The 72089-nt window shown below is 35.4% G+C and overlaps 3 protein-coding genes and 1 long non-coding RNA gene across 4 annotated transcripts in view; 2 read left to right on the forward strand and 2 right to left on the reverse strand.

Annotated features, from left to right (window-relative positions):
* Window positions 1-23036: 23036 nt before the first annotated feature.
* On the forward strand, window positions 23037-23773 carry LOC105253887 (mitochondrial import inner membrane translocase subunit Tim8 A). Its single transcript, XM_011262229.3, has 2 exons — window positions 23037-23203; window positions 23515-23773. Exons 1-2 carry the CDS (start codon window positions 23111-23113, stop codon window positions 23704-23706), a joined length of 285 nt encoding a protein of 94 aa, XP_011260531.1. The 5' UTR covers window positions 23037-23110; the 3' UTR covers window positions 23707-23773.
* LOC105253886 (peroxisomal biogenesis factor 3) lies at window positions 23772-25098 on the forward strand (the record flags this gene model as incomplete). The annotated part of the gene is made up of 1 exon (XM_011262227.3): window positions 23772-25098. A coding segment is annotated over one exon (1185 nt), but the record flags the coding sequence as incomplete, so codon positions are not given.
* Window positions 25099-25826: 728 nt separating this feature from the next.
* Window positions 25827-28005, reverse strand: LOC105253885 (26S proteasome regulatory subunit 8). The gene is made up of 6 exons (XM_011262226.3): window positions 27988-28005; window positions 27734-27878; window positions 27202-27612; window positions 26835-27061; window positions 26478-26753; window positions 25827-25991 (listed from the first exon to the last, which is right to left on the reverse strand). The coding sequence occupies exons 1-6, from the start codon at window positions 28003-28005 to the stop codon at window positions 25851-25853; spliced, it is 1218 nt and encodes a 405-aa protein (XP_011260528.1). The 3' UTR covers window positions 25827-25850.
* Window positions 28006-71878: 43873 nt separating this feature from the next.
* The window catches only part of LOC112638950, a 744-nt gene continuing 533 nt past the window's right edge, over window positions 71879-72089 (reverse strand). The window contains exon 3 of the long non-coding RNA XR_003123227.1: window positions 71879-71975. This is a non-coding gene — a long non-coding RNA (uncharacterized LOC112638950). The remainder of the gene's footprint in view (window positions 71976-72089) is intronic.

The following is a 72089-nucleotide window of genomic DNA, read 5'->3' on the forward strand; positions in this document are numbered from 1 at the left end:
AAGCGCTGTTTCTCTCTGTTTCGCGTTGAACCGTGGAAAGTGCGGTCTCGCTCGTTCTCACGCGAACCGTGAATAGTGCGGTCTCGCTCGCTCTCACGCGAACCGTGAATAGTGCGGTCTCGTTCGCTCTCACGCGAACCGTGAATAGTGCGGTCTCGCTCGCTCTCACGTGAACCGTGAATAGTGCGGTCTCGCTCGATCTCGCGAACGGCTGAAAGAGCGCCGTCTCGCTCGCTCTCACAAACAGCCCGATAGAGCGCTGTCTCTCTCAAGTTCGTGCACCCGTGAATAATGCGGTCTCGCTCGATCTCGCGAACGGCCGATAGAGCGCCGTCTCGCTCGCTCTCGCAGACAGCTGATGTAACGCTGTCTCTCTCAATCTCGTGCGTGCAACCGTGAATCGTGCTGTCTCGCTCACTCTCGCGGACAGCTGATAGAGCGCTGTCTCGCTCGCTCTCACGTGAACAGCTGATAACGCGTTGCATCGTTTATATCAAGTGAACAATTGTATAGTTCGATCTCGCCGAACCGCGGACGAATCTCGATGTTCGCGAATACTCAAAGTGGCGTTGCATACGAGTAGTAAGACTATGAGAATTTTAACTCAGGTCCTCTCAGGGGGGGGGGTGAGGCGCGAGGGGAACCGCGGTGCGGGGGGAGTGACGTCACGGGCGGGGAAGGAGGAACCGCGGCGCGCGTTGGGTGACGTCACCCGTGGGGAAGGGGGATCCGCGGCGCAAGCGATGGACGAGGGGGTCCGCGCGGTGAAGGGGGATCCGCGGAAAGAAGACGGTGGTGTGAGAAGGACAGCGCTACGTGTGGGAAAAGGATAGTGCTACGAGTGCGACAAGGATGGCGTCATCGTGGGACAAGGACGATGCATAGGTGGGAAAAGGACGACGCAAAAGTAAGTGAGCAACGAGTATATGAAAGAGAGAGAGAACGATAATATTTTAAGCCAACGCGTACGAGAGAGACAACGATAATATCGCGAGACTTGCAATTAGCGCGCGCGAAAGAGAGAACGATAGCGCGAAGACTTACAACTAGCGCGTGCGAGAGAGAGAACGATAGCGCGAAGACGACGTGTACAAGAGAGAACGATAATATCGAGATTAACACATGAGAGAGAACGATACTTATAACTAGCGCGAAAAAGACGCAAGAGTGACGCAGGGATGGGAACGCAAGGAGAGGTGCGTAAATAATTAGTTTTTTTTTTAATTAAAATATATATAAAATTTATTTTAAAATTTATTTTTAAATGTGTAATTTACAATTTGTCTGTATGTGTGTGTGTGTGTGTGTGTGTGTATGTACTTAAAATTAAAATTAGTAATAATAAAATTTAAAATATATAATAATAAAATAAAATAATAATGTATAATAAAATATAATAAAATTAATTGGGAGGCGATGTGTCGGGCTGAGGTGGCCACTCCTGGAAGGCTAAAGGGCGTTGCGCCGGGCCAAGGGGAGACCGCTTCTGAAACAGAAAAAAGATATACATTTTATTAGATTTAATCATTTATTTTAGGATATTTTATGATATAATATAAATGATATGTTACCAGTAATATTTTCCATTCTCATCTATACGCAATACGCTCAATTTATATTTTGGCGCAGGTTTGGATTCGCATATCTGTTTATCCTCTCGTCGACCATTCATATATTCTCGTAAACTCTGAAATTAAACATAATGATTGTAAATGTTTTAAATTTATTACACATCAACAAAAATATTTTTACCTTCAACCAAGTCATGTCGTAGCATATTCTCATGCTCATCTTCATCGAGTTTTTCTATGCCTTTCAATGATTCAAGATCTTTACATAGTCTATTTCCGAAACATTTTACTTTAGTGTGATTAGGATCTCTCCTGTACACGCACCAACTTGTACCACATTTTACAACTGAGGTCGCACAAACATCTCGAAATTTGAGAAATCTTTTCAACGAAATTGTGCGGGGTTTTTTCAAGCCGAACTCTCGATTTCTTATAAACTGAACGACTGAAGTTTCCAGATTCTTCTTCGAATGTCATTCCCGCTCATATTGAAGTAATTCTTCAACATCACTAGTTCGAAAATCGAAATCAGGTTCCTTATCGAATGATTATTCCTTCGCATACAGTTTCTTCCATTTCGCTCTCCTCTCTCTCTCAATCTCAATTTTTTCCATATCAATAGAATCCATCCATTATCATTATCATCCATATCTTCATTACCGATGATTACGTTTTCTTCAGCCATTACACTAATGTAACACACAAGACTAATGAAACGCAAAGAACAACGAAATAATATTCTAATGCCGCAGACTTCTCTTTATTATATATCTTTTAATATCCCGCGTTTCATTCCAATTAGAGCATCGCGTCTCATCTACCTCAGCATTTCTCTACATCTTTAGCGGAGCGTGTTGAGAAAAATTGTCGACTATTCTTATTCGTATGGAAGGAAAGAAATAAAATCATAGATGGAATAAAAATAATTATTTATTGCACGCATCGTAAAGAATATCATTTACAGCACATGTTAATAATTCGCAATCGATCAATAATTCGCTGTTAAAAACATCACTCTCGTGTATCGTTTTTATAGCATCGCATACAGTAGTAATATTACTACGTTGTAATACAGTTTCAAATTGTTTAAATTGTTCATTTACGAGATACGTATTCTCGCATAACCAATTGTGCATATGATCGATACAATTTTCAAAATTAAATAAATGTAATAATGTTTCTGGTTTGATGTACAAAGAATTGCCACATAATGTGAGTTTTACAATTTTCGATTGATACATTTCGATCGTTAAATCTCCAATTCTTAATGGTGGAGCAGACGATTGTAGAAATTGTTCAACGTCTGCTTGCTTCCGCATCAAATTCCACATTGAAAAAGGCAACACTATTTGATTGCCTCGATTGTCGCCGAGAATCAGTTCCACGTACGATACAGCTCCAACGCTTATTCCAATGTCCAAATACTTGTACGACGTCGGGATTAGAGCGTACCTTCTTCCAAGTATGCGAGCCGTACGACGAGGCTGAATACTATAAAAATATAAATAATTAAACCAATATATTTATAATTTAATTAATATAACAAATTTTTTAAACGATTTAAACTTACATGTCACATTTTTGCTTCTTACACGGTGGAGTTTTACCGTTTCGAATCGGAACGTAGAAATTCATATTTCTTCAGCGGTGAACCTTTCACACGCGCGATTGATGCAATACTGCAATCGTATTAGAATTAATATCAATTCAAATAGTATCGTAAATTGCGATGTAGAGGGGATTATTGCTGACGCAACATTTTAATTTCCTCTAAAATTTTGTCGCGCCGATGTACGGCTGCATCATCCTCAGAACAAAGATTTAGCTGAATTTGCTAAAATCGAGCGCTGATGTACGGCTGCTCCTGATGCAATCACGTTAAATTTTTCAAATGTACGTGACAAAACGTGAAATTTTCAAGGTTAAGATTCGCATCGAAACAAAGATTTAGCCGAATTTGCTAAAATCAAGAGCCGATGTACGGCCTGATGCAATCACGTCAAAATTATTCAAATGTACATGACAAATAGTGAAAAAGTAACATCCAAGGTTAAAATGTGTATCATCCCTAGACAAAGATTTAGCTGAATTTGCTAAAATCGAGCGCCGATATACGGCTGCCCCTGATGCAATCACGTTAGATTTTTCAAATGTACGTGACAAAACGTGAAATTATCAAGGTCAAATTGCACACGGTACTACGGGGAATTTTTTGTAAGATGAAATCGTTCTAGAATGTTCGATGATAAAACAATGCATGAGACGGTATATAAATCATGATAGAGAGGCGCACCCCACCAGTAGCTAAAGTGTATCAGGAGTATCATTAGAAATTTTGTAAGTGTGCATTAGCAATATGGATGAGCAAATTTTGCGAGAGCAATCCGCTTTACTTGATTCGTTGGAAAATTACATTGTGTGGAAGCAACGATGCGACGAGTACATCGAGTCGCTAGAAGAGCAAAGTCGAATCAAACGTCCGCGATTATCGATCGGATGTCGACAATCGCTGATTGGTCAGATCGCGCGCCTCGAAGGGCTGAAAAATTCGGTACGTGGACGTTTCGTACACGCGGGTGCCGGATGTAGTGTGCGTCAAAATGCACTTGTGTGGCGCGAAATTGATACGGCGTTCGAGAGTCGCATATCGACTGGTGCGGTGATAAACTATAATCACATCGAACCGCGCCAATTTCTCGATGACGCCAAAGACATTGTGTTGGAATATGTGCAGGACGCCCTAAAAAAACACAGCAGTGTAAAAGTGAACACTATATTCAATGGTGAATTTGTGTCGGATGATAAACACGCGAATAAAAGTGTGAATTCAAGAAACTATGAACTCTTTCGCACATCTGATTTACGCGAGTGGTACGAACAGCGCGTTATCGAATCCACTCTAGCGTCTCTGGAAGAGTTTCAGGAACGCGATAGCGGGTGGGCATTATCGCGAATACTGAACTTGATCGTAAATATAAACAAGTATAATCCTTTGCGCGCGGGATATCACATCAAGTTATCGCGGGAGATTATGATGAAGAGAGCGGTGATTAACGTGCAATCAAAGAACAATGCGTGATTCGCGTGGGCAGTGGTCGCCGCTCTGTATCCCGCCGAAAGAAAGGCGGAACGAGAATCATCGTACCCGCATTACGCGACAGTGCTGAATCTCCGGGACATTGAGTTTCCAGTGACTGTGAATCAGATTAAGAAATTTGAACATGTAAATGACATTTCAATCAATGTGTACATCGAAGACAAAAACAGCATTATCCCGATACATCTTTCGAACCAGAAACGGGATAAGCGTGTGAATCTGCTGTACATTGAAGATGACAACAGCGTGGGACATTTCGCTTGGATCAAGAATTTATCCAGGCTCGTGAGCTCGCAATTGAGCAAACACAATGGTCAAAGATATATCTGCGATCGGTAAGTTTATTTTATATTATTTGAATAATTATAGGTTATACACTTTGTTACATAAATCTTAATTAAATTTTTTTTTCTTTTACAGATCTACATTATTTTTATTCAGACGCCAAGTTGCAGTCGCATACGGTCGACTGCGGAAAGATGAACGACTGCGCTGTCCGGTTGCCGAGCGACAAGGACAAGTGGCTATTCAACAACCCTAATCGGAAGGAGCGGCTTCCATTTGTGGTCTACGCCGACCTGGAATGCGTTCTGACCAAGACGGAAGAAGAAAAATTATATCAACATCATCAAGTATTTAGTTTAGCTTACTATGTACATTGCTCGACGACTCATTATCGGCGTATCATTCGCGTCGTAGCGCCGATTGTATAACATGGTTCGCCGAAGACCTCAAAAATTTAGCAATTCGCGTTAAGAATATTTTAAAAACAAATGTCCCCATGGTAAATTTAACGTCCGAAAAGTGGGAGAAATTCCATAGCGCCACTCAATGTCATATATGCGAAAAACCGTTCGCGCACGATACACGCGTTCGCGATCATTGCCATCTCACCGGGTGGTACAGAGGTCCCGCGCATTCAAATTGTAATCTAAATTATAAAGATTCTTTTTGTATTCCAATAGTTTTTCACAATTTATCCGGTTACGATTCTCATTTTATTATCGAGGAAATAGCCACAGCGTTCGAAGGGAAAATCGAGTTATTACCAATAACCAAGGAAAAATATATTTCGTTTACAAAAGATGTTTGTATAGAAGAAAAATCAAAAGATCATATAAAATTACGTTTCATCAATTCATACAAATTTCTCGCATCGAGTCTCGATAAATTGGCATCATTTTTGGACAAAGATAAACTCAAAATTTTAAAATCGGAATTTCAAAATTTATCTGCCGAAAATTTCAATTTGTTAACGCGAAAAGGTGTATTTCCGTACGAATACATCGATTCCGTTGACAGGTTGCAAGATACGTGTTTACCATCGCGCGAATCGTTTTACAGTTCCTTGACCGGTGAAACTGTATCCGAGAGTGATTACGCGCACGTCGAGAACGTCTGGACACGATTCTCCATTCGGACGCTAGGCGAATATAGCGACTTGTACTTCAAAATCGATGTCTTGTTATTAGCCGACATTTTCGAAAACTTTCGAGATAAATGTATCGAAAGTTACGGACTCGATCCAGCGTATTACTATACTCTCTCCGGATACACGTGGGATGCCATGTTGAAGCATATAAAGATCACGTTCGAGTTGCTTACAGACATCGACATGGTTATGTTTATCGAACGTGGTATACGCGGTGGTCTGAGTCAATGTTCGGGTAGATACGCTCGCACTAATAACAAGTACATAGAGTCGTACGATCCATCGAAACCATCATCGTACTTGATGTACTTTGATGTAAATAATTTGTACGGATGGGCAATGTGTCAACCGCTGCCCTATGCCGATTTTCAATGGGTCGACGATGTGTCCAATTTTGACGTATCATCCATCGCGCTAGATTCGCCTACGGGCTATATCCTCGAAGTGGACCTCGAGTACCCGCAACATCTTTACGATGCGCACACTGACCTACCGTTTTGCCCGACACGCGACAAACCACCTGGCAAGCGGGAATTCAAACTGCTTGCAACGTTATACGATAAAAAGCGTTACGTGATACACTACCGCTACCTGCAGCAGTGTACGCGGCACGGCCTTCGTTTAACAAAAATACATCGAATTTTACAGTTTTAACAATATTCCTGGCTTCAAAATTATATAGAATTAAATACATATTTCAGAACATTGGCTAAAAATGATTTCGAAAAAAATTTATATAAATTAATGAACAATGCGGTGTTTGGTAAAACGATGGAAAATGTGCGCAATCGTGTCGATGTAAAATTATTAACAAAGTGGGACGGTCGGTACGGCGCAGAGGCGATGATCGCGAAACCAAATTTCCACAGCAGAAGCGTTTTTTCGGAAAACTTAATCGCTGTGGAATTGCGTAAACTCGAGGTGAAATTCTACAAACCAATTTACGTGGGTATGTTCATCCTCGACATATCCAAGACATGTTTGTACGAATTTCATCACGAGTATATGGCGCCAATGTATCGCGACAAATGCCGAATAATGTATACCGATACGGACAATCTCACATATCACATCGAGTGTGCGAATGTGTATGAGAATATGAAGCGCGACATCGCTAGATTCGACACGAGCGATTATGCGGTGGACAATGCATACGGTATACCGCTTCTAAATAAAAAGGTACCGGGTCTGATGAAAGACGAAAACAACGGTGCCGTAATGACCGAATTCGTCGAGCTCGGAGCAAAGATGTACGCGTTACGAGTGAATGGGAAAAAGGATACGAAAAAAGTCAAAGGTGTCAAGAGCAATGTTGTCGCGAGAACGATAAGGTTCGACGATTACACGCGGTGCTTGAACGAAGAGATTGATATGACGCGTCAGCAGTCGTGTATACGATCTAAATTACACCAAGTATACACGATTCGCGAGACAAAAATTTGTCACGGACGACTTCTGCGAGACGGTGTCGGATAGTCGCAGTCGGGATCAGGATTCGCGATTTCGGATAGGCAAGCTAATTAATTATTCTCGGTGTTGCGGAAACAAAAAAAAGAAAAAAAGAAGAGAATACAAAGTGTGGGTGTAGTATAGTATAAACGCATAAATGCAGAAACGTGTGTGTATAAATGTGAGAACGTGTGTGTATAAATGTAAGAACGCGTGTATATAAATGCGAGAACGCGTGTATATAAATGTAAGAACGCGTATATATAAATGCGAGAACGTGTGCAGCGTGACTTCCGGTATGAGTTTTGCACGCAAGAATCAATCGAGGGCAACGGTATCCGGTGTACAATCGGTAGCTCGGTATCGTTTATTTGATGCGGTAGATCGGTAGTGTTTATGTATAATGCGGTAATTCGGTATCGTTGATATATGCGATAGAACGGTATCATTTATATATAAGGCGGTAATTCGGTATCGGTAAGATAATGCGATAGGTCGGCTTCGTTAATATCACGTAAAGTTCGGGAATTGGAATGCGTTTAAAATCCGTCGTGTATACAACAAAAACGCATCAGCTGTGTTGTGGTTTTCGCCTGAGAGCAATGCCCTCGTGAATCGCGGTGCATATCTCGGCTTTTATAACGGTTTATATTTGAGGCGCTCGGCTTTCGTGAATTTGATTTCGATTTCTATTAAATCTTTCGGGGGGGGGTGGATGTCGCGGGATTTCGTCGTGCGAACGAGAACCCTCGTCGGAGGCAGCTCTGCTCTCTACCTCCTGATAATTTGCAGCGGCGGTACGGTGGCGAGATGTATTGCGTGGTCGAGATTTCTCGACGGTGCCGGAGTACTCTCCAGCGCGGTTTCCCTTAGGCAGAGTAATTCGAGTCTAGAAAGGGCGGTCCTAAGTACGCTCGACCTTCTGTTCGGGGCTCGGCTGGCTTTGCTTCTAGGAATGGATCGTGATCTGGATTATTGACTTGGAGCAAGCAGAATCGGGATCTCAGTCTAGCTCTATTCGAGGGCCCTTTTTATACACCGGCTAATTAGTCTCGTGCCGGCGTACAAAAACAGATGCCCCCCACCGAGCGATTAAAAACGGTAACGGTATTTCTATCCGAGGTAAATCGAGTGCCTTCGGCTTTCCTCGGTTCGGTTTTAACCCGTTCGAAATGCTCGAACTTTAACGGAAATTCGGCGCGGTGCGCCTCTGTCTTTGCTCGACGGATCTTTTTCCTGGAGCTTCGTTCCGGGAATTCGTAACGTGCACTGGGGATGCATCGTTACAAATTACTCTGAGTCCGTACGACGACAAGCGATATATATCGTACCCGATACCACCGATACGCTACCGTGGGGACATTATCGGATACCGTTGTAAATAAATATATATTTCGTTTATTAATTGTATATATTTATATTGTATATATTTGTATATATATTTTGTACATAACCATGTATATATTTTGTACATTTTATATTATATATTTTTATATTTATATATTTATATTTTAATAAATTTTATATATTTTATACGCATATTTTATGATTCAATAAATGTTTACAATACATTATTTTTATGAATCCAAGAGTTGTATGATTTATCCATTCCCAACCATTTCAGTAAACTTCGTCACCCTTTTTTTGTAAAATTTTTTCCACGAGATATACGTCGGGATTGGCGACGCGTTGTAACTCGTATTCATAGAATCCTCCAGCGACGGGATTTCCCCGCAAATCTTCGAGTATGATTGTCGCGGGATTAGTTATCTGCACCTCGATCTTAAAAATTTCGGTCGTCCAATTTGGTGTGAAACCTTTTTCAAAGATGGTCTTGTATTTGCTCACGCATACCGAATCGCCTACTTTAAATTTTGCCGGAGCCGCAATTTTTACGTTACTGTACACCGTATTTAAAAGTTTTTCGACGATCGCCGGAGTGACATCGACAGGTCTCATACCGATGGTGCGGTGTTTTCGCGTATTGTACTCTGCAACGAGTCGAGATAGTTCGTCGATCCATTTGTAATTTCCATTCAGCGTAAACATTTTCCACATATTGTTTTTTAAAGATTGAATCGTTCCACGACCGAGGCTTTCATAACGGAATATGTCGAGTAATGATTAATGTTGTGTTTCTTCATGAGTTTCTGCACACTCGAATTGTAAAATTCTTTTCCTCTGTCGGTTTGAAAATTTTTCGGACACCTTTTATTGTCTCCAATAATCTTTGCGATCGTTCCGGACATTTCATTCCCGCTCTTACTCTTGAGCGGTACGGCCCACGCATACTTGCTCAACACATCGATAACCGTGAGTATGTATTTATGACCCTTGTTGAGTCGAGAGTACGAACGCATGTCCACCACGTCCGCCTGCCACAGATCGTCGTATTCGCGTACAATGACACGTCTTCGTGGAAAATTTATTCTCGCCGGAGCATGTAATTTCTCGACTAATTGCCGCTTTTCGGAGGTGTTTTTGTTCTCTCGCACGTTTGATCGAGGCATAATTAATATGTGATATTAGTATATCTCGCTTACTGTGCCAAATCAGATGTTGCATATCTCAGCATATTCTTTATCTCATCCATCATTAATCGTAGCGCCTGTACGTTTGTTTGGAGCGCGATAATTTTTTGCTCAATTTCTCTCTGTCGATCTCTCATAAGTTTATCCACGTATCGTTTGTTGACGGCGTCGGTATCAGCTTCCGGTTGCGCTACGCGTTGAATCTTGCGCGACCTTGCGTCAAAGCCGGTAGTAGTTTGGCAGAGAGCGTTATCGCGAACGTAATTTCTCAATAATCCATTCCATTCATAGTACAAATTGTTCGATGTTCCCAACGATAATCCAAATTTATTAATCGACATTTCGGTATCGAGAACATTGACCGAATGACACGTATCGCTGATGCATAGTTTAATTTATAATAATGCCAGCCTCGCGAAGTTCTTCGATAAGATTTCATTGTCGTGAGCATTATTGCCGGTTCGACGCGAGGCGTCCAGCAATCGCAACGATCCACCAATTCGTTGGGATCGTTCCAATGCACGTAATCGATCATGTTATCGCTTAGCGTCATGGTGCGTGGCGCGTCTATACCTCTTCCCACCTTTCTATCGGGGAATAATGGCGCAATTATATATTTGTACTTGTACCCTTTATTAGTTTTAATAGGATTATTAACTCTGTTGTCGCGCTTATGCGCATTTGTTATATTTAATATACTTTGATATTTATACAAATCGTCTCGAGTATATTTTTTATGATTGGGAAGTTTTTTAAAAATCAAATCGTAGATACCTTCGGTTCCCTTATATTTTATTCCATCGATAATTATATTATCTTCTTTATCCACATCGAAACATTTATCACCGAGCATCATTCCTTCATTGGTAAATTTAACACCGTTCATGATGCCGTTCATAATGCCGTTCATGATGCTCGATCGATGTATCGATGATGACTGATCGCTTTACGGTATCGCGAAATCATTAAATCCTCTTCTATATCGTCCATTAATCAACGTACTATCTTTATCAATGACTACGAAGCCATATTTGCGTTGCCAACATTTCTGACACAATGCACGGAAATCATCGTAAGACATGTCGGTATTCACGTGATCGTTGTACACATGTTTCAAGTTTGTGCCGTCTTGTTTAAACAGGATCAGCAGGTTCGCGTTGTCGCGTATAAGATGCTTAGGTATCTTGGCGTACGTCTGACAAAGATAGAAACAGTCAACGCTCGAGTGTCGACCCATTGCAAAGTACTCTCTTATCGTATCTTGCTTGTCGCACGCCACGTCATCAAAGATAAAGATGGAATTCGGAAGCACCTTGCTCGGTGGAATGACATCGCTGTTATTAGAGAATGTAAAATAACCAATTTCGTCTATAGGTGTTAGTAAATTTTCCAAGTATTTGTATTTCGGCTGTTGAAGCGATTTCGAGTATACGTACACGTTCTCGAAACGTACACCGTGCGCACTTTCTATTAAACTAATCAACATGTTTGTCTTACCACAGTTTGAAGGGCCGCAAACGATACCGCGTATAGTAGTCGGTAGCATGTTTCCATGCTTCCGTACTTTTTTCTCCGATATTAGTCTATCGTCGAAATTTGATACTTTGATTACCCGCGCTTGTCGCACGAACCGCATGTTTTCTCTTTCGAATCAATTTTGCGAATGATCATGAGGAGACCTATTTATAGAAGTGTCTCGACTCAAAACTGCTCAGTATCAAAAATGTTTCTTCTTTTGTCGGATGAGAGAGACATTCTCCGGCTTACCACCGAACAACTGCAGTATATCCCAAAGATTCTTTTACTGCAAAATTTCGGTGATTACGTTGAACGATTATGCGACAAGCTTCCAGAATATATAAAGGCTGATTCGGAGGTTCGACAATATCGTTCGTGTATGCGACATTACAACCAGCCGTGGCAACGAACACACATTGACGGTCCACCACCGTTAATAAAAGATTGCTACGAATGTCAGCGAGAATCGTAAGAGGCAGCGGTCTCTTAAATCGTGCGATAAACGCGCTTTCCATCGAATTACATTCCCGGTTATCGGTTTTGCGGGCCGGGAACTCGATTAGAAAAACGATTGGCTAGAGGCGATCGAGGTATCAATCTATTGGACGCGGCGTGTCGCGAACACGACATTGCTTACGCGCGAAGCAACGACCTCGACCAACGTGACATTGCGGATCGCATACTAGCTGCAAGAGCGCGAGAACGCATTACCGCGAGGGATTCGACTCTCGGTGAGAAAGCAGCCGCTACGACTGTTTGGACGGCAATGAAGGCAAAGACAAAACTCGGCATGGGGATGAAAAAGCCATCGACGACAAAGAGGAGAAAAAAAAGAATATTTCCAGTAGCGAAACGCGGTGGTATTTTATCACTTTTACCGTTGTTGGGAGTTGTCTTTGGTCGGCGGTGTGGCGGGAATCGCAAAGGCGGTAAACGACAGCAAGGCAGCGCAACGTCAGCTGGAAGAGATGCAGCGTCACAATCGCGCTATGGAAGGTCACGGACTTTATCTCGTTCCGTACAAGCGTGGACAGGGATTCTCAACAAAGTCTAAGAGAAAAAAAAACGTCGAAAAAACATTAAAAATGCCTACGGGTGCGACAACTAACGTGCAATTGGAACAATTTGCGAAACGTATGCGCATACCTTTCTTTGGAGGTGTTTTCATGCGTAATAATTTACCGATAAGCGGTGTACGACGAAACGAAAGCGGTATCGTCAATTTGGAAGTTGATGGTCTCGGTACTCATTGGGTAGCGTACGCAAAGAGAGGTGATCGTGTCGTATATTTCGACAGTTTTGGAAATCTTCGACCGCCCAAGGAACTTGTGCGATATTTCGGACAAGTGAAGATTGAATACAATTACACATCTTATCAAAGTTATAATCAGAGTATCTGTGGACAGTTGTGTTTAAAATTTCTTCAAACAATCAATTTAAAGCCTGACAATCCATCGTCATGACTCAGTATTCGTTCGACATGTCACTGACACTTACGTTGACTGGCAGAAGCAGCGTTCTCGCTGTAAGCTATTTCCCCGCTATAGATTTGACCGATGCCGATTATGAGCTCGGATTAACAGATTTTGAAACTTATCACACGATTCCGAACGTAAATTTTTCGAATAATAAATTTTATTTTGACAACGACGACAAGGAAATTACGATTTCCGAAGGATCGTACGAATTGCACGCCATAAATGACTATCTCAAACGCGCAATTTTGCGAGATGAACACTTTTCCAGAGATGTTGAAAACGATTATGATGAGGAATATCCAATAGTGCTCCGCGCCAATCACAGTACGCTAAAGAGCGAAATCAAATGTGCCTACAGAATAAACTTTACCAAACCCGACAATGTAGGATTCTTGCTTGGATTCTCGTCGAATCGTATATTGCAACCTCGCAAGTGGTATGAATCGGACGAACCTGTTAATATTATAAACGTAAATATTATTCGTATAGAATGCAACGTGACTACTGGTGCGTACAGCAACGGCATGCGCGTACACACGATACATGAATTTTCACCGAGCGTACCGCCAGGATATAAGATATCGGAAACGCCGGCACAGATCATTTATATGCCGATCGTCGTACGGAGCATTACGGATTTAACGATACATATTGTGGATCAAAGAGGTCGATTGCTCGATTTTCGAGGAGAGGAAATTACCGTAAGATTGCATATACGGCGGCAACAAACATAATATGCTCGTGTTGAACGAAACGGAGCACGCGAGAGACAATACTTTTACGCGGGACAATACTATTGCAGTAAGGCGAGCAGTATCGGGTGACAATAATAAGATAGCCGTTAAAAAGAAGCTGAGCGCGTTGAATCGTGAATTTTTGAAATCATTGGGATTCATCGTACGAAAAGAATGATTGATATTTTGAATATCGAAGGTGAGTCTTTGATGATCGCCTCGTCAAGATTGAGACTCATACATACAATCCGTACGCCAATACGACGCTTGGATACAGTGACAAGATACGAATACCTTGATACGTTACTAGATACGACTAGATACGTTACCGTGCGAAAGCTTTCTTTACATCGAGGGAAGATTTAATGTGCGTAAAGCGAATGATGAAATGAAGGTCGTATTGGGAAACAATTGTGTCTCATTCATGTTTGATGAGTTTCGATACGAACTCGATGGAGTAGAGATTGATCGCAACAGAAATGTTGGAATAACATCGACGCTCAAAAATTATGTCTCTCTAACACATCAGAAAAGTATAAACTTGAAGAACGCTGCTTGGGATTTGACGTACAACGGTGACAAAAATTATTTCAACTTTTGCGTGCCGCTCAACATGTTGCTGGGATTTTGCGAAGATTATAAACGCGTTGTGATTAACGCTCGTCACGAATTGATTTTGATACGTTCGCGCAACGATAATAATTGTCTATTCGAACATCCGTCGTCGGAAGCTGAGATTGAATTACTCAAGATACAGTGGCATATGCCTCATGTAATATTGAACGAGATTAATAAATTATCAATGTTGCGAATGTTGGAAAGCGGACGATACTTGAAAATGAGTTTCCGATCTTGGGATCTATACGAATTTCCTCTGCTACATAGCACAACCAAACATTCGTGGACCGTAAAAGCCGCCTCCCAACTAGAGAAATCGCAATACGTGATCTTTGCACTGCAAACTGGTAAAAAGAATTCAGTGCCACAAGATGTTACATTGTTCGATGACTGCAAATTGACCAACGTTAAACTCTATTTAAACTCGGAATTTTATCCCTATGATGATTTAAATTTAGATTTTGAAAAAAATAGATTCGCCGTCCTATTCGACATGTACTCTCGTTTTCGCAAATCTTATTACGGATGCGATAATAGCACCGCGCTATTAAGCATTCCAAAATTTCTAGCGGTCCTCTAGCGGTCATTGATTGCTCACGACAAAACGAGTTTGTCAAAACTGCTACCGTGGACGTGAGAATAGAGTTTGAGTGCAGGGAAAATATACCGGCGAATACTACCGCCTATTGTTTCATCTTGCACGATCGGGTTGTCGAATATAATCCATTGACTAATGTAGTCCGCAAAATTACATAGGTCAGCAAATATCCCCTTCATTGCACATGAAGAAAAATATAAAAGATTGAGATATTTGACGATCGACATCAGTCTGCGACTGGATCTTATCATCATGACTGCGCCAACGTTTGTGGATCTGCAAGGATTTATCGTTGGGAAAAATTTTGCCGTGAAGGAAGCTGCGGTTTTGAGAAAACGATCCGTACTTTCTCATTACATTTTTACATGTCCGGTACCATGGCACACGCTCACAAAATCTGAAAGATGTCAGGTTTTATGGCTGATTAAAAACCACCATGGATTATCGTGGAATGATGGACACGTTTCATATTGAAAGTCAAAACGCTTAATCACGACAGCGGAGATGGGTGCAACGGAGGAGGAGGATCCGTCACCTTTCGTGTACGTTAAAGGACACGAAAAACGGCAATGGCTAGCCGATATACTGGACGATGATTTGAGAAACGATGTCATTATCGAAACTTTGGATGCAGACTATGAGGATGTAGCTTCTTTAAATAAGTTAGATGTTAAGAATACTATGCGTTGTGAAAATCATGTAAAAAATTGCGCTTTACAAAATGTATTTAAGATTTATAATTGGTGGTTGAAACATCATGATGATGATTCTTCGAATCCATATTTATAATAAATTAATGTTGCGATATATTTTTATCGTCTTTCTTATTCTCTCCTTTCTTTCCTCATCCCTATCTATGTACGTGCGCAGTATCGTGTTTCCGTACGTGACACTGCTGCCACATATATTGTATTTCGATACTACATTGTGATATATTGTAATACATTTAAATAATTGTTCGATAATTGAATATAATTTTACATTTGATTTTCGTTTAACGGGTGTTGATTTACGTTCGTTTCCATTCAATTACCGTTCGTTTCCGTTTGACGGTCGTTCGTTTCCGTTCGATGACCGTTCGACGGTCGTTCGATGATCGTTCGACAGTTGTTCATTTTCGTTTGACGACCGTTCATTTCCGTTCGATGATCGTTCGACGGGGCGTTTATTTCCGTTCGTTTCCGTTCGACGGTTCGTTTCCGTTCGATGACCGTTCATTTTCGTTCAATTACCATTCGTTTCCGTTTGACGACCGTTCAACGGGTGTTCATTTCCGTTCGACGGTCGTTCATTTCCGTTCGACGACCGTTCATTTCCGTTCGTTTCCGTTTGATGACCGTTCGATAACCGTTCAATTACCGTTCATTTCCATTTGACGACCGTTTGACGAGCGTTTATTTCCGTTCGATGGCTGTTCAATTACCGTTCATTTCCGTTCGACGGGGCGTTTATTTCCGTTTGATAACCATTCGACATTATTGCTATTATTACATTATATTCACACACACACACACACACACACATACACATAAATGTATTGACACACATTTAATAAATTTTATACACTAGGCAACAAAATTATCGCAACACTCATTTATACCAAAATTTCGCACAACTTCAAATAATCATAACTTCGTTAAAAATTATCGTAATTGAAAGTTTTTTCTCTTATTTTAAAGCTTAAAGTCTCTACTTTAAAATGCATTTGACCAATTTTGAATTTCTTCTTTCCTCCTTGCGCTGTTTCTTTAAAAGTAAAGACGTGTTTTGTCTTCAAACATTTGCATAGTTTGACGCACTCCACGGAGTAGAATGAATTTTTTTCGCAAATGCCACGACAACCATCGTAAAATTTGGACTTTTCCCTGCAAATTAAAAAAAAAGAGGTTCGTACGATTTTTTTTCGAGGAGTTAGGATGTATCAAAGTTATGTATGCATTTTTGTCAGTTACCGCCAGCATTAGCATTACCCGATGTGCACCACGGGGAAGTTGCTGATCGGATTTCGCACATCGTGTGTGTGTGTGTGTGTGTGTGTGTTACAGCAGAGATGAGGACCCCACGGTTCGTCACTTCCGCAGTATTTTATGACTCCAAACCCTCTCTGCTGTGTGTGTGTGTGTGTGTGTGTGTGTGTGTGTGTGTGTGTGAATGTGTATGAATGTGTGTGTATGTTGCATAAAAAATGTGGGTACTCTCGCACTTAATATGGTGTATTCCCACCTCGTCGAATGACTTCTTGTAAACGGTTATGGATATTAATGCATGGCCTAATTGTGGCCTGAGGAATTTCGTGCCATATTTGTTGTAATGCTGCTCCCAACTCCTGCAGATTTGTTGGTTGTCTCTCAAAATCTCGTAATTTTCTTCCCATCATATCCCATACATGTTCAATGGGATTCAAATCCGGGCTCATTGCTGGATGTGGTAACCCCTCGATGTTATTTTCTTCAAGGAAGTTAAGAGCAATCCTGGCAAGTGTGGGCGAGCGTTGTCATGCATGAGAATAAAATTGCGCCCATTTGATGACGCATGGGTATTAGTGAGGACGCAAAATTTCCTGTACATAACGTTCTCCTGTCAATCCAGGAGGTGGTATGATGACGAGATTTGTGCGCTCATGCATCGATATTCCACCCCATACCATAACAGAACCACAACTAAACGCTCGAACAGGCTCGACGCAGTTTTCTTCAAAACGGTGTCCACGCCAAACACGGACTTCCATCGGAACGGAAAAGACAAAACCATGATTCGTCAGTGAACAATACATTGTTCCACTGTCTCATAGTCCAATTCTGATGAATGCGTGCATATTGTAAACGAGCACGTCTATGAGCCACAGATAACATTGGCACTCGAGCACGAGCTCGCGACCGCAAGTTTCCTTCGTGCAAACGCCTCCTGATTGTTTGAGCACTAATTTGTCTGTGCGGAAGAACTGTATTTGCAATTACTCGTGCAATTCTTGATGGATTGCGATTTGTCTCATTGATGATGAGACGATCTTCTCTAGCTGACGTTATTCGTCTTCGTCCTTGTCCTTTCCTTCGACGAAATCCGCCTGTTTCTTGATAACGAGCCCAAACACGTCTTTACTTTTAAAGAGACGGCGCAAGGAGGAAAGAAGAAATTCAAAATTGGCTAAATGCATCTTAAAGTAGAGACTTTAAGCTTTAAAATAAGAGAAAAAACTTTCAATTACGATAATTTTTAACGAAGTTATGATTATTTGAAGTTGTGCGAAATTTTGGTATAAATGAGTGTTGCGATAATTTTGTTGCCTAGTGTATTTTAATTAAAAAAAAAAATCTAATTTATTTGCATGCCTCTCTTTGCGTTCCCATCCCTGTGTCTCTCTCGTGCTAGTTGTAAGTATCGTAATATCGTTCTCTCTCATGCGTTAATCGCAAGTCTATCTTCATCTTTCGCGCTTAGAATGAGTAATCTCTCGCGCTGACACAGAAAAAATGTATAGATTGTTAATAAATAAATTTTATGTTTCAATTTAAAAAATGTGATTATTTACGCGCCTCTCCTTGCGTTCCGTCCCTTGCGCTATCTCTCTCTCGCGCACTAGTTATAAGTATCGCGATATCGTTCTCTCTTGTACACGTTGTCTTCGCACTATCGTTCTCTCTCTCTCTCGCACGCGTTGTCTTCGCGCTATCGTTCTCTCTTTCGCGCGCGCTAATTGCAAGTCTCGCGATATTATCGTTGTCTCTCTCGAACGTGTTGTTTTGCGCTATCGTTCTTTCTCTCTTTCATATACTCGTTGCTCACTTACCTTTGGGTCGTCCTTCTCCCACCTATGCATCGTCCTTGTCTCACGATGACGCCATCCTTGTCACACTCGTAGCACTATTATTATACTTTTCCCACACGTAGCGCTGTCCTTCTCACACCACCGTCTTCTTTTCGCGGATCCCCCTTCACCTCGCGGACCCCCTCGTCCATCGCTTGCGCCGCGGATCCCCCTTCCCCGCGGGTGACGTCACCCACCGCGCGCCGCGGTTCCTCCTTCCCCGCGCGTGACGTCACTCCCCCGCACCGCGGTTCCCCTCGCGCCTCATCTCTCCTGAGAGGACCTGAGTTAGAACTCTCATAGTCTTACTACTTACACGCATCGAAAGCTAACAAATCTTGTACATATCGTGTATTTTTACGCAATAAACTTATCCACTATATTACTCTTGTGTGGCTGTCACTGTGTTACAATCAAAGGAGCAATTTTACGTTATTGCATCCCGTCACTCATCCAGTGCGAAATCACGTTAATTGCAAACTCGCGATACCCTCTCGGGTGTGTCCCGACAAAACAAAATCGCAATTCACAGGTGCGATCCCGAACATATACGTTATATATTTTTGTACCTTATTTATATATAATATACTACAAAAAATAACTCAAATGTAATAATACTTCTTTATTTACGTGGGTTATTTTGCCAAGGCACCTCTCCTTCATCACAAAAGTAATCGCAAAATTCATCGCGCATCTGAATGCAGTTTCGCGCACTGGTATTCGAACCACAATGATCGATATCTCGAAAAGCGCAGTCATCTTCAATGATTCTCCGTCAAGAACCTGGTGTGAAACTATTTGGATCATCGGCATAAATTTCATCCACCATACCCGCAGAAACGTATGCATTTTTGCCAATGTCGTCTTTACGGATCCAATTATGCAGACCAACCGTCGCCTGCACCATCAATTTAGCATTCTCTGGGAAAGCAATAATTGGTTTGCGATATATTCGTCACTGGCTGGCTAAAATACCGAAAGTATTTGCAGTAATTTAAACGTTTACAAACCTCAATGTTACTACCAAACGTTCTTTCGGTTGTATGGGCTCTCGAATAACATTTTCTTTTACCAATAGTGGACTAACAATCAACAACAATTCCTCCAATTGTGTTGCGGACATTCGGAAATAATTGTGGAATCATACTCCATCCTCTATGGTCAGTTTAGGAATCGACACATAGTAAAAACTGTGCTCTGGACGATCCTTTAGATACGGTGCCACCTAGTATTGCTTCTTCCTGTACGGTCTCTTCTCATTTTCTTGCAATTTTCGCATAATTGCACACAACACCAGTATTCGTCGTTTCCTAACCTCTTTAGCTATTATTGACGGCAATGTATTTCGCAATGTTGCCGACAAAATACTATTCGGGCAGTTTAAACGAACTTCGACACGCATCCTTAATTGTCAGTTCATACACGAATTAAATCTATAAAAAAACGATTTAAAAAACAAGAATACAAATTCACAGCGATTAGCGATTTGTCGCTCCATGAAAAAGTAGCGGGAGTTTAGCGGCTGGCGTTTTGTCGACGGCTTTCTTTCTCCTCATTATTAAGGGGAAATGTACCACAGAGTGAGGGTAACCAACTGTATCTAGCGCTTTGACGCTGCGTGAAATTGCACCTTTATGCCTTACAACCTTATGCTGCGGCTATTGTAGAATTGCCTTAACACTTGTTTGTTGAAAATTAAATAAAGACAGACAATGGGTGTGTTTCGGGATCGCATCGCTACAGTAGCGTTATTGTAGCGCTACATAAGCGTGTTTCACGTTATAAAGCGCTATAGTACCCAGACAGCACACATGTCCAAAAAACATCTAAAAGACGACTTAAAAACGTCTTCTAGAAAGTCCTCTAGACATCTTTAAGACATCTTTTGGCCTTTTTGTGCTGTCTGGGTAGCGCTATAAAAGTACGTTTCAGGACTTTCTGCTACAATTGTAGCGGTCGCCATTTTTTTCTGCTACAATTGTAGCAAAAAAGCTGTAGCGCTACTAGAGTCCCTATAATATAGAGTCTGGCCACTTACTCCTCAAAATGGCGTCGTTGTGTGGTGGGGATGACTCGTATTGGCGTCTTGAATGCAGTGAATATCGAAGTTAACCTAACCGTATGTTAATCGCGTGTGAATTGCATATAGAATACCGTGATTACACAAATATTAAGATAATAAAGGTGAATATATATTTTTATCAGCAACTTGTAATAAATGTAGAATAAAAATGTTAAGAATTATATCCTTTCTTATAACCAGTGAAATCCGTTAGCAAATCAAAAACACGCAAAACTTATTCAGTTACGGTGCTTTCGCTAAAATACATTGTTCTTTGTAAACGATGAAACGTTCACATATTTTTATAATATGGAAATTATTATTCGTCAATATTTGCCTTACGTAAAAGAAAATATGTGCAATGTTTTTCCATTTTACATGAACAAAATGAAATCTATTATGTGTTATATAAAATCGTGTCATGGTGCGGTCCCATGATACGGAACGTATGCGCAATGCGGAATTGGCGGAACGCTCGTGATTGGTTTAATCTGTTTTATGTCTGTTCTGCCGATTTCTATCCGCAAGTTTCTATTTTATACACATTTTGTGCGGAACTTCGAAATTGTGTGTATGATGAAAAATGTCGAAACAGCAGATATCCGTAAAAATATTATTAAAAAATATTTTAAATAAGAGTGTAACAAGGAATGGTCCAACTAATGCTAATAATGCGTCAAATAATTGAGGTGCCATTCTAAAATAATCCATATATTTTTCTGTGTCTTCGATCAGCATTTCCTTTACAAGATTCTCACTTGCTCCTTGTTGGAATCTTCTTTCTAAGCTGAATATAGGTCGCATCCAATATTTTCGTAATTTTTTAATATTTTCATTTTTTTTTACAATTATATACAATGAATATAATTTTATAATCTTACGGCGTAATTCATTCTTTTTAAATATACACCAACTTTGTTTTAATTTACTTAACAATCCACAAATAATAATAAACAATTTTTCAGAATCCATATTCAATATTAAGTTGTTGTCAGTTTTGAAAGTTATATATGAAATTCATGAATTTTTTGACATATATGTGTGAATCCGATCCGCATAAATTTGTATTTCCTATGTCCCATGCAGCGGAAAATACGGAAGCGTAATTTGCGCGAGCCAATAATGTACGCTGTTCCGATATAGACAACAAAAAAATCTATGGGAAAGAATCTTGTGATTGGCCAACACCAATTGCGTTTCCGCGTTTTCCGCTCCATGGGACATAAGAAAATATATTTCAACGGAACGCAATTGACGGAATGTCTGTGATTGGACGAACTTCGTTCCGCCAATTCCGCATTGCGCATACGTTCCGTATCATGGGACCGCACCATCACAATTTACCGTTTAACATTATGAAACGTTTTATTTTATATAGAATGCGTATTTCTTGTAAAAAAGGTAAATTAAAACAAAAAGAATATAGTAGCAAAACCATGGCCATGCATTCTGCATTTAAATAAAATTTTATTATTAAATTTAATTTAATTTAATTTAATCTATATACAATCCCTGCACTGTAATTGGTTCCGCCATTTTGAGGGGCTTGCGAGCTGAACCAATAAAAATAGGTACGATGAGTGGCCAGACTCTATGGCCGGTATTCATAGTCCGATCTTATATTTAAGATCGTCTTAAGTCTGGTCCGAGGTTGACTTAAGACCTCCTTCAACCAATCAAATAGCTGCGTAGCATTTCAAGCTCGAACTTAAGACGATCTCAAATATAAGATCGGACTATGAATACCGGCCTATATTATAGGGACTCTAAGCGCTACTGTAACGATGCGACCCCGAAACACACCCAATGCTCACGAAAGTGCGAACGCGACAAGTGGAACGTGCTTTATATGTATAGGATATATAGGCTGTGTTCCATATAATGATCGCAACGCTCGCAGAATCATCTTATCTTTGTTGTTCGCTAAAAGTTAAACAAAGGCTGCGGTCGGGAAGACGTTCTGGATGATTTGAAACATCATTCTATCTTTATTCTCATGGAATGTAGAACAAAGATAGAATGATGTTTCAAAGCATCCAGAGCGTCTTCCCGACCGCAGCCAAAGACATATCATGTTTACTAGTGTCACGATCATTAAGTGGAACGCAGCTATAATAAATCTATTTCTCGAGTATCATCGTTCAAAGGTAAAAGTAATCCGTTATATTATAAATTTGTATTAATGTGGCTAAAAAAAAGAATACGAGGATTGGAAGTATGAATTTTACGGAAAATTCAGATAAGCAGGTTATCATAGATGATCGTCTGCATCATTTTATTGAGACCGAAACGAAGAAACAACAATTTCAAGTTAGTTTCGATTTCATTTACGCAAGTAAATTCGTAGATTAATATTTTCTATTTATATTTTGTGCCTTGTATAATAAAAAGAGAATTCTATGAATATTTATTTTATTACTAATACTTTGATTATATATTTTTATAATAATAAATATTTAAACTTTAATCCCAATAATATATATATATATATACGTGAGCATTAAAGTTTATTATTTAATTTTGGATCTATCTGTAATTATATGTCCAAAAATGATTATATTTATTATATCTTTTGCTTATAAGAGCAGTGTATTAGATAATAATTTATAATGATATTTCAGGGATTAGTACATGAACTAACAGGTATTTGTTGGGAGACTTGTATGGACAAACCATCACCACGCCTAGAACCCAAAGTTCATAAGTGTCTCGTGAATTGTGTGGAAAGATTCATTGACACTACTAATTATATCACAAACAGAATAGAACGTATTGCGACAAATTTACAACCTGAATCAGATAGTATAGAATGATTTCATCATTCTGAGAATGTACCAATCTTTATCTTCTATCAGTTGTATAAAGTTTGTAATATATTTATATATTGTATGTGTTAGATCTATATAAGTTCTTGATCATGTTTTCAAGCAGTTGGGGATTTTTAAAGCGTCATAAGCGTAAGTTTGTTATTGGAAGTATTATTGTTAGTAGTGTCATTTTTTTAACACGTTATACACAGCGCAAGCTTCAAGAATGGCAAGATAATGAGATAAGGATGCTAATGGAAAAGACAAAGAAGCGACAATATTATGAAAACATAGAGAAAACATGCAACCAAATGACATTATCCCTTGCAGCAACCTTAAGAAACTCTGTGATCAAAGAAAATGATACAGAGACTATTATAAATCAACTTAGAGATGGCACTGCCAATAAGATAGTGTCTTGGAATCAATTAAAAATATTAGCATTTACACGATCAGCTGTAATAATTTATTCTTATACAATGCTAGCTACATTTCTTCGTATTCAAATTACTTTGATTAGTGGACATATGTACAAAAATGCACAGAATGTGGATAATGGGATTATTGAAAATGAAGTACAAGAGAAATATATGACACTTTCTAGCTATTTTATATATGAAAGTATAAAGAATTTAAATAATCTCATAAAAAGTAAAATTGTTGAAGTCACAGCTTCATTGTCTCTGACAGAGCAATTAACATTGAGAGATTTAGAACAAATTTATTGGGCGCTTACATCTTCTATATCCACTGATAGTTTGAAAGATCCTGTCAAAAATTTTACATCTTATATATTGCAAAAGAACACTGAAAACAATGATACATCTATTTATAAAAAATTGATTGATCAGATGCTAGATGTAATAGAGAGTGAAGAAGTACAAGATTTAATGCAAAAGAATATCAGGAGTGGATTTGTTTTATTAATGGATCATATATCTATGTATTTCAATAACTCTTCTAAAATCAGTAATATATATGAAGCACGAGATGCAACATCACATTCAAAAGAGTCAAACATCAAAAATTCAACTTCAACTTTACAAGATGCAACTATGAATGATGAGTCAAATGAATTTGTAAATATTAATAAAACTACTATGGCTTTGGCCAAAATTATTCCTATTATAAATGGACAAGTTCCAGATAATCCAACACCAAAAGATATAGCAGCAGATTGGCTCCAACATCTGATATTAAATAGCGAGCTTAAAATTCTTGGAGCGAATATTTACGAAGCATTTAGCTGTTCTTAAAGTTAAGTTCAATTCAACATTATAAAAATTAGAAAAATTATTTCAATTATTATATTCTGTACAAAAGAATATATCAATTCTACTTTTGTCTTATATAATATTATATTTAAGGCTATACATACAAGTATTTTGTATAGTACTACAGAAAAATTTTGTTGTATATCTATAAATTAAAATAAAATTAAGACTTCATTATTCTTTTATTAATATTAATGCATTTTTACATCTATATAGCACAAAATAAACTTAATTTATCAAATAAGATATAATTGATTTCTTCTGTTTCAAAATTATTGTGATTGGAAATTATATTTATTCTATTTAAAAATTTTTCTTGAGTTTCCATTTTTAGATCATAAATAAATAAAAATATTGCGCGTTGTCTTTCACTGTGTAATTTTAAGAAAGGTTTTTAATTTAAGAGGAAAATTAAGTTATAATAAAAATAAAGGAAATGTATTTTTAAATTTTGGGACGGTTTTTTTAAATATATTTTATGAGGAAATATTTAAATATAGAGCAATTTGTTCTATTTAAAATATATAAAAATCTTGTAATTAGTTAAATAAATAATATTATTACTACATAATAGCTAAAACTTATTATTCCACATTATACAATGTCAATAATAGTGTGGCATTTATAAGTAATTAATAATTTAATATTGTAATAAGACTTCATTGGTTTAATATGTTATCAATTTTATTGATATCTAATTTATATATCTTTACGAAACATTTAACTGTAACCTTGTATGAAAGTTCTACATTTACACATTTCAAATACATTATATTCTAATTCTGATTAAAATGACTTTCTTGGACTATGAAATAATGCAATAATAATAAAAAATCATTAATAAGAATAATATATTGAAAAAAATATGAAAATGATTTATTTCCATAATTTTTTGATAGACATATTTTTTTCGGAGTCTTTCTGCATCACCTTTGCTACAGCCATCTCAAAATCTTCTTGAGTTACATGAACACGACGTTCTCTAAGAGCATACATTCCAGCTTCCGTGCAAACACCCTATAATATAAACAAAATCGTGTTAGCCTAGTTTATACTGATTGATACTCGAGCAATATATATTTGAGCTAATTAATTAATTTATTAGTTACTATTTGAAATACATATCAAACAATTGGTATAAATTAGACTATATTGAAGGACATACATTTCATATATTTAAGTTATTAGAGGCTAAATTTATCAAAAAGTTTCTTATTTTTTTTTTTAAATAAGAAAGATGGTAATAATTTAATAGAAGATATATCTTAATTATTCTAATGACATTTTATACATTCATATTCTATTATACAAATATTCTATTATAAATTTCCTATATATATTCTATTAACTTTTATCTATTATTTAATCTTATCTTATTAGCAATTTTTTTTAAGCATTTTAAAAATATTTTGTTAAAAAAAAAAAAATTACATTTATATTTAATACTTACTTATATACTTATCTTATTTTAATAATGAAACTATAAGTTAAATTTTTCATTACCTTAACTTCTGCTCCTGATGCACCTGGCATAAGTTCAGCTATTTTCCTTAAATTTATTCCGCGTGTCAAATTCATTTTTCTAGAATGAATCTTTAAGATGTCCAATCTAGCCTCTTCATTTGGAGGTGGAAATTCAATCTTACGATCAATACGTCCAGGACGTAATAAAGCAGGATCTAAGATATCAATTCTATTTGTAGCCATAATGACTTTTATGTTTTTTGTTGCCTCAAAACCATCCAATTGATTAAGCAATTCTAACATAGTTCGTTGAACCTAAAAGTATAATTTTTAACATAATTAAGAAAAAGCTATATTTGTATATTTACATATATATAGTACATATATTACACATACTTCACTATCGCCACCAGATCCTGATTCAATTCGGGAACTTCCAATGGAATCAATTTCATCCATAAATATTATAGATGGTGCATGTTCTCTTGCCATCACAAAAAGTTCACGAACCATACGTGAACCTTCTCCAATAAATTTCTGTACCAATTCAGAACCAGATACACGAATAAAGGTGCATTCTGTATGATGTGCCACTGCTCTCGCAAGTAAAGTTTTACCAGTACCTAAAAAAAATTTTTTTATTATTGTGATATAATTGAATAGATTATGATTGATTGTTTATAATAAATAAATATAATAAAATAATACTGAAAAAGTTTCAAATACATAATATATATATTTTTATAATGTAATAAATTATTACCTGGTGGTCCATACAATAATACACCTTTAGGTTGCGCAATTCCAAGAGCATCAAACAATTCTGGATGCTTGACTGGCAATTCTATAACTTCTTTTATTTCCTTTATCTGCTTATCTAAACCTCCAACCATTTCATATGTAGAATCTGGTACTTTTTCCACCATCATAAGTGACACAAGTGGATCAACTTTATTTGGCAATATCTTATGCAGAGTATAACTTTCATTGCGCAAAGCTACTCGTGAATTCGGTGTCACATCATTAATATCAATATTTTTATCTATGTCCACCACAAACTTGCCCTCAGGATGTACTTTGACTAAAACTTTCTTTTTGTCCATAGGTTTAACTACCTCCCCTACATATGAGCCTTGTTCTTGTAAAAGTTGTAATTCCTCTCGCAGCATACGTACTAAAAATAAAAAATAAAAAGACATTATGATAATCGTATATTTTAATACAATTTATCTTATATAATTGAAAATAAATCAAACTTTTTTTAATTACACGCAATATTTTCGTTATTAAGATACCTTTTGCATTGAGTTCATTACGTTGTGCCTGCAATCTTCTTAAATTTTGACTTTTTTCAGCAACAATTAATTGTAATTCCTCAATCTTTGTAATATAATATGGTTTAAAACCTTCTCCCTTAACATTCTTCTCATCAATCTCCATCTAAAAAAGATTTTGGATTAATTATAAATAAATATATAATTGCTCTTTTACATACATTATGTATATAAAAAAAAATAATTATAATATATAATAATTAAAATTTGTTTACCTTACTCATAAGTGTCATGATCGATTTAAGAATGATAAATATTCCAGATAATTATTAATATATCACGATTTAGTAAGAAAAAGAAAAATTATGTATAAGTTAATCTTATTTTCGATGAGTAAATTATTTCTTGTTTCTTTTTCTTTACTTCTTATTTTTTGCATATCATAAAAGCAACATCATCTTCTCACAGACTTCTTTATAATATATTAAACTAGAGAGCTAACTCCTCAAATTTTATTGATATAAAATGGCCACGAAATAAATACAACTAGAGGTTTGTTCTTTCCAGCTGAACTTTCTGTACTAGTTCATAAAGTGTATACTGAGGCGTTCTTTTTAGCAGAAGTGACGTCAAAGATGATTGTTCTTTTCAATAGTGCAACAGAACTGAGAATAGCAGTTCACTGAACTGCCTGCCCCAGGTCTTGAGTTAGTGCAGCGGTACAGTTCAATATGGCAGCTTAGATAAAACGAGAATAACATTATAATTTAACCTAAAATTAAAAATTATATTGGGTCTGTTCGTTTTAGGGTGCGTTTTCACTTGACGCTAAAAAGTAGCGTCAACCATTGGTTGAACAATGAAGCAACTACTTACTTCTTTGTTCAACCAATGGTTGACGCTACTTTTTAGCGTCAAGTGAAAACGCACCCTTAGCTGCACTGCTGCACTAGTGCAATAAGTTAGAAAGAGACGAACATACTTTCTTTCACTCTAAAGGCCGCAGCACACACTTTTGCATAAGCGCATAATCATAAGCATAAGAAAATTGATTGGTTCATTTTCTTATGCATATACTTGGGGATCAATCAATTTCCTTATGCTTATGGTTATGCGCTTATGCAGTATGTGCTGCGGCCTTAACTAATTGCACTAGTGCAGCTAAAACGAACAGACCCATTATCTTTATATTTATTTTTGTAAGTTATGTTAATACTTAAGATTTTTCACTCTATATTCGTCTTTTATTATTATTTTTGCGCATATAAAAATATTATTGATCAGTATTTTTACATATACTTGTGTATATATATATATATATATATATATATATATATATATATATATAATTGGTAGTAATATAATAGAAGTATAAAATACTGGGATAAATAATATTTTTTATATATAATAACAATAGCGACAGACAAATATAGTAAAAAATCTTAAGTATTAACATAACTTAAAAAAAGTAAATAAAGAGAATATATGATATATATGCTTTTTTAGCTTTTTGAATTTATATTTTTAATTTATATTAATTATATTAGAACTTTAGTCGTATAAAAAAAAGTTTTATCGACATGAAGAAAAGAACCCTTACGAAAAAGAACTATTGCTGATTACACATAAATATTACTAATAATTACATAGGAATATTACTGGATATCACAGGAAATATTATTGGATACTACAGAAAATATTACTGGATATTACAGGATATCATAGAAAATATTATTGGCAATTACATAGAATGTCAATAATTATTTCGTACCACTGCCGAAATATATTACTGCCAAAATATATTATTGCCAAAATATTACTGCCTGAATAAAAGAGGCTTTTTGGAATAATTTCAGTAGTTACTAAGACAACAATATTTTAATAATAATTTCCAGTTAATTTTAAAAGAAAATTAGTAAACACAATGACTAAAATATATTATTGCTATTTTTTCACCACTGAAATAGCAGTAAATATAATGGTGATTGTGTCCAATAATTTTCGTTTTAAAATTAATTGAAAATTATATTACTAAAAACATTGTGCCTTATTAGTAACTACTGAAATTATCCCAATTATCCCAATTTTAACTACAGATAGATTATTAGATATTCAATATCTATGTGTAGCAGAAACAGCAGCAGGCATAAAAAACAATTGTTAATTTGTAAGGTATTGCGAATATTGCGTGGCGATGAAATATGTAAAAATAGAAACATAACATCAAATCTTTTCTCTTACGTTATAGAAAAAACAGACACTATCAAATGTGTATTTCCTTCTGCGATTAGAAAGAAATGTATTAATATTCCTGTTTATTCCACAAACAATATGATTTATAATAAGCGATGCATAATACCTCTTGTAAACAACATAGAAACTGATTGAATTATATAAGTTTGTAATAAGAATTATGAATATAAGTATAATAAAAAATGTAAAATGTAAAAACGTAAATGTAAAAAACATCTAAAAGTAAAAATGTAAAAAAACCTAAATTAAAAATGTAAATGTAAATAATTGTACGTTTTACGTTTCACTTTGTTTTTTTAACATTGTAGAAAAATATTTATTGCAGAAAGTATGGAACATTAATTTTTAAACATTAAAAAACGTTCAATAAAATTTTTTTTTAATACTAAAAGCAATAACTTATATTAAATATATAAATAACTTATACTACATATTTACAAAACATTTATTTAATCAAATATATATTATTTATATATAAAAAACCTATATTATTTGTATCTTTGCAAACATATTTTGCTGTCTTATTTGAAGAAAATATTTAAAACTTTTAATATAAAAAAAATTTTTAAGTTTTTATATTTGCAATAATATTTTCAATATATCCCTGCTCATATTATATAATAGAATTAATCATGAGCAACATCCTGTAATATCTGCGTGTAATTCGTACCCTCAGTAGTTACATATGCAGTGATCTTTCCAGTGATATCCAACAGGCGAGTAATATCTGTCTGTATTCCGTTGCTAGTAATTATTATAGAGGCAATAATATTATTAATATTTGCCTTGATAATTACAGAGCCACCAGTAATAATCACACAATCGCGTGTAATAATTACACGGCTGGCAATAGTTCTTTTTCGTAAGGGAAGTATTGCATATATTACAAAAGATGCAGCTGGAAATATTTTAATTGATAAAGATGGAAATATTACTTGTAACAGAGAGAAGACTGAGAGGGGTCACACTGCCCTTTTTCAGGGAACGCTTTTTCCCCGCCATAAAGTGGCGCTAACTGGATCCATTTTACGGCCGGCGGTACTACGTGGCTGGATCCACTTTTCGCTGCCACGGTAAAACGATTGGTTCATGTCCGTGCTAGATCCATAATTGTGGATCTCAAAAGTACGAAACATATCATACATTTATTAATTTTTATTACATATTATTAACAGCGCGTGATCTGTTTTTACATGCATGTGTTTATGCGTGCATATATATATATATATATATATATATATATATATATATACAGAGAGAAGCCTGAGAGGGGTCATGCTGCCCTTTTTCAGGGAACGCTTTTTCCCCGCCATAAAGTGGCGCTAACTGGATCCATTTTACGGCCGGCGGTACTACGTAGCCGGATCCACTTTTCGCTGCCACGGTAAAACGACCGATTGGTTCATGTCCGTGCTAGATCCATAATTGTGGATCTCAAAAGTACGAAACATATCATACATTTCTTAATTTTTATTACATATTATTAACAGCGCGTGATCTTTTTTCACTTTAGCATATATTATAAAGTAATATATATGTATATGCGTGTATAATATATATAAAATTAAAATGCTTATTTCACATAAAATTTAATGTTTTAATAATTTCAATAAAAGTATTGTTACGTCCAGGCCCGAGGAAGGATGGGCCGAAGGAAGGGCGTAACACGTGTATCCCGAGAACAGGTGCCTTAAGGGCAAGTGTCTCGGGTCGAGCGAGCCTGCGGGTGAGCCAAAGATAGGTCAACGACCACAAAAGTCGATTTTACGCTATTTCTGGTCCAAATGCCCGCTCGTCGGTCCCCTTTTCGGTAAAGGAACTTAATCCTTTTTACCCGGGACGGGACCAAGTGCGATTCAGGAGCGTGGGTAACGAGAGGGGGAATTGATTAAGTTGAAGTGAAAATAAATTAATTAAATTTATTTTACATTACAAAAGATAAAATTTATATAAACATTTTAATTATTTATTACTCTAACACAATATTAAGTGTAATTGTGTGAATGTTTGTGGGTACATTAAGTGTGATTGTGTGTGTATGCGAGACGGGGTGAGGTTGGTCGGAATCTGGAGGATATCTTTCCCTGAAGAATTCTACGGGAATAGCGATAGGGTATCTGGTGAAGGGAGTAAAGCAAGGTATGGGAATGTTGGAAGGAGCGGTGCGGAGAAAGGCCTTGAGAGTTGGAATATGAATAAGGCCAGGGCCCAAGGTGAATTGACCCGGGAGGATCGGGTGAAAGTACAGAGGGTAAGTCAGGGTGAGAATTTCGGAGAGGATCCGATCACTAAGATCGATGTCGGAGTAAACAGGGGGAGGAAGAAGAGGAGGAGACAAGGGATGAGGATCTGGGACTGGCGAGTGGGATGGAGAAAGAGAAGGTGATAGCGGCGGGAAATCAGACTGAAGGTCAGATTGTGCGTCATACACCGGGGAGTAACTGGGAGGAAGAGTTCCAGGAAGCAGATATGGAGAATAATTAGGGGAAGGAGTGCGAGGGGGAAGATGTGAGGAGTCTCGCGTGTCTCCTTGAAAATTATTTAAGAAGATCCGGGTAATAGGGAGATCCGCGTTTATTTGACTTAAATCTAACGCAAATGAGGAATCAGCCGCAGCCCGAGCCAGCAATCGGCGGGTACGTCGATTACGGCGATATCGGAGTCGCTTAGTGTGGGCTCTAGCGGATTTCCTCGTGGGTTCCACTAGAGAAACGATTATTATGAGTAAAGGAAGTAGACGGGGGAGGGGAGGAACTTTGAAGATAAAAGAAAAGACTTACTATTTGGAAAACCGTGGACAAATCGAAATGAATTATCGCAGGACCCCCTTTGGCGTTGAGGATGGCGAGATATTGATCGTTGATGAAGACGGTGGTTGCTGCTGGGCTGCACTGACTCGATATGAAAGTTAATATGTCTCGAAACCTTTGAGTGCGTATATGAACGCCTGAGTCAATGAAAATATTTCTGACTGTACGAAACTTTGTCTGCTGTATGAATATTTCTGACTACGAATTTTTCTGACTCTGAGTTGTTCGAAGTTCGCGCTTATATATCGTTTTGGATTACCCTCTCCTAGCGTGAGGAATAAGGGAGGTTGACGAATAGAAATCTTTGTTAGATTTCCATGGCCTCCTCTCTGCCCCTACTTATGAGCATTTAGAACAAATGTAGCAAATCAGGATTTTATTATGTTCGTTCGCGAATAGGAGAGCATCTTCCAAAACGGGGAATTTAGGATTCTCAGTATCGCACAAGGGATGACTGTTACTACCCTCTTGCGATATTCGGTCACTCATGTTTTATGATTAGTTTCTTTTATTTTTTGATTTTAAGAGTTTTTAAGAAAATATCGAATTGTTTGACTGAATCCCGCTTTATTTAACCGGATGCTACTTTTATTGCCTGTTATCATCCGATTGTTATTTTAGGATATGTACTGAGCATCCCGCTTTAATCTAGCTATTATATTTGGCTCTAGAAATCGTGTACGTGTACACCGGATACGGGAAAGAAAAGAATCGTAACATCCGATATCCGATCACTCGCGTTTTATGATTAGTTTTCTTTATTTTTGATTTTATGAGTTTTTAAGAAAATATCGAATTTATTTGACTGAATGCCGCTTTATTTAGCCGGATGCTACTTTAATAGCCCGTTAATATCCGATTGTTATTTTAGGGCATGTACCGAGAATCCTGCTTTAATTTGGCTATTATTATCGGCTCTGGAAATCGTGCACGTGTGCACCGGGTACGGGAAAGAAAAGAATCGTGAGTTCCCCTGGACGTAACAGTATTTTAATAAAATATATATGTGTATGTTACTCCAATAATAAATATTACCAAAATGAAAAAAAGATCATACACAATAATGTTTCGTACTTTATTTTGAGATTCACAATAATTAATGAATCTAGCACGAACATACGGTCGTTTTATACACTTATATATATGTATATGTATATGTACATGTATATGTATATATATATATATATATACATATAGTGTACGCGGGAGTATGTGAAGCGAGAAGGTAATAAGAGGGAGCGAAATGGCAATAAAATGAGCGAGATAGAAATTGAACAAGCAACGAAGACTCGAAAACCGAGTCTTTCTTGCAGTCTGGCATACTATTTCTCTCTCGCTCGCTTCTGTTATTGTTTCACTCGCTCTTACGTACTCATATACTGTCATATTCATCTCGTTATCAAGCCTGCCGCTGGCAAGCGACCGATGACAAATTGTGAGAAATAAATAAATTAATAATTTTAAGATATATTTTGTAAGGGTATGCGAGTAATTGTAATGGAACAATGAAAATTTTGCGACAATGACGACAAATTTTAAAACAACATCAAACGCGGTATCAATCGGATAAATGTAGTTAAATATATATAATCAAAATTTTTATTATCAGACCAATTAAAAATTATTCGATTTATGTCGTGTTTGGTATCATTTTAATCGCAAGAATCTCAATAATTCATTAAAATTACTTTCATACCGATAAAATGAAAAAATAGGGGTTTCAGTTTTTATTTAATGAGATGTTTACATTTGCGAGGAAGCCGAGTCCGCTTATCTTTACGACCTGTCAAGTGCGAGAGCGACAGCGAAACCGCGAGTCGAGAGCGAGCGAGATGACCTATCATCAAAGAATTCCGAAGTCTCTTACAATCGGCTTCTTCACTTCCTCTATCCATTCGCAATTTACGAGATTATAAACTAAAAACTGAAACTCCTATTTTTTATTTTATCGATATGAAAGTAATTTTAATGAATTATTGAGATTTTTGCGATTAAAATGATATCAAATACGGTATCAATCGGATAAATGTAGTTAAATATATATAATCAAAATTTTTATTATCAGAAATTAAAAATTATCCGATTTACGTCGTGTTTGATATCATTTTAATCGCAAAAGTCTCAATAATTCATTAAAATTACTTTCATATCAATAAAATAAAAAAATAGGAGTTTCAGTTTTTAGTTTATAATCTCGTAAATTGCGAATGGATAGAGGAAGTGAAGAAGCCGATTGTAAGAGACTTCGGAATTCTTTGATGATAGGTCATCTCGCTCGCTCTCGACTCGCGGTTTCGCTGTCGCTCTCGCACTTGACAGGTCGTAAAGATAAGCGGACTCGGCTTCCTCGCAAATGTAAACATCTCATTAAATAAAAACTGAAACCCCTATTTTTTCATTTTATCGGTATGAAAGTAATTTTAATGAATTATTGAGATTCTTGCGATTAAAATGATACCAAACACGACATAAATCGAATAATTTTTAATTGGTCTGATAATAAAAATTTTGATTATATATATTTAACTACATTCATCCGATTGATACCACGTTTGATGTTGTTTTAAAATTTGTCGTCATTGTCGCAAAATTTTCATTGTTCCATTACAATTACTCGCATACCCTTACAAAATATATCTTAAAATTATTAATTTATTTATTTCTCACAATTTGTCATCGGTCGCTTGCCAGCGGCAGGCTTGATAACGAGATGAATATGACAGTATATGAGTACGTAAGAGCGAGTGAAACAATAACAGAAGCGAGCGAGAGAGAAATAGTATGCCAGACTGCAAGAAAGACTCGGTTTTCGAGTCTTCGTTGCTTGTTCTATTCCTATCTCGCTCACTCTTATTGCCATTTCGCTCCCTCTTATTACCTTCTCGCTTGTTCACATACTCCCGCGTACACTATATGTATATATATATATATATATATATATATATATATATGCACGCATAAACACATGCATGTAAAAACAGATCACGCGCTGTTAATAATATGTAATAAAAATTAATAAATGTATGATATGTTTCGTACTTTTGAGATCCACAATTATGGATCTAGCACGGACATGAACCAATCGTTTTACCGTGGCAGCGAAAAGTGGATCCAGCCACGTAGTACCGCCGGCCGTAAAATGGATCCAGTTAGCGCCACTTTATGGCGGGGAAAAAGCGTTCCCTGAAAAAGGGCAGCGTGACCCCTCTCAGTCTTCTCTCTGCTTGTAAATTGGAAGGTATTAAAATTATGTATCTAAATATTAATCACTATCCGGAATCATGTATCATTGCGCTATGTTGATTTCTGCACTTTGTGGCGTTCTTTTCGTTTTTATCTACATTTCTGCATCTATGAAATTTTTACTGTACTCGTCAGTTCTAGTTCAGAACTAGTGCAGAATTAGTGCAGCTGAAAAGAACAAACCTTAGATAAAACATTACCTACCTCTTAGGCCGGTATTTATAGTCCGGTCTAAAGCTCTTTGCACAATGCTAGGTAACAGGCAATAGAAATAGGGAATAAAAACTATTCACCAATAAATACGAGGAATAGAAAATATTCGCCAATAGAAGCAGAGAATAGATACTATTTCTGTTCATAGGCCGGTATTCATAGTCCGGTCTTACATTTAAGATCATCTTAAGTTCTCATTCCACCAATCAATGCCTACATTGTAGCTATTTGATTGGTTGAATGAGTTCTTAAGATGATCTTAAATGTAAGACCGGACTATGAATACCGGCCTTATTGTCTGTTGCCTAGCATTGTGTAAGGGGCTTTATAGGATACTTTCTGATTCACGATGATGGCCGGTATTCATAGTCCGATCTTATATTGAAGATCATCTTAAGAACTCATTCAACCAATCAAATAGCTACAATGCAGCCATTGATTGGTGGAATAAGAGCTTAAGACAATCTTAAATATAAGATCGGACTATGAATTCCGGCCGATGTGCATGAAGTGACAAAAAATGTATAATTCATGTCACGTTTATTAAAGGCCTACACACGTACAAAAATTTTAATCGTAACCGTAAGGTCGTAAGAAAATTGACCAATCACAGTTGATTATTCTTTTATTGCAGAAAGAATACTCGACTATGATTTGTCAGTTTTCTTACGACCTTACGGTTACGACTAAAATTTTTGTACGTGCAAAGGCCTTAACCATAAGGTCGTAAAGGCTATAGCACACACTTTCCATAAGACATAACAGTAAGGTTTCGACCAATCGCGTTGTTCAGTTTGGCCGTCCGTAACCAAATTGAGCAACGCGATTGGTCGAAATCTTACTGTTATGTCTTATGGAAAGTGTGTGCTATAGCCTTTAAGGGCCTATCCAGACAAACTTACATAGGTGCATATGCATAACATAAGACCATATGGACCAATGAGCTTCGAGTATTATGTTATGTAAGTCAATATAGCGATTTAATGCTCGATGCTCATTGGTCCATATGGTCTTATGTTATGCATATGCACCTATGCAAGTTTGTCTGGATAGGCCCTAAGGCTTTCGCACATGAATTGCCATAACCATAAACGTAAAACGTAAACATAAGCTGAAGAACCAATCAGAATATTGCTTTAGCTTTATGTATCCTAGAAGACGATAGAAATGATGATAAAGTTGGCCGTAAGCAGAAGTAACTAGGATTTCAACCGGTTGAACCAATATATACAGGGTAATTCAAAATAATTTCAGTGCCCGTGAAATGACACATTCTTGAGTCAATTCTAAGACGATTTTTCCTTTTGCAAAATTTCGTCCGATGCTTAGTTTTTGAATTATTAAAGGACCCTAGTAGCACAACTGCATTGGAGCAATATTGGCTAACAATATATATCCAATTTTTAATGTTGGGTATAGATTGGTTCTTATATATTGATCCAATATTGTAAAGTAGACGCTCTCTCTTTTTTAGCTAATATTGTATTGTAATATTGGACCAATAAATCAAATTAATTTTTAACCAATATTGGCTAACAATATATATCCAATTTTTTAAATATTGGATATATATTAAATTCCTTTATTAGTCCAATATTGTAAAGTAGACGCTTTCTCTTTTTCAGCCAATATTAAATTTTATTATTGGACCAATATAATAATTTATTTTTCAATCAATATCGACAAAAATAAAATTTTCATCATAATGTATACCAATGTCTCCATCAATATTGATAGACATTGATATCAATTATAACAAAAAATTAGTTTTTACCAATATTGATTGAAAAAGAAGTCGATGCATTAGTTCAATAATAAAATTTTATATCGCCTGAAAGAAAATAATGTATTAATTTATAAATACTTTAATTTTAATTTTGATTTTAATTTTGATTAAAAATAAACGTATAGTATGTTGTTAATAAACAAACAATATACATAAGTTAATAGTTTACAGTTTAATTTATTGCAATTACTGCATAGAGTTTAATTTATTACAGTTTAATAACTGTTTAATTTTTTAATTTCACAGTTTATTTTATTTTTCTCTTACAAAGCATGTAATATATTCTTCAAGAATATAAGTATAATATTGAAAAAATATAAGTATAATATTGAAAAATTTAAGTATAATATTGAAAGAATATATGTATATATGTATATATATATATATATATATATATATATATATATATATATATTATTAGAACATGCTATTCAAGTAAAGATATTTGTATCTAAAGTTTCTAAAATTAAGAAAATATTTTTGATTGTAAAATAACAAAAACAGAGCAACACCATAAAACATTGCAAAAAGATTCTCAAGTTACAAATAATCCGACAATATGCAATAAAAATGCAAAAATCCAAAACAATGAAGAAGTTAATACAGAAAATTCAAACAATATGCAGCATGTTGAGATGATGAGATTTTGTTACTATTTTAATTTAAAAAAAAATAATATTTTTAATTTAATAATTAGGGAAATACAGCAGCCACGCGCAATTATTCAGGCGCAAAAACCAATGATTATTATTTTAAAAGGTACAAAGCTTAGCGAATGTTTCGACCTTTTTTTTGGATCATTTTCAGCGGTAATAAATAATACAAAAATAAATCATTAAATTAAAAGCTGATCTTACAATTAGTCATCAGAAAAACCAATAAAGGCAAGGTTGAATACGCTGATATCGGACAATATATAATAGATTATCCATTCTCTAAGCTGTGTATCTTTTAAAATAATAAACATTGGCTTTGCATTTGAATGCGTGTGGCTTTTCATGCCATTTTTTTCCTTTATTTGTTTTTTATTTTATTTACGCAGTCTTTATATCTTATATTACTTTTAATTATTTATTTCTATTAAATAAATATAATTTTTATATAATTTTTTCAGGAGTTTTGAAAACGATTTTTAAAATATTAGAAGAAGTCAGATTTGAAATAATTGCATCGAGAAAAGAACAGCAAAAAATTAAAATAAAACTAGATGCTCTATTAACACAAAATAATAATAGTAACATTAACAAGTTTAGCCGCTTACTCCCAATTTCTTCGATGGAGTCTTTTGATGAAATTGATCATGTTTGACAAATTCTGAGGAAGATTTTATATCTTTGGTAAAAATATAAAAAAGTAAAACAATGAACTTAATTAATTCCACAATGTGTTGAAAGAGCATGTTGTATTAGATTACACTTAGCATTAAAGGAAAAAATGAGCACAAAATCTTAGATCATTATTTTGTTAAACTACCCTAACAGCACACATGTCCATGGATATCCTTTGGACATCTTTCGGACATGTGTGCTGTTAGGGTATAATATTAAAAATTTCAAACTATATAACATAATCTACTTCAAAACAATTTAACTTTATTACATGAACAACTATTTTAATTCTTAGGTAAAATATCTCAACCTTGCCTCTGGAGAAACATAGAAAGAATTAGTTCCATCAGTAATGAAACTGCTAATGAAGAAGGCTGTTTCAATAAACTTTAGTGATTGTGGAAAACAAAAGAAACGTGATTTTTCTGCAACTAAGGTTGCTGCTGCAATATTTGGTAAGTTTTATTTTTTTAGTAATAAAAATATTTTAAAAATTGTATATACATATAGAAATATTAACAAAATTGTTAAAAATTTCAAATATTACAAAAAATGCAATATATATTAAAAATGTAATATATTTTTCTACTCTTTGCTCAAATAGTATAATATATATATTTATATATGTTTACATAGGGTGTCCCATAATTATCGCCAAAGCTCTTATGTACAGGTAGAACGAGAAATTAAATTAAAAAGATCGGCGAATCCGCGCGAGTAGAAATCTTTTTAATTTAATTTTTCGTTAATTATTGAGATTATAGCAAAATGACCTAATAATTTTTGACATGATTTTATTTGTTCTACCTGCACACGAAAGCTTCGATGATAATTATGGGACACCCTGTATATAGCTTACATTAATATAGGTTACTATACTTAATATACTTAATAATTATTATACTTAATAATTAATATACTTAATAATTTTCAAAATTTAGAAATTAAATTTATTTACTATAAAGAATACAGATTTCTTATATTAATAACTATATATATAATTGAGAACTAAGTTTATAAAGAAAAACTTGTATGCAGTAACAAAAACTTATTATACAATTTTTTTGTTTCTAGAAAAATTGTTTCGGAAAAATTAGAAAATGCATCCAAAACTGAAATTCTTAGAAAAATATCGAAATTCCTTGCAGAAAGTGGAGACAGAGAAGGAGGAAGAAAAGAAAGAACAAAAAAATAAATAAGATATTTATTTTTATATGGAAGCCAAAGAGTATATTTTATTTTTTATTATATACCAAAGAGTATATTTTATTTTTTTTTTAATTAAAAAACTATATTATATTACTACATTATGTTATTTAAAACTTTATGTTTTTTAAATTATGTTTTTTAAAACTTTATTATACTACTACATTATAATACATATATATGTATATTAATATATAATTAATTTCATTTCAGAGATGCAGTAAATATATAATACAAAGAATAAATTATTTGGCAAAAAATGCTATGTATTGTAGGTAAAAATTAGTTTGAATATTAAATATATAATATAATAAATGTCTAAATATCTAAAAATGATTAAAATGGCATTTTTGTTTCATACTAATATTATTACCTTGGAATTCGGGAAAGAATGGAACAGCAGGACGTTTAGTTCGTTTGTCTGAGTTTATATGCTGTTTTCTTGACGCTAGATTTTCATCGGAAGATACATTGCTTTGATATCGACGTGGTAATTTCGTTTGTCATTTTAATGTACAATATGACTCAATATGACTGACAATATGACAATCAGAGTCATCACTGCTCAAATGTGACGTGTCTTCTGCTTTGGATGCTTTTTTATAGCATCAGCAAAATTGTCTATAAAAAAGTTTTCGATGAGTATTCTATCAAGTAATATTAAAAAAGAAAAATAAAAATAATAAATTTATCGTCACAAATAAAAAATAATACATATACACAGAAAAATGAAACATACACACACACACACATGTATGTATGTATGATGTGTGTGTGTGCGTTTTATTTGTGTTTATTTGTATTTGATTTGTGTGTACATTATATTTTATTATAAATTTTAATTTATATTTTATTATAAAATTAAATTAATAATTCTGATAATTTCTGACATTAATTAAAAATAAAGCTTTATACCATTTCTATAAAATCAATACCAAATAAATGTTGAATTTATGTTCAAAAAATAAAACTACATAATTATAATATAAAAATCACTCAAATTAATATTTTTATCATAATTTTCTACAAAGAATTTATCATAATTTTCATTAACTTAATCTTAAAATAAAACATTTCATTATTATTATTATTATTATTTCATTTTCATATAACTTTTATCTATCCTTTATTATAATAATAGAACATCTTAATTTAAAAATAAATATGGTAAAAATATATATAAAGTTTATACCTGTATGTCCCAAAACTCTTATGTTAACAGGACTCCAATCATCACTGGGGGCAATATCATTTTTAAGGTATTTTTTTAGGATTGATGGAGTTATATTTTTAGGCCATAATGTGATTTTGTTATCAGGTGATATCCAGGAAGAAAGAATAATTTCAACAGAAGCTTCTTCAATAAATTCGACTATTGCATACTTTTGCATGTGCATATGTCAAAAAATGTTTACGTATATAATTTATTTAAAAAAATAGATATTGAAAAAAAATACTTACATATATTATTGTCCATAAAATAACAAATTAACAAAGAAACATAATTTGAAAAAAGACTAATGTAAGTATTAGCTTCATTAAATCTATGTAGCAATTGTATGTAAAAGAGGATACCCAATATATGAAATATTATCTTCGAACACAATGCATTTGGCTTCTATTTCTCCTAAATTAATTATTTTAAATGAGTCTTTTAGCTTATACATTCTATATATTTTTAATTTTTGAGATTCACAAGGATAAGTAAAATAATTACTGTATTTTGTAAATTACTTACAAATTAAATCAACACAATGTATTTCTTGTGAATTCTTAAGAACAATATTAAAAATTTGTACAATATTTCCATTTTTTAATAACGCATAACGATCACGTTTATGACAAGTCACAAAATGATACTTGTAAATGATTATCTCTTTATACTGACTTACAGAGCTATCTATACCAGCAACAAGTGGCCCACATTTATGTTTACGTTTTAACTCCCAATTAAAAGTATATTTCCCAGAAATGAAAACATTTTCAGAAAGTCGTCGTGATAATTGTGATAATGGTTTCTTCCCACCCCGAAGAGATCTTTTTATTTTTCCAAGCAAATTTTCAAAATCAAATGAACTTATTTCATCTAATGGCTTATTAAAATTTCTAACATCGTCTGGAAGATGAACAAGATTATGGACATTATAAATTTTAGAGTTTGGACCAAAAAAGTCATGAAAAGTTTTTCAAATTCTATCAGTAAAGCCTGTGCATAATCACATAATTGAATTGCTAAATTTGGATGTGAAAGAATAAATATATAGCGATATGAAAAATCTTAAAATGTTCAATATGATTATTTGGAATAATTCCGTTTAAAACAAAAAGTCCAGTATATAAGAGAAATTGGCGTAATTCAGTAGCTTTCCATTTTTTAATTTTATTCAAATTTTGTGGTTTTCTTGCAAAATCTATAGGAATGTATTCATGCAACAATTCTAATCTTTCAGATAAGAGACTAATTCGCCTTGAATCTAATTTACAAAAATAATTATTTCCCTGTACCATTCGTCTCATAACTCCTAAATAAACGAGATGCATTGGATCCAGTATAAATTTTGTAACTATAGGAAAATTAATCTCTGTTAAAGGAGAAATACCATTATGATGCTCCAATTGCGTTTGTAGTAAAAAAACTCTCATCTGTTCGTATTTCAGCATCGATTTGATCAAATAATGTTGCACCAAACAGATGTGTTCCTTGGTCGGCCATCTTGGTATCTAAGTAGCTTCACGCGTCTTTGAGTGCCTCCGCTAGACTTCATAAATCAGCCCATTTCTGGGCTACTTCGAGCGTCAAATACGTGTTGTATTTGTTCCATTCTTTGTGTGCTTCCTCTGGACATATTAATTTCCGCCGGCCCTACAAGTGGAAGACCAGAAATAGAGCGCATCCAACAACGGGCGTTCGTGCGCTTTTGTTCTCGGCTTCGACCATTTTAACATTTCCCTCGCTTCTACACACTTTCTCTTCACACTTTCCCTCGTTTTCCTATCCCTCTTCCCCTCTCTCCCCGGAGAAAGGAATCTATCGGAATTTCACTTCAGCCCAGGATTTTGCATCGTCTCTCTTTCTGTAAGTACAATCTCTCTCACTTCATTAGTTGTGAATACCCTTAAATATGGACTTGGAAGATCCCGACATGTCTGCCGCACTAGAGTCACTTATTACTGAGTCAGGCTCTTCGCCGGTGACTCGTATAAAGATTTTAGGCAAGCGGCCCATAGAAAAAGAACATCTGCCAGCCTCTTCCAAGATCTCACGCTCCAGCACTGACAGTAGCCTAACCTCCCATCAAGAACCCAACTCCGGATCGGTGATCTCGCTCACAGACACCATTCGCAATAACAGATACTCCGACAACAATGCTGGACCGTTCGACGTCCATGTGCAACGTATTTCCAATCCAAAAGCTCAACTCCATCCCATTTTTGTAGGGAGAGCCGTCTGCGAACTTGGCATAAGTGACATTCTTGAGATCAAAAAAGCAGGCTTCTCCAAAGCATCCATCTACTTCAAAACTAAAGAAGCAGCAAATGCTCTAGTCAGCGATAGAAAACTATCTGAGAAAGACCTAAAGGCCTTCATCCCTCCCTTTCGCACCTCTAGGAAAGGGATAATCAGAGACGTCCCCTCAGAATTCACAGACCAGCAAATTTTAGAGAGCATCGTTAGCCCCTTTAAGGTCATCGCAGTATCCAGACTTAATCGCAGAATCACGACACCTCCCTACTTGGACTCTCAGTCTGATCCTCCACCCGCGATCACCTACTCTCCGTCTCTCTCAGTCTCGATTACCTTTGAAAGGCAGAAAATCCCCAAGCACATATACCTATTTCACGTTAGCTACCCTGTTTCGCCTTATGTTGCAAGAGTCTCAAGATATAATAAATGTTATAGATTTGGACACATCAAAACCAACTGCAAAAGTCAGCCTCGCTGCTCACACTGCGGAGAGAAGGGTCACTCCTTCTCGGAGGAACATTGTCACCAGAGCCACCGTCCACCCACATGCGCCAACTGTAAAGGCGAGCATCGGGCAGACTCATTCATCTGTCCAGAATTCCTCACTCAGAAGGAAATAAGAAAGTACGCAGCTTATAGGAACATTTCCTTGCTGGACGCAAGAGAGATCTTTAAAGGTAACAGAACCCCTCCCTCCTTCTCCTCGTCCTCAGAAGAATTCCCAAAATTAAGCTCCTCCTCTTTCACTCCTCGTCCCCTGGACTCCAATCCACGCGCCCCTTCATCCCCCCCGCTTGAATACACATCGCCTCACCTCTCTTTCGCGCAAGCCGCTAAGACTCTATCTTCCTCTTCAAGTCCCCATTCCTCCCCCCTCTGCATCCCTGCCCCAGACAGAGCTTCCTGCAAATCTTCTCCCTCTCTCCCGGCCCTCACACGTCACACACACGTCACACGCCTTAACAAAAAACCCCGTCTTCCCCCTTCCCCCTACAGGCCTCCTCACCCCTACGTATCATTCCCTGCACCCCTCTCTACTTTCTCAAACGTCTCTGTGAATCACTCGGACAACCCTCATACTCCATCTACCTCCTCCCCTCCAAGTCTCCCAATCACACCTCAAAATGCCCTCAATCACATTCTACGGCTCATCATTGATCTCCTTCCTCTACTTTCTTCTTCCGATTTTCCCGGACTTGCCCCCTCTATTCTTCAGTTTATCCGCAACCTTCCCGCTAACTTGGACAACTCTCCTCCCCCTCCACCTATCTAATATGGTCAACAAAACAACTCACAACAACTTTACGCTTTTCCAATGGAACTGCCATGGCATATCCAACAAAAGGGATTCTCTCGTTCAAATCAGCGGCCAATACGACATCCTCGCGCTGTCTGAAACATGGCTCTCCCCAGATAAGGAATTCTTCTCGGCTAATAAAGCCGCCGAATATCTTACATCTAAAGGCCTGACTGTTTCTCCTTCGAAAACCTCTCTAATGATCTTCACCAAGAAGCACATAGACCCTTGCGCTTTCTCTATTAACCTCGCAAACTCCACTGTCCATTCAACCGACTCTTGTAAATTTCTCGGAATCTCCCTTGACTACCGCCTTAATGGTAACAGCTACATTCGTTCTCTGTCCGCCCGCTGCTCAAAACTTCTTAACATTCTCAATATGTTAAGGGGCACCTGGTGGGGAGGAGCACCCTCTTCTCTCTTGAATATCTACAGAGCCCTAATAAGAGACTCTATGGCGTATGGCTGCCTCACTTTCCCCTTCAATAACCACTCTTCCATGCGTCACCTTGAAAGTATCCAACTACAAGCGCTCCGCACCTGCTTAGGTCTACGCAAAACTACTACGAATGTTGTTCTCGAAGCTGGGGAAGGCCCTCTGAGATTCAGATTTGAACTCCTTACCTCTAAATACATTCTAAAAATCTTTGCTTTAGACTCCCACCCACTCATAGACAAACTTTTCGCACTTCTCTGGTACTCACGCAGATCTCGAAAGACCAATCCATCCGAAAAATTTCTCCTATTCAAAACCTTTAGCTCTCTTCTTCGTCTAAAATATCACATCATGAAATTCGACTATCCGGCTATCTATTCCATAGACTACAAAGCTCTCATCTTCATCCCTTCAATTGTCATTACTCCCTCTACCGAAACAGAAAGAATCAAGAACGCTCTTATTCCTCAAATCGATTTCATGAATATCTATGACTCTCTTACTGCCTCCTGCACATGCTTCTACACAGACGCTTCCAAAAACACCTCCGATGATTATGTCGGATTCGCCATATACTCCCCCTCCCCACACTTACAGTTGTTATTCAAAACTCAACCTCACGCATCTATCTTCTCCGCAGAAGCCCTTGCCATCCTTTACACCCTTGACTATATTCTCTCCAAACTAGTCACCAAATCTGTTATCTTTACTGATTCTAAAAGCGTCACTGAAGCACTTCTCTCGGTCAACTTGGCCCACTCGTACAACTACATCATCTTCGCCATCAAACAGAAGCTCTACGACATTAAGCAGGCTGGCCTCGAAAATACCATCGTCTGGATTCCGGCACACACGGGTATACTGGGTAATGAAACCGCAGATCACTTAGCAAAAACGGCCACCTCGACAGGAAAACTAACTGAGAAACAACTCCCTCACTCCGATTTCTTCTCGATTCCTCGCAGAAAATACATAGAAAGTTCCTCCCGTTTGCTTAAAACCCAAGGTAGATACAAAGGGATAAGGTACTTTACCTCCTTCAACGAGATCACGCCAAAACCCTGGTTTCACAAATTTGAGTCAAACAGAGAAGGCATTGTAACATGCTGCAGAATTAGAAGTGGCCACTACGCTCTCAATTACAGTCTCAAGCGCTGTAATCTGGTTGCAGATTCGTCCTGCCAATGCGGTTTCCACACTCAAGACGCAGACCACATTTTCTGGAATTGCCCCTTATACGACGCACAGAGGTCAACGCTTTTAACACACCTTTCAAGGTTCAAGAAGTTAACAAGACCATATCGGATTCAAGAAATTCTAGCCAAACCCTTCTCCGGGGTTATCCATGTCTTACTTTCCTTCCTAAACTCCTGCAACCTCCAACTTTGAACACAACAATTCCCTAGCACACTATCTCTCAATTCACTAAATCACCTACTCTCTCTAACCCGTTGTTGGCCTGAATACGCCGATCACTGCTAGATCGGAGGTGGCCATTCAAATCCAAAGAAGAAGAAGAAGAAGATGTGTTCCTTTTTGTGTGCACCTTTCGCAACCATAAAAACCATTATGTCCTTTAATGACTTTAACAAAAGCTCTAGCGGGTGCATCACAAATGAAACCGGAAATCGAACCTGAATATAATTTTAAATCGATAACTAGACCATTATTACAAAGATTCTTGTACTCTTGTATAAAATCTTTCAAATATTCGTATATATCTGGAGGTTTAGATTGACCACAGTATACAGCAACAATAAAAGGATCAAGTTTACATAATGATTGATCTATTTTGCAAAGTATCGGCCAAAATTGAATTGATGAACTATTGGCTAATGGCAGCCCATCAATATTAACAAACAAGTTTATTTTTGTAACGATTTCAGTAAAGATACTTCTAAAAACAAATTTTGTAAGTTATTAGCAATTCCAAAATAACAATATTTTCCATTATACATATCAAAAACAAAACTATTTCTTGATGTTTTTAATAATGTCCTAGCATCAGATAATGCAATAAGATTAAATTTTTGTAATGCACATAAAAGAGAATTCAAAGCTGTGTGAGAAATTTTATATTTAAGCGCCCACTGGGCAAGATTATTTGCTAAGTTAGAATTAGTAAAATTGTCTTCTGTAAAATCTTTTAATACATTAAAATTATTAGAAAAACTAATAGAAAATTCCGGACTATTATTGTCGTTAGATCTTTCTTCATTGAAATCATTTTCAAATAAATAATACTCAATAGAAGAGCATGAACTATCCGCTTCATTATTAGTGCAGTTAGAATTTATACTTTCATCCTCATTTGTTAACGAATTACAAAGGAATTCATATTGATTAAATTGCTGGCAATGCTCTGATAAGTCAGAATTAAGAGATTCTTTAGAATATTTTGACCTGATTGGTTCGTCACCATTATTTTCTTTATCCTGTATTTCAAGATGTGCAAAATGTTTTTTAATTCTTTCATTTATTATTTTCCATTTAGTACGTCTCTTTGAAGACATTGTAATCAAATACTGTGTGTGTGTGTGTGTATATATATATATGTAACGGGCCACCTTTCTCGACGCTCCGGAACGGCTCGTCGGATAGCCAGGATTCGAGCGAAAGGGGGTAAATCATTCAACTCGTGCGATCATTTTCTTAGAAACTAGAGTTGTCTTTATTGTATGAATGAATTATTTACAGTGTGTGTATGCGAGAGTATAAATGTCGGTGTGTGTATTTGAATATTTCAATGTCGCTATGGATGGGTGACAGCATAAATGACGGCGTGTGTCTAATTAACTAGAAATAAAATAATACCCGGTGTACAAATCGGAACGGCAGGGTATCCGGTGTACAAATCGGAACGGCAGGGTATCCGGTGTACAAATCGGAACGACTAGTCTGGCGCGAATAAGAAATACATAACGGGCGCACGAATATTAACTAGCATCGAACGGTCACGGGAACACGGACTTACTCTAAGGAGAATATACAGCGGGAGATGGATTTTCGGGACGGACAGGGAACCTAGGACTAGTTGTACCGTCGACGGGGCTGGTTTGTCAGTACGGCTTCTGATGGCCGGCGACATCCCGTGCAATCGGGCGTTTGCCTCGACTGAGACTGCGTACAGGAAAACCCGGAGTTACCCGGTGGATCGGACGACAAGTCGTCTCGGACTGGAGCCGGAAAAACCGGAGACACCCGGTAGATCGAGGAACGCCTCAACCGGGACTGGTACAGGAGCCGGAATTACTCGGCGGGAGTTGAGAGACACCTCGACCTGGAGCGGTTTCGGGAAGCCGGAGACACCCGGCGGATCGAGGAACACCTCGACCTGGAGCGGTTTCAGGAAGCCGGAGACACCCGGCGGATCGAGGAACGCCTCGACCTGGAGCGGTTTCAGGAAGCCGGAGACACCCGGCGGATCAAGGAACGCCTCGACCGGGACTGGGATGACCGACACCGGGGGCACCCGGTCGAGCCGAGGAGCACCTCAGCCCGGGCGAGATCTGGTCAGGATCTGGCCCCGAGGCACTGGTCGTGCCGGCTTTTATACCCGGCCGGAGATCCCCTACCTGGCGAATTTCGCAGGTGGGGCACGACTGCGAAATTTGGGGAAGATTCGGACCGGGCGAGCGAGAGACAGCAAGCGCAAAGTGGCGAGAGCAAGCGAGAAAGCGAGCGTGCGAGCGAGAAAGCGTGCGAGCATGCTAGGTTGCGAGCGAGATAACAGGTATATAGCGGGAGATTAGCGGGTGCGATTAGATAAGCTATTACAGAGATAGATAATAAATATATTTATTCCAAAAGAAATGAGAACTAGGAACGAGGCGCAGGCGCCTCGTTACATATATATATATATATACGAGGTGTGGCAATTAAATAACCGGACTGGTGCTAAAAAACATTTTATTTATTATTATTTACATTATACAAATTTTCTCCTTCTATATATTCTCCTTGGCGATCCCTACACCGCTCCATACGTATTTTCCATTGTTGGAAGCAGTGCTGGAAGTCCGCTTCCGTTAGGCTGTTGAGTACCTCCGTCGCTTTTGCTTTTACTGTCTCTACACTCTGAAATCTTGTCCCCTTTAGCTCTGATTTTACTTTTGGAAATAAAAAGTAGTCACAGGGGGCCAGGTCGGGCGAGTAGGGTGGGTGGTCCAACACTGTGATTTTGTGTTTCGCGAAAAACGACTTCACAGACAACGCAGAATGTGATGGTGCATTGTCTTGGTGGAGCATCCAAGAATTGTTCTTCCACAGTTCGGGCCTTCGCCTTCTCACTCTTTCACGAAGGGTGGACAGGATCTCAATGTAATAATGTTGATTAACAGTCTGACCTTCGGGGACCCAGTGAATGTAAACAACTCCTCGAATATCAAAAAAAACAACCATCATGGCCTTAAATTTTGATTTTGACATTTTGGCTTTTTTTTGACGCGGTGAACTCGGACTCTTCCAATGCATCGACTGACGCTTTGTTTCTGGGTCATAGGTAAAAAACCACGACTCGTCGCAAGTAATCACTCTGTCTAACAAACCTGGATCAGCGCTAATGTTGTTCAAAAGGTCAACACAAATGTTCATTCTCAATTCCTTTTGTTCTGCAGTGAGAAGTTTTGGCATCATTTTCGCGCAAACTTTTCTCATGTTCAATGATTCATGCAAAATCTGACGGATACTTTCTCTATTAATTCCTGAGACTTCAGCAAGAGCCCGGATACTCAGACGACGATTTTCACGGATCAATTTACCAATTTTCTCGATGTTGTCTTCTGTTTTTGATGTTAAAGGCCGTCCAGAGCGTGGATCGTCTTCAGTCATTTCACGACCTTCTTTAAACCTTTTACACCATTCAAAAACTTGTGTGCGCGATAAACACTCACTTCCGTACACTTCCTTTAACATAGCATGGGCTTCTGTTGCGGTTTTTCCGAGTTTCACAAGAAACTTAAGGTTAACTCTTTGCTCCATTCGACGGCAAGTTAAAACAAGAACTTACTCGGGCGATAATTATGGTGAGACTGAGTACCGCACAAACGCGCGAATCGAGATTATGTTAGTGAAGGTATGAACAAGCACAGACATGTTCAGATCTGCTGCGGCCGGCTCGCCGTTTGCCAGTAGCAGCACCAATCCGGTTATTTTATTGCCACACCTCGTATATATATATATATATATATATATATATATATATATAACTGTGTTCAAAAAGCTTTATATATGTTTATTTCATATAATGAGTTTCATTAAACTATATTCTTTTTATTAACAGTTACCGTTAATTAATAAAATAAGACTCGTTTTTAGAGGATAGGATAGGAATGGATATGGAAATAATAGAATTTTCTCTCTCAAGGGAAACAGCAGTGTAATAATCTGTAAAATAACATTTAAAAAATAATATATTATATATCTCCCATAGCAAAAAAAGTGACAGTGATATCACAATAATATGTCACAATGAAATCACAAGAAAGTCATGGTGACATGCAAATGTCCGCTTTGTCACAAGTGATATCACTATGACATCACTATGACATCATTGTAATATTATATAAAATTATGATATTATGAGGTAATTTACACATACACACATATCCAACAAAATGATCTTATATATATATATATATATATATATATATATACGTTTTTTAAAATAAATTTAATTTATTCTATGATCTACATTTTTAGTTTTTTAAATATACATACATATGTATATTTAAAAAACCAAATATATATATATATTGTTACGCGCGCGCCCGAGTCGTCACGACCCTGCCGTTGTCTGGATCCCGTCGGCAAGAAGATTATTTACAAACAACGACTGTCAGCTGAGTTCGGTTCCAGCTGTCTGGCTGCGCGGACGCGAATTTGCATCGAGCCGCTAATTTTGTGTTGAATCGTTTTGTGTTATCGTTTGTGTTGCCCTGTGTTGGGAATTAAAGCTTTTAGTTCTTTTAAAAGTGTTTATTTATTTCGCGCGACTCGCGAGCGGCCGATCTTTCCGTGCGCGACTTCGATAATAATCGAAGTCCTCGCCGCGGGCGTAACATTTTGGGGGCTCGTCCGGGATCGGACGGACGAAACGGATAATTGTGAGAAAGTGACCGCGAGAAGTGACCGTGAAAAAGTGATGGCGACAATAGCCGCGAAGAGGAGCTGTGTGAAGTTAGCCCCCCCATTACTTGAAATTAAAAAATGACCATTATCATTCGATTGGTGGTCGTTTGGTAGTATTTGGTAGTCCATTCCCGATGATTGGTAGCAAAAATTATAGTTAATAATACGAAAAAAAATATATCGGTGTGAAGTTAGCCCCTCCTTTCATAAAATTCAACTTTCCAGACTGCACAAATAATAATAAATACATGCATTCGTTTGGTGGTCGCTTAATGACGTTTGGTAGTCCATTTCCAATGATTGGTAGTCAAAACTATAATAAATAATACGAAAAGGAAGCATGCGCGCGTGAAGTTAGCCCCTCCTTTTATAACATTCGGCTTTCCAGGCTGCATAAGTAATAATAGTTGCATGCATTCGTTTGGTGGTCGCTTAATGACGTTTGGTAGTCCATTCCCGATGATTGGTAGCAAAAATTATAGTTAATAATACGAAAAAAAATATATCGGTGTGAAGTTAGCCCCTCCTTTCATAAAATTCAACTTTCCAGACTGCACAAGTAATAATAAATACATGCATTCGTTTGGTGGTCGCTTAATGACGTTTGGTAGTCCATTTCCAATGATTGGTAGTCAAAACTATAATAAATAATACGAAAAGGAAGCATGCGCGCGTGAAGTTAGCCCCTCCTTTTATAACATTCGGCTTTCCAGGCTGCATAAGTAATAATAGTTGCATGCATTCGTTTGGTGGTCGCTTAATGACGTTTGGTAGTCCATTCCCGATGATTGGTAGCCAAAATTATATTTAATAATACGAAAAAGAAGCATGCGCGCGTGAAATATTAGCTCCTTCTTTCATAAAATTTGTCTTTCCTGCATAAGTAACAATAACTGTAAGCATTTGTTTAGTAACTATGCGTCTCATACAAATTTCGTCTACTTCTAATTTCAAAAAGTTTTATCATGCTTTCTCTGTAATAAATAAAAAGTTTTGTGCGCGCGCGCGCGCGCGCGCGTGTGTGTGTGTATGCATGCATGTGTATGTAAAATCTGTTATTCATTTTTTGGTTATTATGGACTACATTTTATTTGATATTTATATATTTTTATTTATATGCATAATATAGATATATATATAATATTTTATTTAATATAGATATATTTTTGATATAAATATATGTTATTAAATATATGTAGATATATAGTTATAAATATATTATAAATATATAATTTATATATATATATATACAATATATATATATATATATATGTATGTATATATGTATATCATATATGTTTATTTTTAACTTATTACATATATTGCTCCATGCGGTTCTATTTTATGTTCTTCATTACAAGATTGCACTGAGTTCGTTAGATCATTATACACATTTTGTGTTCATTATTCGCGCATAAAGATACGATGCGTCAAGCTGTGACCATGACTCGACTAATTCATTACAATATTAGATATTGACAACATGTTAATATCATATTTCGGTTTTACCTTCTTAAATGAATATTATTGAATAAATATGAATTGCTCAAAAAATAAATAAAAAAGAACAATTGCACACAACAATAACCTAGCAACACATCAGTAACATATAAATGGTCATAACCTCAATTTACAGCAAGTTATGTCACTATGATACTAGCGCTCCTAGCGTTCTGCATTGTAATTTTAACCATCTAGTGGTCATTGTTGCATACTCGCAACATTCACTTGTTTCTTCGTATTACTTATTACAATTTTAATTACCAGTCGTCAGGAATGGACTACCAAACATTATTAAACAACCACCAAACGAATGCTTACAGTTATTGTTACTTATGCAGGAAAGACAAATTTTATGAAAGAAGGAGCTAATATTTCACGCGCGCATGCTTCCTTTTCGTATTATTAAATATAATTTTGGCTACCAATCATCGGGAATGGACTACCAAACGTCATTAAGCGACCACCAAACGAATGCATGTAACTATTATTACTTGTGCAGTCTGGAAAGTTGAATTTTATGAAAGGAGGGGCTAACTTCACACCGATATATTTTTTTTCGTATTATTAACTATAATTTTTGCTACCAATCATCGGGAATGGACTACCAAATACTACCAAACGACCACCAATCGAATGATAATGGTCATTTTTTAATTTCAAGTAGTGGGGGGGCTAACTTCACACAGCTGCGAAGAGGAGAAGGAGGGAGCAGTCGGAGCCGCCCTCGGAAGGGCGAGCGACGGAACTGCGGGCGCCGGAGACAGCGGCAACGGAGGCAGCGGCGACGGAGACGGCGGCGTCGGAATCTTCCGCTCTGCTCACCGTCCTGCAGGAGATGCGGCAGATGCGCGAGGAACAAGCGCGACGCGAGGAGGAGATCGCCGCGATGCTGCGCCGTTACGACGAGGAGATCCAGCTTCTACGCGGGAGCCGGCTACAGCCTCCTCAGCTAAGTCCTTCCGAGTTTAGATCGGGGTCTCGGGAAAGTCGCGACGCGGAGACAAAACGAAACCGGATATAAGTTGAAGCCGGATACGTTCGATGGGACAGTTTTGTTGCGGGAATTTTTCTCGCAGTTCTCCCTCATAGCGCGCGCGAACCGTTGGGACGACGCGACGAGGACTGTAGTGTTAGCGTCGTGTTTGAGGAGGAAGGCCCGCTCTGTTTTAGAGTCGATCGAGGATTTAGAGACCTGTACGTTTGAAGAACTGAAATCCAAGCTCGAATTGCGTTTCGGCGAGGGACAATCTCAGAATTGCTATACGCAATTCACGAACCGAAAACAGAAATTCGGGGAGGATTTTGCAACTTTCGGTTCGGAGTTAGAGAGGCTCGCCTGTTTGGCCTACCCCGAATGTTCTTACGCGGTGCGGGATAAGATTGCTTGCGCACAATTTGTTTCTACGCTTCTCGACGGATTCGTGAGGAGGACTCTCCAGCTGGAAGGCATAACTTCCCTGAAACTGGCCGTAGAAAGGGCAAAGGCCGTAAAAATATTTCAGGGAGAGAATTTCGAGAGGAAAAGGGATTTTGAAAGGCGCTTCGAGAAAGGGAAGGGGGACGCGCGCACTTTTGAAAAGAAAAGTGAGGAAAACGGAAAGAAAAAGGGGAACGAGAGGGGAAACTGGAAAAAGCCTAACACGAAGGAATGTTGGCTTTGCGGAAAGACTGGACATTTCCGTGCAGAATGTCCGGAGAATGTGGGAAACACGGTTTAATTGCTCTCGGCGGGGGGAGAACAACTGGGTGGGGCGAAACCCCGCTGTACATAAATCGTATAGGGTTAAATTCGGATTGTTTTAATTATAAAGGAAAATTAGATGATTTTTCTGAAGGAGGCCGGTTTGGAAAATGTTTTTGGGGAAGCCTTCGGTTTTTCGGAGTTCGTGGAAGAACAAAACCTAAATTGCTCGCGGATCCTAAACGTTTCCGAAAAAGTCCCTTCCATTTTGAAGGAACTTTTAAAGGATTCTGTGGACTTGGAAGAGTCTCAGAAAGACATTTTCGCGAGACTTTTATTCGAATATGAAGACATATTTTCCGAAAAGGTTGTTGCAGGAAATTGCGATATTTTGTCTCATGTAATTAACCTAAAAGATTCTTCTCCCATAAAGCAGGTTCCTCGTCGTATTCCCATACAGATGCGGGGTGAAGTCGATAAAATAATTGAGGAAATGAAGGATCAGGGAGTCATTGAGGAGTCACAAAGCCCCTGGACTTCTCCCGTTGTTTTGGTCAAAAAGAAAGATGGAACGATAAGATTTTGTGTGGATTTTCGGAAATTAAACGAAGTAACGAAAAAAGACTCCTATCCCTTGCCTAAAATAGACGAAGTGCTTGACCAACTTTCAGGACGAAAATTTTTCCGAACAGATCACGTTTCTTTGAAATGGCTTCTGTCCTTCAAGGATTTAGAAGGGCAGTTAGCACGTTGGCTGGAGAGACTCCAGCAATACGAATTCGAAATTATTTATCGGAAGGGCCGGATCCATAAAAACGCCGATGGACTTTCCAGACGGCATTGTGAATCTTCTGGCTGTGTGTACTGCTCCAAGGTCGAAAAGAAGAATTCGAAGGAGCTTCAAACATCCGTCGCTCGGATTCTTCTTACAGGAAACACTCTACAGGATTGGGAAAGAGAGCAATCCGAAGACCCAAGCCTCTCTCTAATTTACCATGGGAAGAAAACAGGCATACGCCCACTCCGTTCAGAGATACCCGATGGAGATATTTCCGCCCGAGTTTATTGGTCCTATTGGGACGCAATAAGTTTAGAGAATGGAGTTCTCTATAAGAAATGGGAAGCGCCAAATCTCAGATCAAGTATCTTTTAGCTTATTGTTCCTCGTAAGCAGGTTGATCGAATTTTAGAAGCGGCGCACGATTCTTCTTCTGGAGGACACTTCGGGGTCAATAAGACTTTGGATAAAATTCGCAAGCGGTTTTATTGGGCCACCTGTAAGCAGGATGTACAGGAATGGTGTAGAACCTGCAAAGTATGTGTGTCCAAGAAGGGCCCCTTAGGAAAAGGAAAGTCCCCGTTACAAATATATAACGTGGGAGCCCCCCTTTTGAGAGACTTCAGATGGATGTGCTAGGTCCTCTTCCTACTACCACCCGAGGAAACAGATATCTTCTTGTCATCGTAGACTGTTTCACCAAATGCGTGGAGGCTTTCCCTCTCAAGAATATCAAGGCGCGGACAGTGGCGGAAGTCTTCGTCAACCAGATAGTTTCCAGACATGGGATCCCTCGGGAAGTCCATACGGATCAAGGAAAGAACTTCGAATCCAAGTTGTTCGCGGAGTTGATGACTCTTCTTGGGATTAAAAAGACGAGGACGATTGCTTTACATCCTCAGTCAGATGGACAGGTCGAGCGACAACATTTAACCATCATTAATTATTTGTCCAAATTTATTTCAGAAAATCAAAGAGATTGGGATAGTTGGATTCCCATGTTTTTATTAGCGTACAGATCTTCTAAACATGAAACCACTGGTTTTACTCCTGCCGAGCTGTATTTGGGTCACGATCTTAGATTGCCCTTGGATCTACTTCTGGGAAGTCCACCTAGAGAGAGATCTCAATCCGAAGCTGACTTCGCTTCGAGCCTTAGAGGAAAATTAGATAGAATCCATTCCGAAGTTAGAGGGCGGATGGACATAAAATCTTCCCGAATGAAGAGCTGGTATGACCGCAATGCCAGACAAATTCTTTTTCAAGAGGGAGAGAAAGTGTGGTTCTTTAATCCTCGAAGAATTAAGGGAAGAGCTCCCAAACTTCAATCTAATTGGGAAGGCCCCTTTTGTAGTAGTGAAGAAGTTAAGCGATGTGGTGTTTTGCATACAAAAATCCGTTAAGCATAAGAAGAAGATCGTCCATGCGGATAGATTAGCTCCTTTTTCTGAGAGACGATAGGGTAGATTAGATAGGGAATAGCTTGGAGCCCGTAGTAGAAATTAAGATAGGAATTAAGTTTCTATTTTCCAGTTATTGCGCTTTCTTGTTATTTCTTTTACCAGGCGGAGTGTTTTCTGAATGGAAAAGGAGAAGGAAAGCTGATGAGTCATAAAATGGAGATTTAACAACGTGAACTCCCAAAGAGAAGACTACCTCGCCCACGGTTTTTGAGCCGTGGTTTTCCCGTGGGCCGGAGGGCGAATGCCGAGGTAGGGACTTGGGGAGTCCTTTTGGGACGACGGGTCCACGGTAGATACCCCCCCTCTTGTCCGAAGAAAGTCACGGGAGAAGAAGGATCAAAAAGGACTCGCGCCGGGAACAGGAAGATGGCTGGAATGGGAGGCTGCCCTGGAGTCGGTTCTTGAGAGCCTGGCCAGCTCTCTGGAAGGGATCGGTTGGGAGCCTGCCCGGTGGATTGGAGCCTGATCGGAACGATGCTCGGAAACCGGGAGCAGCAGCTCAGGGAGAGCAGGATCGTTCGGGGTTCCTGGAAGTCCACGATGGTCATTGAGCCCCTTGCTGATTGTCGGGACGACAATCTTGAAGAGGAGGGGCAGTGTTACGCGCGCGCCCGAGTCGTCACGGCCCTGCCGTTGTCTGGATCCCGTCGGCAAGAAGATTATTTACAAACAACGACTGTCAACTGAGTTCGGTTCCAGTTGTCTGGCTGCGCGGACGCGAATTTGCATCGAGCCGCTAATTTTGTGTTGAATCATTTTGTGTTATCGTTTGTGTTGCCCTGTATTGGGAATTAAAGCTTTTAGTTCTTTTAAAAGTGTTTATTTATTTCGCGCGACTCGCGAGCGGCCGATCTTTCCGTGCGCGACTTCGATAATAATCGAAGTCCTCGCCGCGGGCGTAACAATATATATACAGGGTGTCTGTCAATTTTCGACCTTAATGAAATAAAGAAGTAGATTGGCTCGAATTAAGAAGGAATGATCTGTATTGTTTTGAGATTGTCGCAATAATTAACGAAATATTAAATAAAAAAGATCGGCCAATCTGCGTGAGTAAAAGCGCGCGGCGACGAGAGTCGTCCCACCGTAATCCGATACTACGAGCGCGGCGAAGCGGTGGGCGGGTCGCTCTCCGAGACATGATGGTGGTTTGCGATATATCGCAATACCGCGCCGAAAAATGACCCGTCCCCCCTTTTCGTGGCGAGAAAATGATGCGCTATCATTTCCACACCACCTTGCGGTAGATAGCATGGTGCGCTTTTTTTATAGTGGTTTCCCCCATAGGCCTATTCCACTCTCAATTTAAAAATTATTCAAAATGCCATTTACTATACGCTGAATATATCGTAAATGTAAAAAATTAATGGACAGTACCTTAAATTTACAAAAATTGATTCGTGGTTGATAATCCCTCGATAAAATGTATTGCACACGTTGATAATGTGATACGATGATAAAATTTTTCAAGAATTCTTTCTTCATCTCGTACACGAAGACGCACTGCTGGACCGGTTATCCCGATATTATGCACGACACTCAGTTTCACATAATTATTGCACAACACGTAAAATTGTACGGCCACTTGGTTTTCGTGCACGCCCGAGAAATGATTCCATGTAAATTGCGGCCGCACGGTGAGTATTTTCTCCCGCTAGCCCGTATGAAAGATTTCTAGATTAGATTAACAAAAAGAAATGTTCTTTTACATGTACGTTTTAAATTGTACTGTAACATCCCTATCACACTAATATAAATAATTAACTTTAAAGTAAATTTTTACAAGAAATGAAAATAAATTGTACACAGTACATTTCTTGTATACAATTCAATTATGATTTCTTCTAGGAAATTATTGATAAACTTTTAATTTCCAATATGCATTGTCGTAACTATAATATAGAAACTGTTATCTTCTGATACAATTTATATTCGAACAAAAAGTGCATGCAACCAACTTAGCTTCATATATAGTTGATGTAAGAACACATATTCTTTTATATATTTTTTTTACTTTATTAGAATATTAAAATATTCACTAAAGAATATCACAGACAATACAAATCTATTCTATAAATATTCACTGAAGGATATTTATAGAATAGATTTGTATTGTCTATGATATTCTTTAGTGAATATTTTAATAAAGGTACAAATTGAATATAAAGTGAATATTTTAATAAAGGTAAAAAATATATAAAAGAATATGTATTCTTACATCAACTATATATGAGGCTAAGTTGATTGCGGGCATTTTTTGTTCGAATATAAATTGTGTCAAAAGATAACAGTTTCTATATTATAATTATGACAATGCATATTGGAAATTAAAAGTTTATTAATAATTTTTTAGAAGAAATCAAAATTGAATTGTATACAAGAAATGTACTTTGTACAATTTATTTTCATTTCTTGTAAGAAATTATTTTAAAGTTAATTATTTATATTAGTGTTACTGGGATGTTACAGTAAAATTTAGAACATACATGTAAAAGAACATTTCTTTTTGTTAATCTAATCTAGAAATCTTATTCAGAATATTCTCTAAACTTATTCAGAATATTTTGAACATAGTTTCATTTTTGATATTCTATGCAGATTTATAAACTACTTTTTTTCATTTCATTAAAATATTCTCTGAAGGATATTTATAGAATAGATTTGTATTGTCTGTGATAATCTTTAATGAATATTCTATTAATGTAAAAAAAAAGTATAATAAAGTAAAAAAAAAGTATTTTATGAATCTACATAGAATGTCAAAATGAGATCATTCTAAATATTTTGAATAAATTAATTGTATAAAGTATGTATCTTGTGTACAATTTATTTTAGTTTTTTGTAACAAATTATTGATAGATTTTTTTGATTAATTTTCAGTGTGTATTATCATTGCTGTTACTATAGATAGTTACTATAGAACTATCTATAGTAGAACCACAGTATATACAGTAGCGCAACTCCCTGTCGGCACCTTTGAAGTTTGTGTAGCATAAAATGAAATGCGCATGCGTGAAGTCAGCGAGTATACCAGTACTGCCATCTGTACTTTCCTCTCATTCTCTCCTTTGGTTTTCGTTCTCTTTCTAACACATTATAATATGTAATATAAATTAAATTCAATAAAACTTGAATATATGTACATAAAAAAATTGTGAAAAATATAATACAAAATATATAATGCAAATATATATAAAAAATAGTATATATGATATAATATGAATATTAATTAACCATTTTATATGTCATATATAAAATCTGATAGCAGAAAAGATATATACTCATAATACTCATATATAATTTAAAATATATTAACATATTAATACTTATATATATAATTTTTAATATATTTATATATTAATTGTACATACATATTCTATATATATATATATATATTCAAAAATTAAAAAAAAAACCATTTAGATTAAGACTACAATCACTTAAATTTTATATATAAAATATATATATTTATGAGCAAAATAAATAAAAAAAACAAGAAATATATATTTGTTAATAATATATATTTATTTATAAACAGTTGTATTTCGTTAAAAATATTTATTTCACAAACAGAAATAATCTTGAAACTAAACTTTTTCTCTCTCAAATCAATCATCTGACCATATCTCAGCTACTCGATCCACCTCAGCATGAATCAGAAAGAGAGAATGAGAGAGTAGAAGAATAGAAACAAGAAAGTTTTACATTCAATTAAAATGCTAATGTGTGAAATACGTTATAACATACATATCATATAAACATCAACCTTAATGATATTAATAATACAAATTTAAATTAATTTTGCCTTCTTCTATTTTCGATCCGCATGTGTATAAATGTCTTGATGTCAATCTAATACATTCAACCTAAATAAAAAATTTAACATTATAAGTATGTAAATAATTTAATATTATTATAAAATAATATAAAATTATATATATATATATATATATATATATATGTAATATAATATAAAATATATAAAATAAACAAACTTATTTAATTATAAAACATTTTTTATATAACATAACACATATAAACAAATCAAATATAATGCAAACATACACAAAAATATAAAACACACTCATGCAAATAGCATATTCATATAAAGATATTCATATAAAGAATAAATGAAATAAATAACATGCAATAAAATCACGCTCATGCAAATAATAGAATACATAAAATATATAATATATAGAATATATATTACATATATAATATATATAATATATAATATATATTATATATAATATATAATATATATAATAATAGAACATAAGAGAGTTAATGTAATAGAAGATAGAATGACAGAAAAAATCACGGCATGAAGTTATAAAAATGTAAGTACATAAATATATATGAAACTGGACATGTAATATGTAAAATTCTGAAATGCAACATTAATGCAATGTTAAAAAAAGCTGAAAGTTAAAATCACACACAATGAATGTTAATGAATAAACTTAACATTATAATAAAACGCAATTAAAAAGCAAAATAAACATTAATAAAAATATTAAATGTATAAAACGCAAGCAACATAAATTTTAACCATAAAAATAAGACTGTATAGATTATAATATAGTTAAATATAACAAATTTATAAATGTGAAACATTTAAAAGTTTCCTATTCTTTCTACTAATACTTTTGCATGCTTTATTATGTTGAGATAATGTAAAATAAATACGCATGCGTAAAAATAACTTTATCAAAAAAATTGTAGGAAAATCTGAGCATGGCGGTTCAAAAACTATATTCTGTGCTAACTGAAAAAGATAATTGCCAATATTTCTCTTAAAACAATTATTTTCAAAATTTTTTACAAATAATTCTTCTAATTGATGTATGTAAAAACAGAAATTATTGCTTGGCATGTGTAAATTTCCGTACAAATTATTTTCATCGCTAGAATAAGCTCGAAAAGAACAATATAGAGCAGTATCGTCTAAGACAGTCTTATTTTCATTTACATATACCATACATGCATTACATGAATGAATTTCTGTACATCTTTTAATTAAAAATCCACATACATATGTAAATGCATTTTTTTTCTGGCAGATCCATGGAGTAATAATCATGACTTGGGATATCTAAAATTTTACATGGCAAAGGTGTAGTAAAATTTGGAGTATGATTAGCACAACTTGCTTTATTAATGAAAGTTAACATTTGGTCATTATCTTGAGCACAATTTTGATTTTCTGAGTGCTGTAAAAATTTCATACTAAGTAATTTTTTAAAGGCACGTACAAATTGAATTGGAGTTGGATTCAAAGAATTACCACCTTGTTGTCTAATAGTACCAAAGAAATTTTCGACACAATCTTGATTAATTCTTCGTGTTTGAAGATAAGGAAAATTTAAATGTTTTAATGTATTCCATAATTTAATTATACTTGAAATTGTAATCTGCCAGCATTCAAAACATTTAATTTTTACAGTTGCATGTGAACCGTTAGTATTAATAATATTTATATGCTTAAACAAATTTAACATTTCTTTTAGGAATCTAATTTGTTTTTCGCTACCCGTGAAAACTTTTCCATATTCTTTTGGATTATTTAATGCAGATGAATTTAATATATCAAATAATTTATCTAATTTTTCAATAAAATCTATTGTGCCAAGTGCTTCATTTGAAAGAAAACCATAAGACATTAGCGTGCACATTCCTGCAGCTACCCGATTACTAAATACTTGAACAGCATATTTAACTTTCATTCGTTGAAAGGAATTCGGTTCAAGATGACATTTAGTTAAATTAGGAGCCATTTTTATCCATTGTTTACAATCTTTGTTATAAAAATCAACTATATGACTCCATGAAGCAATTTTATTATTAAATTGAAAGTTATATTTTAATAAATTATTACGGGTAGCTTTTATTAAATGAGGAGTATCAAAAATATAAATTACTTCCTCCTCATTAACTAAAAAAGTTGAATTTTCTCTCGAAATTCCTAATTCACGGGATAACTGTATAAAATTAGATCCCATATCTGTTATTAACGCATGCACAACAGCACCACAATTTCGCAACTTAATAATAATATTAAATATAATATTTTTTAAAATGACACTTTGACATGATGTTTCTACAAAACAAAAACAAACGGGAAATTTCCAATTTCCAGCAATGTTTCGTGCCATTATGACTAAAGCACTTTTCGCAGGCTGATGTGATTTTTCAATACCTGTATCTTGAAATCCAATTATATCATCCTGCGATATATTATAAAATAAGTGAGCTTTCAAACTCATTTCATCAACACACAATACACAATGTCTTTCCATTGATGATAATGATTGCATTATTATACTTAATACTTCAAAAATTTTATCATTTATTCCAGGTACTATATTCCAAGATTGTGTGAATAATTGAAGAGAACGAATAGAAGGCAAAGCGAAACTTTTCAGCAATTCTCTATAAGTACGCGGACTTGAAAAAAATAATGATAATGCAAATTGCTTGAAATCGGAATCATATCTCCTTCCACGTTTGTTTTTGGTCAAAGCATCGATCTGCGCAGACAATAATTGTACAAAATGTCCCGAAAATAGCTTACCACTTAATCGTAGAATATTGTTGGCATCGCTGGTTCCTTCGTTGATGTCTACATTTTCCGTTTGGTTCTTCTTCTGTTTTTCTTTTTTCAATCGAAGCCATCGAACCATTTGCCGCAACTTGTTGTTCTGCTTCTTCAATTTTACAACTTGCATGCGTAGTTTTCTTTTGCGAGGACTATCATCCAATGATTTTTTCTTCCCCGTATGCATGATGTTAGATGTGCTTCTGCAAAATACACAAATGTATTTATATGTAATGTAAATTAGACATTGAAGAAAAAAAATTTGGCAAAAAATCCTTTAATATATATATATATATATATATATGTGTGTATGTATGTATATCGCAAAACTAATATTTTATAATAAAGAAAAACTTACTGTTTATCTTTGTCATCTATTTGATCTTCTGTTTGGATGTCCATTTCCATTTCCTTGTTTGGACATTACTGAAAAATTTTATACAATTGGATTATTACATTATGTTATTTTCATTTGAAATAACAAGAATATTGTTTTTTATTATCATTACCTTTTACTTCCTTCTTGTACTGCTGGTGTCTTTTCCGCTTCTTCCATTTCATTTCTTGTTGCTTCTTGTTGCTTCTCCAATGTTGTAATACTTGCTCCTTCTGTCCTTCCTTCTATTTCTGTATTTCTATAAAAGCAAATATATATTATAATACTCTCTCTCTCTTTCTATATATATATATATATATATATATATATGTGTGTGTGTGTGTGTGTGTGTGTGTGTGTGTGTATACATATATACAGTTATCATAATATAACAAAATAATGTTATTATTAAAAATAAAATATTTAACAATTATATAAATTATATTAATAAAATCTTACTCCTTTTGAAAAGCTGGACCAAAAAATATGGTAGGTACAGCATCTGGATGTAAACGAATGACAGCCTTTTTTATAAGCCACTTGTCCTCAAAATGCAAGTGGCATAGTGTACAATTTTGGTATGCGTACTTTGGCCCTTTCAATTTTAAATCCATCCTTTTTGATGCGTCTATCCATTTCAACCACCTGTAAAGTGTAATGAAAATTCATAAATATAAAAGTATATGATATGTATATATTATTTACTTTAAAAATATGAAAATATACATATATATATAATTAAATTACATATTTTATAAATAATAATTAAAACATTATCATACCTGTCATATTCCTTTGGAAATCTAAAAAAGTGCCGTTTTTCTAAGTTGATAAAACTCATACATCCTGGCACTGCGCACCATTGTTTGGTTTTCTTGTCCATGTTTCCCTTAGGCCTTCCGGATCACCAAACAGCACCTGAAAAAGAAGATCAAGGTGCAAAAATTTCCTAACAAGAGAATTGAAAACCTATATAAATAAATAGGTTAACTATCCTCTTCAGGAAAGCTTCTACACACAAATAATTTTTTCACTTCACCACTTCACCACTTCACCACTTCTCGCTTAATTTGCACCTCTAATCACGTATTCTCACTTCACTCGCGTAATTGTTGCTGACAAATATTTATGCCGGTATTTAATACTGAGATCAGTGAGCATTTAAACTGTAATTTAAACACAGATGTGATTTTACCGCCAAGAAAGAGAAAGAGAGAGAGCGAAAATCAAAGGAGAAAGTGAGAGAAAAGTACAGATGGCAGTACTGGTATACTCGCTGACTTCACGCATGCGCATTTCATTTTATGCTACACAAAATCGGGAGAGTTGCGCTACTGTATATACTGTGGTAGAACTATCTTCCTGCAATTTAAGGGGTATTTAAGGGGTAATGCCACTTTAGCGCCCGAAAATACAGTCTAATTTTGACAATTTTTTATGAGAATATAGTGAATGGAATACAAAATCTGTTTGAAGGTTTTTATTGTACATACTTTGAAATGTGTTCACAAATTTTTTTTCCAATTTTTCTTACAAAATGGCGGTGCCAGAATTCAGCAAAGAAAGCCTCTTCTCACGAATAATGTTCCGCGGCCGGAAACATAACTTTATCAGATCTTCATTAATTTACTTGAAATTTTAACTGTAGCTTCAAAATTACATTATCTAGAGAAGTACGTACGGTTTTTAAATTTCATTGTAAACTTTTTTTTTTATAAACAATTTTTCATGTAATTTTTTATCTAAAAATGAAACTTTTTGTTCAAACGTGCATTATTTTTACAAAAAACGGTATTTTTTAATTAGCGTACGTATTTCCTGAGTTAATTTTATATAAAACTTAAAAATTTTTTGTCTTTTGTTCTAAGTCAAAAATTGCAGGAGAAAACTTTCCGGCCGCGGAACACTATTCGTGAGAAGAGGTTTCCTTTGCTGAATATTGGCACCGCCATTTTGTAAAAGAAAATTGAAAAAAAATTTATGAATACACTTCAAAGTATGTACAATAAGAACCTTTAAACAGATTTTGTATTCCATTCACTATATTCCCATGTTATATATATTCTATATATAACAAATTGTCAAAATTAGATTGTTTTTTCGGGCATTAGAGTGGCATTACCCCTTGAGAATGCGTAAAATCAATTTTAATATGTACGTAATAAAAATAAGAACATATTTTCTTTGGCGTGTGAGTTTTAAGCTACAGTTCATAACTTCAGTACATAATACTATAATATAAACAATTAATTGTAAATTAATAAAAAAGAATTTTTTTAACAATATTTTACGATTCTAATATTTTACGATAAGAATATTCTAAAAATAGTATTTATTGAATGTAAAATAAGATAAAATAAAAATAAAGATAAATTAAAGAATATTATACTATTTTAGACATTTGTGCCATATTTATGTTTTATACAAAGATGACTATTATAATAATTAAATTTATCAACAATTTCAAAAGTTAAAAGAATTATATACAATATGTATGTGAAGAGTATATATATATATATATATATATATATATATAACTTATATTAGAGTGGCTCTTATTTTATCGACTTCAGAATTTTTTATTCTTTTGTTTTAAAAATTAATTATGGATTGTAAAACTTATAATTTTTTTATCTGGTATTTCGATAGATTAATGTACAGCAGTTTTAAATATATTGATTCACGAAAATTCTCATGATTTCAATATTTTTTTATAATTATTCATAATGGAAAAATATTCTATAAAATTAAAAAAATTTATTATAAATAAAATTAAAAAATTCATTACAAATTGTTATTTTTAACACATATATTTTTTATTAGATACATCGACAGATTAATGTCTGTTTTTACAACAATGTTAAGTTAACTAATATTAACTAATATTAAGTTAAATAATATTAACTTATAAAATTCATCAACAAATGAGTCCTTTGTAATTAATTAAATTGTTGTTACATTTATCTATTAATATATGACTAAAATAATGGAACAAATTCGAAGTCAGCAAAATAAAAGATACTTTATATATATATACATATACATATACAGGGTGAGTTATTTTAATCAACGTACGCAATTATTTTGGAAACAAAGCATTTTAAAGAAAAATGTTTCAGACGAAAGTTTTATGATTTCGAGGGGGCCATAAGATGGTATCATTGGTTCGACTTTGGATAGTCATTTGAAGGTCACGTGAAGGTCACCTCAATTTTTTTAAATGGCAGCCTCTATTTTTTATTACATATTCTTATAGCTGATCTCGAGAGCTTTCCATAACCATATATTTGAAGTCTTTTAATGTAGGACTTCCTGAGATATTTTAAATTTTATATATTATAATGATATTGTTTGGTTTTAAGAAGGCTATAAAGCGGCGTCTATAATGAGACTTTAAGACTTAAAATTTAAGAAATTGATCAATCATATTTATTATTCTTCCTTAAATTCAATTGTAATTGGTCAATTTCTGAAATCTTAAGTCTTAAAGTCCTATTGTAGACGACGCATTAGACGGTACCATTGGTTTGACTTTCAAGAGCTAAAAATAAGAAGTGTTATTTAAAAATTTAAATTTTTAAATTAAAATAAATTTTTTAATGGCACTTATTTTTAACTCTTGAATGGTATCATCTTATAGTCTTATAGTCTTCTTAAAACTAGACAACTTTTGTCTGAAACATTTTTCGCTGCCGGGCTCGGTTTTCGAGATATTTGACTGACAAGAGTTATAAATATTGTAATGAAATTAAAAATATCTCAGGAAATTCTACGTTAAAAAAGGTTCAATATAGCGTTTTGGAAAGCTTTCGAGATAAGCTACAAGAATATACGTAATAAGAAATAGGAAATGCCATTTAAAAAAATTGAGATGACCTTCACGTGGCCTTCAACTGACCCTTCAAGGTCAAACCAATGGTATTATCTTATGGCCCCCTCGAAACTAAACAACTTTTGTCTGAAACTTTTTTTGTAAAATGCATAGGAATAGAAATATTTAGGATGGGATTTATATATACACGGTGAGTCATTAAAATGACTTACCGTGTATATATAGATAGGGTGTTTTGTTTTAATTTCTTCAGGCAAATATCTCGAAAAATATGGAAAAATTTAAAAAAATGTTTTAAACAAAAGTTGCATGGTTTCGAAGTGGACATATGATGGTGCCACTGATTTGACCTTAAATAATTGTATGAAAGTTATATTAAGGTTATCTTTAATTCATTTAATAGAATCCTATGTAATGAAAATAGTGGGTTCTATTTAAGAAGTCAAAGGTAACCTTAATATGACTTTCAAACAATTATCCAAAGGTAAACCAATGATACCATGTTCTCTTTGAAACTATACAACTTTTGTCTTTAAATATTTTTTCATATTTTCCATATTGTTCGAGATATTTGTCGAGGGCAATTAAAATAAAACTACACACACACACACGCACGCACGCACGCACGCACGCACGCACGCACGCACGCACGCCCGCCCGCCCGCCCGCACGCACGCACGCACGCACGCACGCACGCACGCACGCACGCACGCACGCATTCATATTATATATATTCATATTATATATATATTTATATTATTTATATAATAATTTATTATTATACATATTATTACATTTTAAAAAATAAATGTAAATATATTAATATTTATTATTGTTTTTGTTTCAGGAACTTCGGTTAAATACAAAGAGGAAAAAAGGAAGAAGAAGTGAAAAAAATTAATCAAGAATAGTATTAAGTAATTAATTATTAATTAATTAAGTAATTACGTAGTAAATAATTAAATATAGCTAAGTATTAAGTAGTTAAGTATTAAGTACGTAAGGGCCATTCTACAGTGAGATTTTAAGAAATTGGCCAATCACAGTCGAGTATTCTTTTAATATTTGACTGTGATTGGTGAATTTCTTGAGTCTTACGCTTTAAGTCTTCCTAAAATATCATTGTAAACGCCGCTTAAGTAATTAAAAGTTATTAAGTTTAAATAATTTATAATAAATTAAGTTAAAATAATTATAATTATTATATTATATTTAATTATATAATTTTATTATATTTGTATTAATTACCGAAACAGCACCGAGTCGACTATTAGTCGGCTGTCAGTCGACAAAAGGAGTCTAAAGTCGACTTCAAAGTCAGACTAAATGTCAACTTATTGTCGACTTTTAGTCGACAAATGACCCGAAAATAGTCGACTAAAAGTCAGTATATACAGTCGACTTTAAGTCGACTTCATGGTGACTAGAAGTCGACTTTATGGCGACTATAAGCCGACATTGTTTTTGAGGTTATGGCCACTAGGTCGACTTTTAGTCGGCAATAAGTCGACTTGTAATCAATTTGAAATCATCTATACATTTACTACCAAATTTTTATTCTCATAATGACATTTATCAAAAACTTAATTTTATATTTAAAATATATAATATACATTATACATTGAAAGTAATAAAATTAAATTTTTGACAAATGTCATTATGAAAATAAAAATTTGGTAGTAAATGTACAAATGTAAGTGGATATAATAAAATAGTGAAAGAGAGGACAAAAGTTATTTGTTTATAGTATTTAATGTTATTTAGAAAAAATATAAATTATTTTATGTTACATCTTAATATATATTACATAAAATACATAGTTTCGAAATAAAATTCAACGTAACATCAGGTACATATACGTACATACATCTAAATTATATACTTTAATTATGAAAAGTAATACATATATGTTTAAAACATGTTTTCTTATTTTAAACATGCTTTTTAACACAGTTTTAAACATTTTGAAAAATATTTTATAAGGCATGAACGCCAATTGTACATAGACCTAGAAGATATGTTCTAAAGACAGAAGTTATTTAACAAAAAATTTTGTTTTACTATATATATATATATATATATATATATATATATATGAAAAGATTATATATATAATCTTTTTATATATTTTTGCCTTCCATATTATTGGCAGTTTTGCATGATAGAAATTTTTATTAAATATAATAATTACATATGATAAAACATAATAACGCTTTGCAAGCAAATAATGCAGTAAGAATTTTTGAAATACATGAAGATTATATGTTCAGTTTTAAATAACAATATTTAATCATTACTACATAAAGATAATTATAAATATAATAGTACTTATATTTAAACGACTGTTTTTATTACACAAAGTACTTCTCTATTTAATGATTTTTAATAATAATATTTTACAGTATAACTAATATTTCTAATAACATATTACTATTTGCATTCAAAACAGTTTATCCATCGTATGGATTACTTTGTCTCTAGAACATATCTACGTAGCGTTTTCTCTAACAATAAATAATATTATTAGTCTCATTAATCTCGCATAAATACTTCCACTTATAACAGAGCTTACTTGGATGTACGTCAAAGAGATCTAATTATGTATAAATATATGTTTCTGAGCAATGTTGAAAGAGAAAAAATAGAATTTTAAAGACCGAAGAATAAAATATTAGAGAATATTCCTGCTTTGTAGGATATATATATGGTAAATAGAATATATATTGTTTTTAAATTATTTTTTTTAGAAAATAATAGTTATATATGCTTGTTAGAATTATAACAAGCATATATAATTATATTTAAATAAATTGCACATAACAGATTTTTTGGATGTGGAAAGTATACAAGAATTAGGTACTTATTACAATCACAAAATCGTCATACTGGTTATATCTCCTTTCGAGTTAATACAACTGCTAATGTTATACAGTTCTCTTTAAATTATATGTACTTGATATGTCATGTCTAGGATGAAAAAAGTATTGCAGTTATGGATAAGTAGTTATCAAACATCAAAGTGAAAGCAAACTTATAATAGACTTGGAAAAATTAATTGCAATGTACAAAGTAGGTACCGAAGGAGTTTGATCTGAAAATCATGTTCTCTGGATGAATTGAGACGTTGGAAAACAACAGAATTGCGAGAATTTTTATTCTACCTTGGACTCTACCTTACTTTTTTTGTTTCCAAGTCCAGTTTCGAAGATTAACTTTGGTCGTTGACCAATGCGGACTCTATCCTCTCTCGAGAACAGCCCCAGCACCCATTGATTGAAGCTCGATCAAGAGCGTCAATCAACGCGGACTCTGTTCTCGAAAGAAGACAGTCCCAGCACCCATTGATCGAAGATTAACCTTGGTCGTCGATCAATGCGGACTCTATCCTCTTTCGAGAACAGTCTCAGCACCCATTGATTGAAGCTCGATCAAGAGCGTCAATCAACGCGGACTCTGTTCTCGAAAGAAGACAGTCCCAGCACCCATTGATCGAAGATTAACCTTGGTCGTCGATCAATGCGGACTCTATCCTCTTTCGAGAACAGTCCCAGCATCCATTGATTGAAGCTTGATCAAGAGCGTCAATCAACGCGGACTCTGTTCTCGAAAGAAGACAGTCCCAGCACCCATGGATCGAAGATTAAGTTTTATTCAGTACAAAATATCAATGTTTTATGTTATATATTAATATTATATAAAATTAATAGTTTCCAAAGAAAATGACAAATTTAACATATCAGGTACATACAATATATTTACTTGTTTAAGCCTCTTTTTCTGTCGCCGGATCGTCTCAACCACTCTTGAATACATCTTTCCACTTCAATAATTGTAGTAATATCCTTTTTCTTCAAAATAATTGCTACAAACATAATAATTGGATCATGTTAAAATACATGTTAACATGACATGAAGTAGTTCTAGAAAAATTCTCATCTGAATTGTATTTAATGTTAAAAAAAAGTTTGTTTAAATA

This window comes from Camponotus floridanus, unplaced genomic scaffold (assembly GCF_003227725.1).
Source record: "Camponotus floridanus strain SB8 unplaced genomic scaffold, Cflo_v7.5 scaffold106, whole genome shotgun sequence".
Lineage (NCBI taxonomy): Eukaryota > Metazoa > Arthropoda > Insecta > Hymenoptera > Formicidae > Camponotus > Camponotus floridanus.

Coding starts and splice junctions, on each gene's coding strand:
- LOC105253887 (XM_011262229.3), top strand. CDS start 23,111: ATGAATTTTACGGAAAATTCAGATAAGCAGGTTATCATAGATGATCGT. Junction 23,204..23,514: donor CGAAGAAACAACAATTTCAA/GTTAGTTTCGAT, acceptor ATGATATTTCAG/GGATTAGTACATGAACTAAC.
- LOC105253885 (XM_011262226.3), bottom strand. Junction 27,062..27,201: donor ATTATTGTATGGACCACCAG/GTAATAATTTAT, acceptor AATTTTTTTTAG/GTACTGGTAAAACTTTACTT. Junction 25,992..26,477: donor CATCAGGAGCAGAAGTTAAG/GTAATGAAAAAT, acceptor TTTATATTATAG/GGTGTTTGCACGGAAGCTGG.